A 72,089-nucleotide genomic window follows, 5' to 3' on the forward strand; every position below is an offset into this window, starting at 1 on the left:
GGAGGGGGGGGGGAGTCTAAAATTAATGAATACCAGCCCAAAGAAGGAAAAGTCAATAACAATGAGGGTCTCGGGTCTCTCTCAGCAGCAGATTGCATGCTCAGCGTACAGCGGGTTCAATGCCCAGCATCAAGAGTAAGACCCTAGCAATGAAAACTATGAGGAGAAAAAAGTAAAATGGGAAGCAAGTTTAAAATGCCTCTCAGCTACTAATACTCTCCATCTGATCCAGTGAAGTAGTACATCCCTGTAATCCCAGCACTTGGAAAGTTAAGGCAGGGGGGTCAGAAGTTCAAGGTCATCCTCGTTGACACAGTAGGTTCAAGGCCAGCCTGAGCCACATGAGACCCTGTCTCAAAAACAAACAAAAATGTCTTGCACCTGTACCATCCTCAAACAGCCCTCCTTCCAGGCCCTCATGCCGTCATGACGGGCCTAACACCAGGCAATGTACAACGCACGCTAAAAATCCTCCCATGTTCCTCTTGCTGCTCCTGGGCAGATACCTTGAAATCACTTCCAGTCCATTTGCACTCAACTACATTGCCTGTCTACATCAGTTCAAGCTGCTGTAACAAAATGCTTCAACAATAAGGCAGTTCTCAGGGCTGGGAAATTCAAAGTCAAGATACTGGGATATTGATCTCTTGGTTTATTTTCTTCTTGCTATGATAAAATATCCTAACAAAGCTACTTGAGAAAGAAAGGGCTTGTTTTAGCTCAGAATCCAAGGAATCATACACCATGGAAGGGAAGTCAGGCAGCAGGAGCCTGAAGCAGCTGTTCACAACACATCCACAATCAGAAAGCAGAGAAGAAGAGCCAGCAAGATGACTCAGTGTTAAAAGTACAAGCCACCAAGCCCGATGACCTAATTTCACTCCCCAGGACTCATGTGGTAGAAGGAAAGAACTGGCCACACAAAATTGTTTTTTGACCTCCATGCAAGTATTGTAACACATGAATACCCATACACATACTCAAAATAAATAAATGATTTTTTTATAGAAAAGAGTAGCTTGGCAGTGGTGACGCACACCTTTGATCTCAGCAATTGGGAGGCAGAGGCAGGTGGATGTCTGAGTTCAAGGCCAGTCTGTTCTACAGAGTGAGTTCCAGGACAACCAGGCTACATCAAAAAACCTGTGTTGAAAAGGTGGTGGTGGTAGGTTTTGTCAAAAGAAACACCACCAAAAAGGATGAAGTCATGAGGCTGGAACCCTGGCCATTAAAGAAGAGACTGGAAGGAAAACTGAGATGGCTCTGCTGAAGAGCACCTGCCACAACAGCTGGTGACCTGTGTTCAGTCCCTGACCTCCTGAAAGGTGTCCCCCAACTTCCACATGCTCACCATTGTACACACACACATGCACACACACATGCACACACACACATGCACACACATGCACACATACACATACATACACACATACATACACACACATGCATGCACACACATAAACACACATACACACACACCACAGAAGTACATGCACACAATCAAACACACTCACACAAATAGATGATAGAAGGTAGAGATTAAAGAATGCTTGCTCTCTCTTTTTTTCTCTCCACAAGCAGAAGGACGCCCAAGCTGGACCATCAGGCTGGTACCCTGTTCACAGATTCTAGTCTTCAGACTCTAAGAAATAAATAGATATCACTAAGTCTATAGGATTTTTGCCATAAACCCTCAAAAGACTAAAGCACCTGTCAGTTTGCAACACTTTGATTGCTAGTTACACCTACATACTTAGCCATCCTCTTTCTGAGAGACTCTGAAATGCCGGCTTGCATTTCACTGCTGCATGTTGCATGTTCCTGATTTTTTTTTTTTTTTGGTTTGGTTTTGCTTTTGGGGTTTTTTATTTTTGTTGCCTGTTTGTTTGTTTGTTTGTTTGTTTGTTTTGCATTGCCTTAGTACCCGACTTCAGGTACTATGTATGGCCTCAGGCTGGCCTCAAACTCATCAATCTCCAGCCTTAGCCTCCCACATTTGGGGATAACAAACCCATGACAGCACACTCATGTCCAGCTTGTAAACTCTTTCTCATGGCTACCTCTGAGCTACCATGGTGACCCCACTTAAGGTGCTGAAGAGGGGAACAGTAACATTTTCACTTAATGCTTAGCAACAGAGATAAACGGCCTCACAGGAAACAGCATCCTAACTCGTAGGCAAAGAAATACTGAGTGAAGTTTCCAGAACTTAGCTCTCCCTCGGGGTAACAGATACCTACCATTACCAGTTTATGAAGGCAAGAGGTTTATTTGGGCTAAGAGTTGTTTGCCTGTTTGTTTGTTTGTTTGTTTCTGACACGGGGTTTCTCTGGGTAGCCCTGGCTGTCCTGTAACTCACTCTGTAGACCACTCTGGCCTCGAACTCAGAGAGATCTGCTTGCCTCTGCCTCCCGAGTGCTGGGATTAAAAGCATGTGCCAACCATACCCAGTTGGGCTCCTAGTTTTGAAGAATTCAGTTTATGGTTGCTTGGTCTTCCTGCTTTCCGGTCTGTGGCAATACAGGGCATGGCAGAGGACCAAGGAGGAATACGCATTCTCCTGGGATAGCCACAATGCAGAGAAAAGAAAGGGAAGGCTCTCACTACCCCTAACATGCCACACCCTCCACAACCTAGAGCCCTCCATTAATTAGCCTCTCCTCTAAATATTCCCACCACCCTACAACAGCTCCAAACCAGCCACTGAGCTTTTCACATATGGACCTTCGAGGGACATTTCAGATTCTAACTATGGCACTACCTGTGTTTCTAATGCTATGAATCTAATTAAAAGCTTCTATCATTTAATGATTCATATCACTTAATAATAATGATGGTGCTTAACAACTTGGCCTTTATGATTCCTGCAAATATAACAAGGGACTGCCCCACCTGCAACCATGGCCTTCACGCTCCCCCATGCCTTTGCTCAGCAGTTGTGACTGTTTATTGGTGACATTTGATGTGATCTGGGAAGCAGATCCTAGAATCAAATTTCAGGAAACTTTGCATATCTATAAAAGTACTCCTGTCCCCTCTTAAATTCTAAGTGTTTCTGGGAAAGAACTCTGCCACAGACAGATGGTGGGCTCCAGAAGAGACCCATGTAGTGGTTGCAGTCTCATTACTACATATAAGCATGTGACTCCCAAACAGGACAAGAAGACAAAAGCCTTGAGCTGGGGCTGTAGCTCATTGACTGTGTGCTTGCCTAGTGTGCACAAAGTCCTGAGTCCGACCCCCATTACTGCATAAACTTGGTATGGTGGTGCACACCTGGAATCCCAGCATGCAGGAGGTAGAGACAGAGAGAATCAAGAGTTTAAAGTCACATGGGCTACACAGCAAGTCTGAACGAAACCAGACGGAGTTACATGAGACCTGTCTCAAAAGAGGAAAATCCAAAAGGAAAAAGAAAGAAAACTACAGTCAACTTTTGTTTCAGTTGCACAATGCCATTGCCATAGCTGAGATGTTTTTCTCCTCTGAATTAACAGGTATTATCAAGTCATGCAGACAAGGCCATGTTCCTCAGAACAGCCAGTCACATGCCACCTACCACCTACCTAGCTCTTTCAGAAAAGGGCTCACGCGGCCTTGCCTTGCGATCTGGGAGAAGAAAAGCAGGCTGCTTGCTCCTGCTCGCCCGCCCCCAACGTCCTTGAGGAGAGGTTTAGTTTCTTGACTCTTCTTGCCAAACACACAGTGTTTTTAAAAAGGACAGAAGAGCCTGCAAATCCTCTCATCAAAGAGGCATTGACTTTTAATTTTACAAATGTGCCTCTCTCTCCCATAAGGAATAGAGAGAATTCATTAGGAATCGTACCCTGGAGACTGAGCCCGTCTGCATGTTTCTTTCTTCTGGCTATCATATAATTATACCCCAGATTTCTGATTACAGAAACTTTCCCCCTGAACTGCTACACAGTTTTAGAACCTCTCACTTTCCCATCTCTCCTTTTCCAGGAGGTCTTTTAAAAGAGAAGAAATGGGAAAATGGTAGTTTTGTGTGGGGGTGGCAGGTCCTACCTTCATTCCTGCAGAGGACAATATCTGTAGAGGAGCAGGAGCCATCAGTGTCCCTAGAAAACAAGGAGCCTTTTAAAAAACTGAGACACAGTCTCTAACCCCAAGCTGGGGTAAATCATTACACTAAGTGCTGGGATTACAGATATGTGCCACCAATTTACGGGGTGCTGGGGATTGAACCCAGAACTTTATGCATGCTAAGCAAGCAGTCTACCAACTGGACTATACTCCTGGGCACCCACCAGAGGAAAGTCTAATATGAGTCCTTCTTGCAGTGGGGCAGGAACCAGAAGAACTGCCCTCACGAGTGACTCAAAGAGGCTCTAAGAAGAAGCTTATATGCAACATGCAACTCTAGAGAGACCACTGGACTGCCACATAGACTAGCTGTGTAAATAACTTCTCAACCTGCCCAGGTGTTGTTTGGCCTCTGAAACTGACAAGGAATGAATTACCCAAATCAGCAGCAGTTACTACGAGTCTCACCAAAATTCTTCCTCTGTGCTCATGGAAGCAAGGCCTATGTGGGACGAAAATCAGCCATGGTGGCCATCGAAATGGCTCATCAAGAAAAGACAATTGCCACCAAGTCTAGCCACCTCAGTTCAATCCCCAAGGCCAACTCCCACAGATAGTCCTCTGACGTCTACTCATATGGTGTGCCATGCCCAGCTACACACACACACACACCAAATAAAATGTATTTTTAAATTTTTAAAAGAAATTACCCATGGTATCTATTCTCTGTCAAGAGGTATGTATACAATGATATTCCCAGGGGGCGCAAGACACTGAAAACTCTAATTCATGCAGGTGGCATCTGACAGAGGCTCTGTTAAGCCCTCTTCAAATGCCTCCCTCTGCCCCCTGGAAGAACAGCAGGAAAACAGGGGGGTTGCAATATCTGCTTCCCACACACAATCATCTCCTCTCTTCTTTTCAAGAAGGAAATCTGTCTCTTTAGCTTTCTGGTATTCATCTCCAGTGATGAACAATAGGTTGGAAATTCTGAGACTATAAACTACAGGAATTATTATTCACTCCTTGCCCTAGATGGCTCTGCGAGCTGCTGGCTGCATGTTCTGCATTCGGTGACGAAGGGCCCGTCCCAAGTGTTTTCCCAGTTCAATCAGCTGTGCTAAGAACTGTCACAATAGCCCTTGACAACAAGAAAATGAAATTTGGAGAAGAATGGAAGACTGACTCGCACTGTGACTCCTGCATGCACCTGTCCCCACCCACCCACCCCCACCTCGTCGGCACTGTTGGCAAACCTTTTCATACACCTTAATGACAAAGGAAAGGGAATGGGTTGTTTTTCCAGGCTGGATAATTGCTTCTGAAATGTTGTCACAATCTTCCAAATGACTGTGTTTCTTTCATGTCAGACCACTGTGATTTCAGCCCAGCACAGGTTGGGGCTTTGTTAGAATTCTGGTCTGTGGAGGGCCTTGAGAGTTTTGTTTTCTTTTGTTGTTTCTGTTTTGGTTGTGTGTGTGTGGGGGGGTATTTTTGTTTTGTTTTGTTTTGCTTTGTTTTGTTTTGTTTTTTTGGAAAAGACAAAGCAAGAACCAAATAAGTCACAATGATAACTTATGACAGGGAAATCAACATCTGGACCAAACAGGAATAGCAGGAGCCTCACTGGGGAGAGGAGGCAGTTTGTGCCAGGGAAAGAGAGGCACAGAGAGTTATTTAAAACTGATCAAAACCCACTAGGAGTCACAATCCCATCATGGCTTCCCTTTGGAAAAGCAGTTTTCAGAAGCCCCAATTAACCTTAATTGAATTCTGCCTAAGTAATATCTGGAATTTTAATTGACTGGGAAAGTGATCATAAATCTCTATTCATAATGTGCTTAGCCATTAGGAGATCCCCGGATGGCACACAGCCTTGCCATGCAGGGGGCTGAGCTGTTCTGTAGGTGAGGCTAAGTTTCAGGTCATAAAACAAAGCATTCAGAAGAGAAAGTTGCTCACAGTGGAAGCAGCCTAAGGCTAGCCTCCATGGGGAAGTTCACCTGAAAGTAAAGAACTCTGATGGCCAAAGGTCTCTATTGGCGGCTTCAGCTTTAATGTGGTCCCAAAACACAAAGTACCAGTCCCACCACTACACACACACACACACACACACACACACACACACACTCATAAAGACTGGAAATATGGCTCAGTTAACAGAGTACTTACCTAGAACACACAAGGCCCAGGGTACAGGCCCAGTTCAATCCCCAGCACCACAGAATTCAGAAATGGTAGAACAGGCCAATAGTCCCAGTCCCAGGGAGGTGGAGATCGGTCTATATCATTCTTGACTACCTAGTGAGTTTGAGGCCAGCTAGGCTATGATAGACAGATGGACAGACAGACGGACACATACAGAGAGAGAGAGAGACAGAGAGAGAGAGAGACAGAGAGAGAGACAGAGAGAGACAGAGAAACTCATCCCTCCATTGCTCAGAATAAACACAGTGGTAGGCTTTGTGATTTCTTTGGTGAGAGGGAAAGGAGGGAGGAATGTTTGTTTGACAGGGTCCCACATGCTCAAGCTAGTTCTGAACTTGCTAAGTAACTGAGGCTGATGCCCCTGCCTCACAGCCCCCTGGGAGCTGAGATTATAGGCAACCAGGCCTGACTTACATATTTTCTCTTTTAAAAACAGAGTCATCCTCTCCCCGTTCCCACTTTTAAATCAAATTGCTTAGAACAAGGAACTGTCCTAGGCCTTTTAAATGACCTGGATGTCATTTTAGCTCACTGGGTAAGGGTGAGAGAGCCATCAGAATAACCAGAGTGCTTTTTGGAAGTGCAAGAGCATATGTAAAACTGGAAAAAAAATGCCCAAGCATGTTAAAGAAAGCAACTTTCCAGCTAAATTCTGATTTGGATCTTTCTTCCGTACTCCAAACCAACCACCTTGGGCAGAAAAATCAAGGGTTTGCGTAACTCCAGACTGGTCAGCTTTTGTTTTAAGAAACAGAACGTGTCCGTGGTGACATGGCATACACAGGCCCACATTGCCATCCTTAGTGGCCTGAGTTCCCCTCATCTGTTATTTGTCTAATTAATTTATTAGTTTATGTGTATGGGTGTTTTGCCTACATGTATGTCTGCATCACAGGTGGTCAGTGCCTTCAGAGACCAACAGAGGGCTTCAGATCCCCTGACACTGGAGTTAGAAATGGTTGTGAGCGCCGGGCGGTGGTGGCGCATGCCTTTAATCCCAGCACTTGGGAGGCAGAGGCAGGCAGATTTCTGAGTTCAAGGCCAGCCTGGTCTACAGAGTGAGTTCCAGGATAGCCAGGGCTACACAGAGAAACCCTGTCTCGGGGAAAGAAAAAAAAAAGTGGTTGTGAGCTGCCATGGGGTGTTGGGAATGGAACTTGGGTCCTTTGAAAAAGCAGCCAGTACTCTTAATCACTGAGCCATCTCTTCAGCCTCTCCCTTAATCTTTTAGGGACCTCAACTCAGGTCAAACTGGGATTTGTGGCTTCAGCTCAGGGAAGAGTTTCAGTAGGGCAACATGAAGCAGAGCTGGAGTTCATTAAAGATAGCAAGAGAGAGAGGCATTCAAGGAGACCTGACGGGCAGCCACAGGAACGTGGACATAGGCTTCTCTAAAGAGTCTCGGAAATTAAGGTGTGCCCAAATGTGGGATGGGCTCCCCCAGAGAGCTGTGTTAGCATTAGCCAGACATACTTGGTAGGCCTAAACTTACATCTCATCAATTTTCTATGAAATGTGTGTGTGTGTGTGTGTGTGTGTGTGTGTGTGTTAGTAATGTTATCATCAGACTCACCTAGAATCTGATAAGGCAGACACCACTAGGAACTGCTAGAGTTACACAAGCGTTTAGTACATGTCCTTTCCCTGAAAGTGGAACTTCTAGGTTAGATGCCTAAAACAATTGAAGATTGACAGCAGAGGAAAGAGATTGCACAAGATCCCTGCTCTCCCCGACAAGCAGCATCAGTGGTGTTCCTCAGGGATCTACTCTCCCTCCTTGTCCTGAGATGTTCCCTGTCTTTCTGTTCAGCTGCAAATGACTATTTGGGTGGGCTGAGATTATCAGCTCTTTTGAAATCACCTGGAAATAGTTGGGAGGTGACCTGACCCTACAGAAGCCTCTTATAAAGAGGTACTCTCTTTTTTCTCATAGTATAATTTTCACTATAGTCCCAGAAAAAATTATGCACACATACACATTATACATATACATATATATCATAAATTATATATACATGTATAATACATTATATACATTATATATATTTATAATATGTATGCATACATATTATAAATATATGTATGCATGAAATGTAATATATATGTATTTATTATATAATGTATATTTATTTGTATATTACATATACATCATATACATATATATCAGATTGTTTTCCCACAAGATGGTTATCTCCCTGTTGCTGTAATGAAACAACATAACCAGAAGTACCTTGGGAAGAGTTTATCCTGATCTACAGTACCAGAGGGTACACTCCAGGGCAGAGCAGGCAGGCATGGATAGGAAGCTGACTGCTCACATTTCATCTATGCTGGAAACAGAAGGGGGGAAGCAGAGAAAGGCTGTAAACTCACAAAGCCCTCTCCCAGCAAGGCTGCACCTCCTAAGAAAGCAGAGCCAAGTGGAGACCAGGTGTTCAAATATATGAGCCTGAGAGGGACATTCCTCATACCACCACAAACAGATTCCTTGCTGTTCTTTTTTTCATTCCAGCTCTTATTCATGCCAGCAGTAGACACCATGATAACTCAAAAAAAAAAAAAAAAAAAAAAAAAAAAAAAAAACCACTAATGTATGGAACAGACATTCTCTACCCTCTTTACCAGGTAAAGAGATGAGCAACAAAACAGTGTTCTTAAAATTATCTTTTATTTATCTCTACATGTGCGCATGTACCATGGTACATGAATGGAGATCAGAGGGCGACCAGCAGTTAGTTCCTTCCTTCTACCTGCAATCCCAGGGATGAAGCTCAGGTCTCGAGGCTTGGCAGCAAGGGCTTTATCCACTGAGATGCCACTCACCTAAAAATGAACTTCAAAGGAATCCTGGTTGGAGCATAAGGAAGGTCATCCACTCCTCTTCTAAAGATGCCAAACCCTGCCCTTCTCGAACTTCCCCTATTTCTTCCAAGGACTACTGAGATGTCCATGATGACGTTACTCAGAGATAAGCTATGGGAACTGGTACAGCAAATGCTTACGGTCGTTTCTTCTGGTTTCTAATTCACTTTCAAAGTCATGAACAACCCAGAGATAGTAAATCTACACCCATCTTTCTGAAACCTGCATGGAAAGGAAATAGCAATAAACATTACCCTTGACCTTTTACACAATTAAAGCATGTCCTGTTATTTCTTAACTATCTCAGCTTGTTTGTGTGTGTGTGTGTGTGTGTGTGTGTGTGTGTGTATGTGTGTGTGTGTATCTGTGTGTGTGTGTCTTGTCTTTTATACACATTTTAAAACCTTATCATCCAAACTACACTTAAAAAAAAAGAAGATACTCAGAAAAAGAGAGAAAACACCATTAAGAAAAATCTAGACAGCAATTAATTTTGCCCCCTGCCTGCTGTGTAACTTTTCAAGCCTCCTTGGTAGACAGGAATAAGAACGTCAGTGATTGATGAGAGCAGAGGAGAAGCCTGCAGAACAGGCCTGCATGCTAATTACCCTAATTCCCCCAATATCCCTCATTTAGAACAGAATAGCAGGGCGAACAGAGGGGATTACATTAGTGAGTCTACCATCTACACTGAGCAAGCCCCACAGGTCGACAGTAGCAAGCTGTAGCTGTTCACAGATTCGCCAGTTTCTAGGAATGTTTCCAGTTACCTGCATTGAAGATCAAATCATGGAGCAAGGCCAGAGAGCAGACCTAACCCCACTACTTAAGAATATTTCCAGTTGTATTTCCAAAGTATGGTCAGTGAAGTTCGTTCTCCAAATCCATCCTGAGTCCTTATTATCACTGCGGTTTTTGAGCCCCTCCCAGATCTATGGAGTCACATTATTGAAAATGGCACTAAAAATGTGCATTTGACAATCTTCTCAGATTATACCTGTTCTCAACAAAGCTGAAAATCCAAGAGGTTGGCAACAATTATCACCACTCATGGGAATTCTATCAAGGTCAGTCAGTCAAAACGTTCTAGTTGTTCAAAGATTGAATTCAGAAGAACTGTTCTCACACACACTTATTCCCAAGTTGACAAAATAAGTCAAATCTCTTATTTTACTCTCTTGTAGAAATCATAAGGTGTAGGTAGATCTGAGTTCAAGGCCAGCCTGGTCTACAGAGCAAGTTCCAAGACAGCCAGAAAAAAAACTTGTCTAAGAAAGAAAGAAAGAAAGAAAGAAAGAAAGAAAGAAGGGAGGGAGGGAGGGAGGGAGGGAGGGAGGGAGGGAGGGAGGGAGGGAGGGAGGGAAGAAAGGAAGAAAGAAAGAAAGAAAGAAAGAAAGAAAGAAAGAAAGAAAGAAAGCAAGCAAGCAAGCAAGCAGGAAGGGAGGGAGAGAAGGAAAAAAGGGAAGGGAGGGGAAGGGGAAAAGGAAGGATAGAAAGGAAAAAAGGAAGGAAGGAAAAAAGGAAAGAAGGAAGGAAGGAAGGAAGGAAGGAAGGAAGGAAGGAAGGAAGGAAGGAAGGAAGGAAAACAGTATATATGTCTCCAGGACTGGAAAGTCACCCACTAACAGCAGATGGCATAGGTCAGGTTCCCAACAGTGACAAAACAGACCACCCCAATAAATAGTGACTTCAGATAATAACCACGTATTTGCTTGTGACAAAGGTTAGTTGAGTAAGAGGTTGGTTGCTTTGTTTTGACCCAGCTTATGTGGAATATAAAGACCTAGAATAGCATCTTCACATGCTTAGCTTGCCTCAGCAGCCCAGCCTGGGCTTCCTTATGTAACAGACCCATTACTTAGTCAGCATCCCCTAGAGGAACAAACAGAACTGAGAGAACACACATAAATACATAGACACATACACACACACACACACACACACACACAAACATGTACATGCTTATGCATGCACATAGACACCCAAACAAGTACACACATGCACATACATGCATGCAAGCAGACACACATAAAGACACAAACACACATGCACACAAACATGCACATACATAAACACGCACACAAATCCCTTATGTATGTGTATAAATGTGTGTGTGTGTGTGTGTGTGTGTGTGTATAATATATGATTTATTAAAATGGCTTACAAGCTGTAGTCCAGCTAGTCCATCAATGGTTAGCTATGAATGAAAAGTCCAAGAATCCACTAGCTTTTCAATCCATGAGGTTAGATGTCTCAGCTGCTCTTCAGTATACCCTGGAATCCTGAAGAATTAGAATCTAATGCCAGTGAGGGAATGGACTTGCCAGCTAGAGTAAGGGCAAGCAGGAAAAGAGAGTTTTCTTCTTCCATGCCCTTTATATAGGCCACCAGCAGAAGAAGTGGTCCAGATTAAAAGTAGATATTCCCACCTCAAATGACTTAAGAAAAATCTCTCACAGGTGTACCCAGCCACTTGGGCTTTAGTTAATTCCAGATGTAGTCAAGTTGATGCCAAGAATAACCATCATATCCATTGTATTTACCCAAACATTTATCCACTTTTAAAAAAAAAATCATCAATGAGCAGTGAACAGTAGCATATACCTGTAAACCCATCACTTGGAGGCCGAAGACAGCGAGATCTGGTCTTAAAAATAAAAAGTAAATCAATGAGTCTCCACCAACATCTAAGAGAATAAAAATAAATCTATTAATCTGGTAGGCTGGGTATGTGGCTCAGTTGGTAGGGTACTTGCCTAGCATGCATGAGAATGCTGAGTTGGATCCCCAGCACTGCATAAACCAGAAGTTGGGGCACAGACGGGAGGGGGGCCTCGGGGGAACCACCTACAGTCTCAGCCCTTAGGAAGTAGAAGCAAGAGGAAATTCAAAGCCAACTGGCTTAGATGGCTCAGCCAGGAAAGGCACCTGAAGCCAAGCCTGACAACCTGAGTTTGAAGACCCCCAAACTCGGGAGATCCTTCCTCAAGTCTCAGGAAATCACAACCACCCAAAAATCACAAGAAACCATACCTGGATGCAATCAGCAGAGGTTTATTGGGGAGAGTTGGCTAGCCAAGGTCAAAACTGCTCGTCCACGCAGGAACAGAATTTTGACAAAAGGCCAGCAAGCTGAGGGGGTCTTTTTATAGCATGGGGTGGGGAAAGGAAGGAATTTTCGCATGGTTACACATGATTGGTTGTTTTACAAATTTTGAACATAAGCAGGCTGTAACACTAGGAAAACCTCAAGGTGGTGGTGGGGGGGGGCGGGTAACCAAGAACAGTCAAAAGTTAGCTACTTCTTGAAACCACCCAGATGACTTGCATCTTTCTCTGTGGTCAGGAATGTCTTCTTGCTTTGGGCCTTCCCCACCCTGAGGCTTGAGGAATGTTAATCCAGCAAGTGTCCTCTGATTCAGGGATAATGCCCTCCACCCAGAATGTGTCCCAGTGCAGTGAAGGCCTGAAATCTTACATCCAGTTCTGCTTTCTGGAACTTGCATTCTTTTGCTCAGGTCTAGGGTAAAGAAAAAACCTTTATACATTTCATAAAATGGTCTTTATAATTTTTCACTCTACAAGTTCAGCCCCTAGAACCAACTCCTGCAAGTTGTCCTCTGACCTCTACACATATATCATGTGCACATACATAAATGAATGGAAAGATAGCTGATGGCAGGTAGACAGACAGACAAACAGAAAGGAGGAATTTTTTTTTTTTTGAGTTAAATGTCTCCATGTCATCTTCACAGCAATCTCCAGGCTAACCTAGACTACACAAAGCCATGTATCTGAAAAACTAAACAGGCCAGTGAGAGTTCGTTAGGTAGAGGTATGTGATGGTTTGTAGATGCTTGGCCCAAGGAGTGGAGTGGCACTATTTGGAGGTGTGGCTTGTTGGAGTAGGTGTGACCTGGTTGGAGTAGGTGTGTCACTGTGGGCGTGGACTTTTAATATGTCTGTCCCTTACCCCCCGCCCCCAGACAGAGTTTCTCTGTATAGCCCTGGCTGTCCTGGAACTCACTCTGTAGACCAGCCTGGCCTTGAACTCAGAAATCTTCCTGCCTCTGCTTCCCAAGTGCTGGGATTAAAGGCATGTACCATCACTGCCCGGCTTGTGTCCATCCCTTTTGAAGACCCTTTTCCAGATGTCTAAGTCCCACTAATCCTTCAAGACCCTGGGCCTCCCATACCCTGTCCCTGGGCATGTTTTACTAGTGTTTCAGTTCATTGTGTGCTGTGCTATTTATAATGAACAGAAAAATTTTTTCTCAGAGTCCCGGAGTTTGGAAATTCTAAACCAAAGGCACTGTCATGATTGATGTCTGGTAAGGGCCCAGTGGCTTCTGGCAGGCTGCACTGTTGAGATGTGAAGAGCACTGTCCCTCCCATGTCCTGGGACACAGAGCCCTTTTTATTTTGACAGGAATGTACTCACCTTTAGGTTACACCATCACTGCAACAGTGATAAGCTTCCAACACATGAGTCTTAGAGGGGACATTCAAATTACATCAGCTAGTATCCCCAAATACACAACGGCCCACTGTCCTATTCTGGAAAGGTCTGTTACCTCAGAATCACCTCTGCTGCTACATTATTTTCTCATTCCCCAGGTCCCAATCCCAAGCACTTACCCTGGTCTCTATTTTGTAGTTCTGACTAAGCTTACACACTCGTTTGTAAAATCTTGATGTCATCAGCTTCCTCCGTTGTGTTTAGTCCACCGTTGTATCTATAGCAGACCTTCACAGTTTCAGATAAGCAGGGAAGGAGGCCAGCAGTGTAGCTCAGTTGGTAGAGCACTCACCTAACATGCAGACCTGGAATTGAGCCCAACACTGTATAAATCAGGCTTGATGGCACATGCCTATAACACTAGCATCCAAGAGTTGAAGGCAGGGAGATGAGAAGTTTAAGGTCATCCTTAGCTAAAAAGTGTGTTTGAGGCCAGCCTGGGCTACATGAGACCCTGTCTTGAAAAAGGAGAGATAGAGAAGCAGGACTAACCCGTACGATGTCAGTACACTGAATTCCCTTCAGGCTACAAGGATGTACTTTGACTCGTGATATAGCTGGACTAATAAAATAACGCACCCTGCCATGACTGTGTTCTGTTGTATTATCAATGCAAATGCATGGTTCACTACCTGTTTCTTCCTGTGCAGTTTGAAGGTTGGGGGGGGGGGTGGAGAACATCACATACTTCCCCAACTCTTACTGTTCTTTGTTCTTTGCTTTTCATGGGAGCTGTGGATGTGTTGTTATCTCAGATGGTTGGTATTTTGCATCTCCCCAATGGTATTTAAATTTATCTGATCACATTTTAAACTGGACTAATTTATTCGATTTACTTAATCTAACTTAATTAAATATCATCTCTACCTGATTTTATTTAACTACAATTAATGCTATTTTAAATCTATCACCGTCCAGAAGTTAGTCAGAATCAACAAAATTGGTCTGGAGCAATGCTTCCTAAAGTGTTATCCATGGGTCAACAAAAGAAGAATCATTTAGGAACTTAGCAGCATTAAAAAAAAAAAAAATTCCCAGAAACTCATTGCAACCTACTGAGCAAGAAATGACTTGGAAGCTCAACTAGCTGTTTTCTTTAAAGTAATAATTGTGTATGTGTGTCTGTCTGTGTGTCTGTCTGTCTATCTCTCACTCTCTCTCTCTGTGTTTGCGTATGTCTGTGTGTGTCTGTCTCTGTCTGTCTGTGTATCTGTGTGTCTATGTGTCTGTATGCCTGTCTGTATATATGTATGTATGTCTATTGTTCTGTCTGTGTGTGTCTGTATGTGTCTGTGTATCTGTGTGTATGTATGTATATATGTGTGTGTCTCTCTGTGTATCTGTGTGTGTGCCTGTCTTTGTATGCCTCTGTGTGTGTTTGTGTGTGTATGTATGTATGTATGTATGCATGTATGTATGTATATCTCTCTGTCTTTGTGTGTCTGTGTGTGTCTGTGTATCTGTGTGTATGTATGTATGTATGTATGCGTGCCTGTCTTTGTATGCCTCTGTGTGTGTTTGTGTGTATGTATGTATATATGTATGTATATCTTTCTGTCTTTGTGTGTCTGTGTGTGTGTGTACATGTGTGTGTATGCATGTGTTTCTGCAGGTGCACTCATGCCATGGCACAAGTGTGGAGGACAGAAGACAACTTTCAGGAGTCAGTTCTCTCCTTCTACAATGTAGATTCCAGGGATTGAACTAAGATCATCAGATTTGGTAGCAAGTCCCTTTACCCACTAAGCCATCTTGCTGGCCTGTGGCTGTCTGCATGAGTCTAGTGCAGGCTAACATGTAAGAACCACAGAGAAAAATCAGAGGGAATGGTTTCTAGACAAGTAACTTGCTAACTCACAAACTGTGAGCTTTTTCCATGGACGTGAACTCTTCTTGAGTTATGGTTTACACAGATTTGCAGGAGCCCAGCAGAGATAGCAGATGAGTACACTGGCTGGGACCCAAATTCCATGACTGGCCTCAGTGCAGGATATGCATGTGTTTACTCTGGAACAAAGGGACAGAGATGAGTCATTGAATGACTCGGTCAAAGCCCAGTTATTTTTAGAGTTGAGTTTTTGCTTCCTGAGTGAAAGAAAAGTCCAAAGGGTCTAGAATACACTCAGTAGAATGCAGTATACATAGATGTCTGCAAATCTGAATTTCCTCCTCACTGTGGGAGATGCAGAAGCAATAAGGAGCAAACACTGGGAGGTGCAGCTCAGTGGCAGAGTACGTGAGCAGCGTGCATGCAGTCCTAACTTCAATCCCTGGCACACATACACACACATGCACACGCACACACACATCCTGCAATTATTGAACTCAGAATGCATTGGCAATACTTGGTCAACAAGATGGCTCAGTGGTAAAAGCATCACTGTGCAAGCCCGGTGACCTGAATTCAAACCCTACAACCCATGTAGAAGTTAAAGGAAAGTACTGACTCCACATAGTGACATGCATACTCATGTGCATATACATGCAACACAAATACACACATCATCATCATTATCATAGTTTTGACTTTTTAATTAATATTTTATGCATGGGGGCTTTTTTGCCTGCATGTATGTATGTGCACCACATATATGCCTGATGCCTGAGGAAGCCAGAGACAGTATTGGATCTCCCAGAACTGGAGTTACAGATGGTTATGAGCCACCATGCATGTACTAGGAATGAAACCCAGGTCTTCTGGAAGAGGAGCCAGTGCAACCTGGTTGGTTGGTTGGTTGGTTTTAATGAGCAGAATGATAGACTGTACCATGGCTCACATTATGGGAAGCATCCATCTCCATCTGGATGCATTTAAGCATCCCAACATGGGCTAGGTGGCTCCTAGGCCTCGCCGGATCTGCTTAAGACAGCTGCTGCACCTTTGCAGTACCTGTGCACGACAGTCGCTTTTTGGTGTATCACTACTTTCACTGTTTTTCCAATTCTTTGATATAGTGTTATCACTGTGTAGTCAAGAATGCTGGTATTACAGGTAGGTACCACAACACCTGGCACTGAAAGAAACAAATAAAATGCTTGGACTATCCTTGATAACTCATGGCTAGCATGGGTGAAGTGAAGCTGTGGCTTCTGAACAATGTATATGGTGGGCAGATTGAAGGTGCCATTCATTTTATACACACAGCTGTGGCTAGGCTCTTTTTCATTTCGTTTTACTGTTGTGTCTCAGTATAATGTATATGTGGGATAGTATATCACAATTATGCACATAGAGGTCAGAGGGCAATTTTGTAAAATTTGTTTTCTCCACCCATCCTAACATGGGCTCTGGGGATCTAAACTCAGTTTGTCAAGTTTGCACAGAGTGATCACTTACACTCTCTGAGCTATCTCACAGATCCTGGTTTAAATTACAAGTTCTATAACTGAAAGACTTTCAGTCATTTCTCAGAGACTCAAGTTGGCAATGAGACTGGACTGTTGTGGATACATGGGAAAGGTTTGGAGGAGAAGAGTAAACGACCCAGACTTCCCTATGAGTTGCTGGTCAAGGACTCCCCCAAAACAATGTTGCTCCCCCATCCCACTATGTGCTGTGCCCAATGTGTATGGTCTTTGGCAATAGAGTCTCAACTTCAAGTTCTGGGAGGTAACCTAGGGCAACAGCAACAGCTTCTTTGATGGTACAAGTCACTAAAGTGTGACATTCATTGACAATCATCTTCATATATGCAAGCCACAGTGTCCTGGCAATTTTAGGAATTGATTTTACAATAATCCATGTTCCCAGTTCTACCTCATTCATAATCTAAACCCAGGAACTTGCAAACAAAATTCTAGGAGAGCACGTATCTCTTATTACTGAAGCTCCAGGATAGCCAGTGATTGGTTCAATAGGTAGAAAGCTAGCCCAGCCTGTTCAAGGCCCCAGGGTCAATCCCCAGCACCACAAATAAATATACAAAGTAAAGCCAAAGAGAACCATTAAGAAGGTTAGGAACATACAGACGGGAAAGACTGAGCAGGAAGATCAGGGGATAAGGATACATGAGACCCTCTCTGAAAAAAAAAGTGTGTGTGTGTGTGTCTGTGTGTAGTATGTATCTGTATCTATCTGTATGTGCATGCATGTGTATATATGTGTATTATTTGTGTCTGCATGAGTATATCTGCATGTCTATGTCTCTGTCTGTGTGTGTGTGTGTGGTATGCATCTGTGTCTATCTGTATGTGCATGCACATGTATGTGTTGGTGTATACGTGTGTATGTGTTTATGTCTGCATGAATCTCTCTCTCTCTCTCTCTCTCTGTCTCTTTCTCTCTCTCTCTCTCTCTCTGTGTGTGTGTGTGTGTGTGTGTGTGTGTGTGTGTGTGTGTGTGTGTGAATTCTTCTCCAAATTCTCTGCCCACCCCCCTTCTCATCATTCAGATTCAAAATGGCTTCATTGAGCTGCCAACTTCTACATTACCAACTAAAAACTCAAGGGATGTGTAGTCAGGCTGAGTAGGCAAACGTTCATTCGTGCTGCCTACTATGCTTTTTTAAGTACTCATTCCTAAATGCATGGAGAGCTCCTGAGCCACTCTGGTGTCCTCATCCTCAGCCAGGAGTCCAGTTCCATGACAGGAAAGCTCCATTCATGCATGGCGGCTCCAGGCAAACTCTCACCGCTCTGGCCTCAAACAAGGATGTGCAGAGTTCCACAAAACAAATGAACCACAAAAGAAAGCTTTAGGTCACTTGGCCTTCAGCTAAAGCTCTCAAACTGGAGGGTGGGGGGGAGCATCTGTGGATGCTGCACACACTACTGAAACTTGACCTGTGAGTCTGTATGCTTGTGTGGAGGCCTTGAGGAGGCCAGAGGACAATGTCACCCCTCAAGTGTTCCTTGACTTGTTTTTTGATTTGTTGAGGGATTGAGACTAAAGTTGTGCGCCACCTCTCCCTGGGGGTGAGAGGGTGGGGATTGATAAACAGAAAAGACTTTATATCTTGCTCTGGGTATCTCCATGCTGGATTGCATTACTAAATATTGACATCACATAATCTCCTGACTTTCCTACATGCCGTGGGGAATCAACAGGGTGGGGTGGGGGTGCTGTTTCTTGGCTCCTCTGTCCTCAGCAACCTTGTGGCCCGACCATCTTCTCTTCTCACTCTTAAAATTGGGATGAGAACTTCATTGTAGTGGAGTCAGATCAGCACACATGCTGCCAGAAAAAAATAAGGAGAAATAAAAAAGATGCCTCTCTCACTTATATAATCTTTTTTTAAATAATTTGCTGTTTTCTGGGTTGAGTGACATCCAGTATATTTTTCAGATTTTTTTTTTTTAAAGATGTTTCCTGGTGAGCCGTGAAAAACAAAAGGGTTTAGGGAGTCAGACAAACTTGGCTTAACATCTTGCCTGTTCATTTACTGTGTGATTCTAAAAGATTCTCTTTGTCTCCTCCTACATCTCATCCACTGTAAAACAGGAAACACAAGAGCAGACTACAGTATCGTGACGACCTGCACAGGACTTATAAAGAGGTTGGGACCTGGCCTGGTGCACTGCGAACGTGCTGTTAATGTTAACAGTGAAATGGGAAAGCTGTCTCTCTCCACTGACACATAGCCTTCATCTCCATCCGGCAAAGGAAGAAGAATGACACCGTCTCCATTAGTCACTCCTCTTAGACGGTGTCACTCCTCTTACGACTGGGACCAACTACCTGAGGAAAGCAAGTGAAGAATTTCTTTTGACTCAGAATTTGAAGGGATACGTTCCATCTTGGCAAAGAAGGCATGACGGCAAGAGTGAGAGGCTGGCCATGACAAGAAGTAGGTAGAGAGTGGATGAGGGCACTCACCAGGCCTTCTAGGGGTTTGTTTGTTTTTTTGTTTTGTTTTGTTTTGTTTTTTCTTTTAAGACACTAAAGACATACCCAGAGCTGTGTCTCCTAGGTGCTTCTAGATCCAGCCAAGCTAACGATGAAGACTACAGGGCCATACAGAATTGCAGTGTTAGATGTAAAGTCACAGGGACTCGGTTGGTTAATAAGTTAAAATTCTTGATCTTCAAATAATAAACCCCAGCAATGCAATCAGCCCCTCCTCCGCTTCCTCAATGAAGGTATCTTATTGATTTAGCAGAACACTGACTGTACTTGAGGACCCTGGTTCTGGGTCACACATCACACCTCAAAAGCCTCTTTCTGAGTCTTTAGATAACATTTATATCCTATCCACTTTGTGCTTGCATAAAAACAGCTAACTTAACCTTAGGGCATCAGGATTTCTGTCTGTTGACACTTTATTTTATAGTTTTTTCCCTCTCCCTTTTGCTTATACACTCTATATAGGACCAAAAAGAGGGAGGGTGGTTGTAATTGGAATGCCTGGGAACTCCCCACACCAAGAATTAAAATAATTCACTTGAGTCCAGAGAAGAAATGGGTATAGATTCCATATTAGTTATCAGGGATGTTCCCTTCCCCCACAGCCAGAAAACAGTGGAGGAATCCTCCTGGTTTATGTAAGCAGCTCTCATGCTGCCTTCAAAAGCACTAGCTAAAGCCCTGAAGTGCAATGCTCCCTAGTCATACTTGAAGGAGACTAGGAAGGATTTGGTTATCTCCCTAACCTTCAACCTCTCCATTCAGTTTAATCCATTCGTTGATTCATTCGTTCATCAGCTACGACAGCCCTTTGTGTTACTCTGATAGACAATCCTCAGATATAAGGCCGAAGAAGCCAAAGATTGCCCCAAGTTCCTGAATGCGAATATTTGTTTACTAAAAAGACATGAGACCTAGAGCCAGTGTGTATGGTGCTTGCTGAGCAAGCCTAGAGATCTGAATTCAACACCCAAAGTCTACATAAAGGAAGGAGAGAACTAACTCCACGAAGTTGCCCTCTGACCTGCAAATGTACTTTGTGGAATATGTGCTCACACACATACACACACATGATGCACACTCATACACATACACATGCACCATGAACACATACCATGTGCTCACACACATATACACACACATGCCATGCACACACATACATACCATACACACATGCACCATGTACACACATATATTATGTACAACCATCCATACCATGTATACAAACACCATGCACACAGACATACTATGCACACAGACACACCATGCACACACACACAAACACACTACACACCCAACACGTACACCCTGCATATACACACAATGTACAAACACACTCACTTATATGCATACATACTCACATATACAATAATAGCATATTTTTTAAAAGCAATATAAAATGTAAATTTTTTTTAAAGACATAAGACCTAAAACCAAAAGAAAGAAGAAAGGAGGGAGGTGGGATGGAGAGGAAGGGAGGAAGACAACAGCTCTGCCGTGCTCAGCCAAGTCTCTAACTGAAAAGGAAGAACCCTGCCAGCTCTAGGACCCCTGTAGGACTCCAGCCCAGCAAACATGTACCTATTCTAATAGGACACTTCTCACAGAGGGAAAGGGACTCCCAGTAACTGACACGTTCCCAGGTGGGTGTTTTTGAAGTCTCTCTGCAGAAGACCATTCATAGATCCAGTTAGGTAGCTCTGTGGCCTCCTACCCAGCTCAGTTTGGCATACTCTGGAGCCAGACCCACGACCCTGCTGTGTGGTTGGGCCTTGATGTCCCACAGGGGCTCTTAGGACTCTTAGCATGCAGCTGCATGTCTTGACGGACACTCCTCTGCCCAAGCCACCCCTTCCTGTTCCTGCTATTCTCAGTCACACTACAGCCAATATAAGAGCTTCAAAGCCTGATTCAAACAATGTCAGAGTTGAGAATCCTTTCATGAAACTTTACAAATGTGAGCATTGTACATATATACACATGTATGTATGTATGTATGTATGTATATGCATGTACACATATGTATGTGCTATTTTTGTCTTTCTTCTCCAATCCACAATTAAAATGTAATTTCCAAGACTCTGTCTAAAGAGCCTTGGAAATTCCTGTCTAGACCCCTCCAGAATTCTAGTACATCAAGGCTTTTAATATAACTTATAGAACAAGCTGTGTGTGTGTGTGTGTGTGTGTGTGTGTGTGTGTGTGTGTGTGTGTGTGTGTTTCAACAGGGTCTCACTATGTACTTCAGGCTAGCCTTCATGGATTCTCCTATCTTGGCCTCCCAGATGCTGGGCTTCTATCAAACCTGCCAAGCAGACCTTTTGATTCCAACTGTATCCCCAGAATGACCCCACCCCTGCCAGAGCTCCTTGAATCTCATCAGTGGATCAGTCATGGACAGAGGCTCACAAATGAAGATCCCTGCTCAAGACACTGCTGTGAGCAATGGGCATCATGAAGTCTATATTACCAGCAAGAAAAACATAAGTTTGACTTTAGGACCTCACAGACTTGGATGAGCCCCCTGGCTCTGCCCCGTCCACACTTTTGTGATGTTGGTGACCTAACTCCGTTGTATTGCAGTTCTCTAAAGGACAAGATCTAACAAAATGAGCATTATGAAAGGACACTTACTAGAATGTCTCAATCAACAGGGGTTGGGTCATCCAACAATGTCCTCCTGCATGGAGGAGAGGCCTGAGAACCTGATAGCTGCTCAGTACACACAGATGAATCCTCAGCAGTCCTAATATGGCACCAAAGGCCTGGAAAGTTCCTAGAGCCTCTGGTCTTCAGTCCACATTGGAACCCAAAGACAGTGGCGTGTGAGGGCAATGGAACATGGCACCAGCAAAAATAGGGACAGAGACGAACATGCTCACCACCGAAAATACCAGCAGCAAGAAAGGACACACTAACCATAGGAAATACCAATAGCAGAGACAGCATGCTCACGGCAGAGACACAAAGGCAGGAAGGCGATGCTCCCTTTTACTTGGTCCTCTTTAAATCTGGGTAAGCACTGGAAAGTTATACCCACTCTGGGGGGCAGATCTTCCCAATTAATCCTTCTCAAAAAGCCCCCACAGGCCTGCCCAGAAGTGGGTCTCTCTTTTTTTTTTTTCTAGACCCAATCAAGATGGCAAGATCACACACTCTTAGCTTCTGTTCCCTTTCCTGTAAGATGGGAGAATCCCAGCTATGTCATGGCGTCTTCATGAAGGTTGACAAGGAAGGCTTGTCAGAGTGTCAAGCAGTGCCAGGCTGTATGGACACTCAGCTAACAGTAACGACTAGAATGACTGGCCACTGATAAGAGCTATGCTTTGCTTGTTTCCATGGCAAAGCACAACCCAAGCAAACTGTATCCCCCTCCAAAGGCCCACTCTTTTTGGTGTCAACAAGAGAAAGCTTCCCTGTCCTTGATTCTGACTCCTCTACTCGTGAGTCTTCTCTGTTCTCGGCTAGGTCATCACCCACGCCGCAGATAACCACTGCCCAGAACTCAGATACAGGCTTGTCAAAGAGGAAGTTGCTACTGCAAAATGAGAATAGACTCCAGCTTTCCCTTTTACAAGGTTACTTGTAAATGTGCGTGCATGTGTGTATGCATGCGCACATGTTTGTGAAGGCAAGTGTGAACGTCAGGTATCTTTCTCAACTACTCTCCACTGGTTTTATTGCTGTTGTTTTGTTTTTTGTTGTATTTTTGTTGTTTTGTTTTATTTTGCTTTGCTTTGCTTTACTTTTGATACAGGGTCTCTCACTGAATGCAGAGCTGATTTGGCTAGACTGAAAACAACTGGAAACAAGCCAAGGGATATTCTAGTCCCCCAACTCTGAGATTACAGGCATGCACACTTGACTCTTTCTAGACTTCTGGAGACTCCAAACTCAGATCCTCATAGAGAATCCCTGGGCTCTCTCGGTACTCTGCCTCATGAAACACAAAACTACCCAGATGTTTGCCAAATGTTCCAGTTGTCAAATAAAAGGAAGACCATCAGAGACGTGACATATGAAACAGAGCCATTGACTAATGGCACAGAACTTGACTGACTCAGCTATGCCAAGACCTTCCTGGAGCTTTTCATTTACCATATGTAAGTATCCGTACTCCTGTCTTCATAGCCTGATACCACTATTGCTGGCTCTCCCTCTGGGGCAAGAGACAACCATTAATGACGAAGGTCTCACACTGACTCATGTCTCCCTTCCACATATTCTTGAAAGCAACATCCTACTTAAAAAAAGAAAAAGAAGAAGAAGTAATGAGCAGAAATTAGAGGCATTTTTCTGTGTCTGGGCTACAATTTTTCAGAGAACAAGGCTAGCTAGCTTTCAGAAGGATCAAACAGAATTTGAAAATCACCCTGCTTTATGTGGCAAGAGCTTCAAGAATATCAAACATTTCTTGCCATTTGCAAGCAAATGGGTTAGAAGATTTTTTTTTCCCCACGATTATCTCTTCCAGAAAAGAGCAGTTTCAAACCGCAGAAAATGGACGTCACCAAGAAAAATAACCTGCTTTAAGAGGGCAAGAACAACCCTGAGATATCTGGGAAACAGAAGTGGTGCGATTTTCTTCTCCCACACAGGGAAGCTCCAAACACAGGAGAAGCTCATTTCAAGCAGAAAGCTCTTTCCAAAGCACAAATATTGGAAAAATAGACCAAGACATCAGTGCATTCTAAACACAGCTGTGTTTGCCCACGCCTCCTGCCTACTAGGCCATGTTTGATTTAACCTGGCAGCTCAAGGGAAGGTGAAAGGCCTGTGACTACCCAACCTGTGACTTACCTCCTCTGGTCTTCATTGTTGACGTTGCATATAACAAACTGACCTCTTATTAAATGTTGCAGCCAACAAACAGGTTTTAATAATCTTTCGCATTTTCACACTAAATGTGTTTTCAGATGGCTGTCATTTGTTTTCATTCCAAGGACCAAGGTGCCCAGCCACCTGCTTAGAGTATAACAAAACACTCCGTTAGGGGGTGTTGTTGCCCTTCCCAACCCCAAAATGAAACATATGAGCCGCAACTGTCTCCAGGAGAATGCGTCTGTTAGTTCTGGAAAATAGAATGTAGGCCTGCCAGTTCAGAGAATGGTTTTAAGCCTTCAGAGTTACCTGAGATGAGGGACCAGAGAAGACAGGGACGTGTAAAGCACCAGGTTGTCATCAGGATAATGAGCAGGTACCCTGGCTGCACTGGTTATCTTGGCCTGCATCAGGAGGCTAGGGAACAGACAAGAGAGCATTTATGGTACAGTGTCAGCCCATCCCTAGTTAGGGCCCTGAGGGTAAAAGCAGCAGAGCATCAGCATCCAATAGATAACAACAGAAGCCATTATCTCTCCCTGGCTGGGCTGCCAAGTGCAGGGGCCAGGATTGCCTGGTGTTTGCGGTTTCCATAGCAGCACTGTTTCGTTTCTAGCTGGCAAAGTACACAGAGAGGACAGGATCAACATTGCAGCAAATGACTCGAACAACCTGAGTCCTGAGCCTCGGAGCTCTCAGCAGGCTTTGCCCTTTTGGAGTCAGGGGTGGGGATGAAGATGGATGCTCTCCAAGAGGTGACTGGAAACTAACAGCTTCTTCAATCAAGCTCAGCAGCTGTCACCCACCCAAGGTCACCATGCCAGCCTCTCTGCCTCATTTCCCAGAACTCTAGAAGGTGCTGTTAACATGGGAGACGGACACACACACACACACACACATGTGTCCACTGGCATTTTCTACCTGGAATTTTTTTGAAGCCTCTCTCTTTGCTCAGCTGTCCAAGGAAGCGCTATGTTTTGTTTTTGGTTTTTGACACAGGGTTTCTCCAACGTGACCCTAGCTGATCTGAAACTGGCTCTGTAGAGCAAGCTTACCTCTAACTCAGAGATGTGCTGGCCTTTGCCTCTCAAGTGCTAGGATTAAAGGTGTGTGGCACTACCTCCTGGCTACATCCAACTACAATTTGCTACTAAGATGTGCAAAGGCTGGTTCCAGCCTTATGCATTACCCATACAGTGTGCGTATTCAATCTAATTGCCTATCATTTTCCTTCTGACCTGTTGAGTAGAAATTAAACTAGTTATCTTAGAATACAAAGTGTCTCCGATGTTAAGGATACCTGGAAATTTCTTGTTTCAAAGTACGTTTTATTTAATTTGTGTGTGGGTTGAAGGATCCCCCGAGAGAGGAGTCCCTTACTCAAGTCTCAGGATGTCACAGTCACCCAATAATTCACAAGACACTGATCTAAATGCAATCAGCAAGAGGTATATTTCAGGATCAACTAGCTGATGGTCGATTCATAACCCACGCAGGAGCAGAGGAATTGACAATTCAGCCTGGTGAGAGGAGATCTTATATAGAGGAAAACCACAAACCAAGGGGGGGGTGAGGGAGTAATTAAGGAAACATAACATAAAAATAGTGAAAAGTCCCAAAGAAAGTCTCAACCCGTTATTTAGTCAGAGTCATGCGGAAACATCTTGTACACTCATCTTTCGAAAGAATGTAACCTTGTCCAACCATCTGTGCTCTGGGCCTTCCCCATCTGCAGGTGGGTTCTCTTCCCTGAGGTCTGAGGAATGTTAATCAGCCTCTCCCTTCCTCTCCTGAATGTTAATCCAGCAAGTGTCCTCTGACTCAGGGATAATGTACCCCTCCTGGAATGTAGAATGTATTGGGGCAGTGAAGACCTAAAATCTCACATTTAGTTCTGCCTTCTTGGTGGAACTAGTGAACCTGCTGGTCTGCATTTTTTTTTTTTTTTTTTTTTTTTTTTTTTTTTTTTTTGCTCAGGTCTAGGGGTCATAAAAACTTTCTATTTATTATTTATTATTTATTTTTCATAATTTTTCTATACCTTTCAGGGTGTACATCTGTGCAGTTTATCCGATAGCTAAATTGATCCTCCTGTCTCATCTTCCTCAGCACTGGGATAACAGATGTGCTGCCACACCCAGATTTTTATGTGCGCACTGGGGATCCATACCCAGGTCCTGTGCGTTCCTGCTGAGCCATCTTTCCATTCCTGCTTTAAAGATTCCTGGTGATGGTCATGCTTTCACACTGACAGAATTAGGGGAGCCGTTAAGTGTTGCGTTGGTGAGAGGCTGTAAAGCCAGATTGAGGATGAGAAGTCACGAGCTCCGAACCCCAGCCACAAACTCAAACATGAGAACTACCTTTTTTCCTGATCAGGAGACTTAATGCAAATACGTCCTGGCCGCCTCCCTCCTTCCTGTTCTGCTGTAGTCCTACCTCAGCTACCTCAGCTACCTCAGCTACCTCAGCATATGAATGAAGCCAGATACAACTGCAGAACTCCAAGCCACTCCCTATGTGAATATGTGCATGTCTCTTTAAACTGATAGCCTTAAATGCTTCGGGCCTTAAAAGCTTTTTATTCAGGGGACTATATATATTCTGCTAGGTCTAAATGTCAAAATTAAAAGGGATTGGAAGACAGAGCCAATATGGAAGGAAGGAGTTGGGAAAAAAAAAAAAAAAAAACGCTTATTGAACCCAGCAAGGTAAACACAGGACAGATGTCTGAAGGATTGATTTTAGCTTTGATCAAAAGTCAGACTTCATTGATCTTTGTTTCTCCAAATCACGAGCAGTTGCCAGGCACACTCTAGGTACTCATAATTATGTGCTGAATTAATGATGTGCCCTGAGCTCAGCATCAGAATAGAGCCTGGAATGGAGCTAGAAGGCTGAGGCTCTTGCTGCTTGACCCCTGACCCCTCTTGCAGAGTCCTGGTGGGGAGCCCAGACACTAAGCACCCTGATTTCATGGGTCGTTGTTCTCTTGCTGAGGCAGATGCTGGCCAACAAGGCAGGGCACGCCTTAAGGAGGAAAGAAGCAATAATTTCCACCCTTTGTTCTGAGACTAGGTGAGGGCTTACTCGTCCTAATTATGAGCTGAAAACAGAACTGTTTCTGTCCCTGCAATCCCTCAGGAAACAAACCTGTCACTATCCGCACCGTCTCGTGTTCATGTGCAGCCCTGGGTCTGAGTTGGCACACAGCACACTCAAGATTGATTCCGTAGAAGAAAATAAAGTCTAACAAAAAAAAACTTCCATCCCCTATTTGACAGTTCAGTGTTAACCATCATGGAAGAACTAAGTAACTTCCATGGATGCAGGCACTAAGCATGTTATTTAACATCTAATTTATTCTCCAGACTTATACAATGTACAAAGCTCAGAGAGGCATAGTGGCTTGCCCAGGATCACACAGCTAGCAAGAGCTGCAGCCAAATCTGAAATGAGGTCTGGCTGACTGTGCTCCAGCCACGCTCGCTCTTTCCCGTCACATTAAGCTGTTCGCTCCAGCCTGGGGCGAGAGACAGTGCTCGCTGTATAAATGATAAATGAGTCCACAGAAGTGTCGAAACTGCCACTTCCAGACAGGAGGGAGGGGAAAGCGTATTTGAAATGCTGGCGATCTTTTCAATGTTTTCGGATAGGCAAAACATTTACAGATTTTAAATATAAAAAAGAAAAAAAAAAAAAAAAAAACCTACAGGGCCAGAATGAAACAACTTATTCTACCTTGTCCTCAGTCAGTTCTCTAGAAAGGTAAACTTTAATCAGATCTTCAAGTGTCTTCCAGCCTTCCTTTATGCAAATACAGTGAGTATGAATATGTGCACGAAGTGTGTGTGTGTGTGTGTGTGTGTGTACAGTGTCTCACATAGCCAAGTCTGGCCTTGAATTCATTATATACCTGAAACTTGCCTTGATCCTCCTGCCTCCTCCTTTCAAGTGGCAGGGTTACAGGCGTGTGCCACCACACACATCTGAATGCAGTGCATTCTAGTATTGTTCTATACCTTGTTTTTCTCCATTTTCTCTTTCATTTAAGCAAAGACTGCTCAGTCAGACCTTCCCTGGCAGTTCACAGGGACCGTCATTATCTTCCATTCTACATTGTGCCATGGCTCTGATACACTTATAGCTTAATCAGTTAAACGGTAATGAGCAGTTAATTGTTTCTGATCTCTTGCCATTAAGTACTATGGTGGTAAGAGAAAAGCTTAAGTCCAGGCATGGTGCACATGCCTTTAATCCTAACACTCAGGAGACACAGCCATGCAGATCTCTGAGTTCAAGGTCAATCTACACAACAAGTTCCAGGACAGCCAAGGTTAGGCCATGAAGGATCTGGAAAACAGAAAGCTGGGCCCATGTTCCAGCTTCAGCAAGCTGCAGAACTTGGCAGCTTCAGGCCTGGAATTAGAGTCAAGAACAGAAGGGACTACTGGGACAATTGTGGCTGGTCATCTGGAACTAAGAAATTAGCAGTGATTAAGAAGAAACCAGCATCACTGAGATAAATTCTTCTGGGAAGTGTTTTTTGAGAGCACAAAGAAGCTGTGTTTCAGAGATAGCCAAAGTTGTACCTCGTGCTGCAGCTAGACTTGGTAATGTATAAGAATCACCGAGGTGGTACTGGTTTTGAAGGCATGAAGGGGTCATGGAGAGCAGCTGAGGCTTGGCACTGTGAGAGGCCAGGGAAGGCCACTGGTGAAGGTGCAGCCTCTATTGCAGTTGACAACCCAGGACTGGAGGTCTCATGCAAAGAAGTTGAGGCTTGGCATCATGCAGAGAGCCTATGAAAGGCTATTGGTGAAGCTTAGTTGCAGCAGGAGACTCCAACAAATTGGAGATGCCATTACCATGGGATGATCACCAAGAACAGTGGAGTGGATTCAACCTGAGCTTAGATTGCTACAGAGGGCAGAGCTGAAGAAGTGACACCAGCACTTTGGAGGAACCCAGAAGATCATGTGTAGGTCCCAGACATTGGAAGCTGTAACCCTGAAGTTGCTGTGGAGACCCCAAGATGTTAGAGATGGCAGATCCATGGCATACCTGCCAAGGAAAGCTGCTAACAGGGAGTAGAACCAGCCCAGAAGAAAGAAGTGCATTGCAGTCAACAAAGAAGGAAGGAGTTGGAGATCTGAAGAGTGCTTTGTCATCAGACATAGAGATGCAAAGTTTGGAGTTTGCCCAGCTAGTTTCTTGGGGTTCCCTCACTATGACATTTTGTAATCTTAATGTATATCCTGTGATGTATAAGGTATGTGATCTGCTTTTTGATTTTGACTTTATAGGGGATTACAGTTAAATGACTGAATGAATCTCAGAAAAGACTTTGGACTTTTAACATTGTTGAGACTGCTATAGTCTGTGGGGACTTTTGAAGTTGGACTAAATGCATCTTGCATTATGCTATGTTTAGGTATGGCCTCCATAGACTCGTGTGTTTGAAGAAACCTATGGAGGCCAGGGAATATAACTGGTGTTTTGAATATGTTTATCCTGGAGATTGGCACTATTAGGAGGTGTGGCCTTGTTGGTGTGTGACCTGTGGGGGCTGGGCTTTGAGACCCTTCTCCTAGCTACCTGGAAGACAGTCTGCTTCTGACTTCCTTTCTCAGCTCCTCCAGCTCCATACCTGCCTGGACATTGCTAGCTTTCCACCTTGATTATAATGGACTGAACTTCTGAAGCTGTAAGCCAGCCCCAATTAAATGTTGTCTTTATAAGAGTTGCCTTGGTCATGGTGTTTCTTCACAGCAATAGAAACCCGAACTAAGACAAGTACTATGTTACAGTGAATAATAGACTATTCCACACATACACCAGTAAACCTATATAATAAACTTCATTCACGGATGACTGGATAAAAAGGTAACTGTTTTGCTAAAGATGACCATTGGCAGTTTACACCCCAAAGAGAGATACCAATAGGCATTTTGCTAAAGATTACCAGGGAATATAACTGTTCACACACACACCCCACCCCCATAAGAGAGGTACCAGCTAGCATTTTGCTAGTAGTACAGAATAGGGTCTGTTTCCTAGAGTCCTTAACAGTCAGCATATGTGAAAGCTTTGAGTTCATACGTGAGCTAAACCACTTCTTGATCTATATAGTATTTTTTTTACATTTAAGCGGCTTTTTTATTTCCTTTTGAAGAACTCTATTTTTATGTGCCTTGGCCCCTTCTTTTCTGTTCCTGTAATTTCTTTTATTTAAAAAAAAAAAAAAACTGAAGTTTAGAGTACAAGAAAGCATGTTATGAAACACAGCCTTATGTGTTAAAACCAGGACTGAAATCCAGGTCTGTTTCTTCCAGACCCTGAACATGTATACTCTTGTATTGTTTATTTCTTTATTCTTGTTTTAGCTTTAATTTTAGTTTTAGTTTTAGAGACAAAGTCAAGAGTAGCCCAGGCTGACCTTGAACCCACAACATAGCTGAGACTGGCCTCAAACTCCTGATCCTCCAGTATCCATCTTCCAAGTGCTGAGATTTACAGACATGTGACATCATGCCCATATTGTTTTTCAAAAGAACTGTCAATAGAGTTGTCTATTCAAGGAAGGTACAAAATGAGATCTCAGTTGTCCTTTTATATGCTTTAATAACTTTGACATAAGAGATTGAATTAGTCAGAATTCTCCAGAGAGGCAGAACCAACCAATGAGACAATGATGCAAAGATGGATGAAGATAGACATGATACTGTAAGAGCCGATTTATTAGAGGAATTAACACATAAGTATAGAGGCTAAGAAGTCCCATTATGGGCCACTGGGAAGCCTAGAACCCGGAACGACAGAAGCATGGCTAAGTCCAAGTTTAAAAACCCAAGAACTAAGGATACCAATGGCATAGCTCTCAGTCCAAGCTGAAGGCCTGAGCTTGAAGCCACTGATAGACTCTCCAGCCTAAGAACATGGAGGTCAAGTGGTCATAGTCATTAAAAGAGCATCTCATTCCCAGAGAAGGGAGTAGCCTGGAGAAGAAAGATCACCCTTTATACTGGCTGGTTTTGTGTATTATCAACTTGACACAAGCTGGAATTATCAGAGAGAGAGACGCCTCCCTTGAGGAAATGCCTCCATGAGATCCAGCTGTAAGGCATTTTCTCAATTAGTGATCAAGTGTGGGCGGACCCATTGTGGGTGGGCCCAATGTGGGTGGTGCCATCCCTGGGCTGGTAGTCCTGGGTTCTATAAGAAAGCAAGCTGAGCAAGCCAGGGGAAGCAATCTAGTAAGCAGCACCCCTCCATGGCTTCTCTTCTGCATCAGGTCCTGCCTCCAAGTTCCTACCCTGTGTGAGTTCCTGTCTTGACTTCCTTTAGTGATGAACAGCAATGTGGAAGTGTAAGCTGAATAAACCCTTTCCTCCCCAACTTGCTTCTTGGTCATGATATTGGTGCAGGAATAGAAACCCTGACTAAGACACCCTTCATCTATCTTTCTTGCTCCATCACTGCTAACAGCCAGTTGAATGGTATCCACAAGGCAATGACAAACATCCTTACCAATCCTCACTTGCAAATCTCCTACAACACTTCTCACAGGCTCACCCACAAACCTTACACCTCAGCAGATGACTACGCTGACACCTAAAAATAACCATCTCAAATATCCAATCCTATGTAACTCCATCAAACTCATGTTTACAATAACTATTTTAAAGTAATGTTGGGGATGACTGAAAGACACTTTTAAGGCTAATCTACAGTTCCTAGGTTCAGCTGGCTTGCACCCACTGGTTTTATTGGTTTAGGGACAGTATTCAAGGAATACTATATAGACCTTGCATTTAAAAGGCATGTGCTCTTGGGCCAGAGAGATGGATCAGAGGGTAAAGGTTATTGTAACCAAGCATGATGACCTGGGTTCTTTATCCAGGACCCATATGATGGAAGAAGAGAATCAATCCATTTGGCCTCACATAAGCACCTTAGCATATGTCCCCACACGAATACATACATGCAAAAATAAATAAATACAATGAAAATTAATAAGAAGCAATTTTAATTAGGAAGGACACACACACAAAGTGTAGAAAGGATCAGAATTGAAAATTGAAAACCGAACATCTTCATTCAACTGTCTGAAAATAAGAACAGCACTGACTTGCCAAGATGATGTGCCCATTGTTTATTCTGTAAGTCTACAATATTGTTACATTTTTTTTTAAGTAGAAAACCAAGGGGGAGTAGAAACAGATCACCTTTAGAAAAGGCCCTGGCTGCAGGAGAGCTGACTGTGTTCCAGGATGGAGACTCAGGGGCTTTCTATATTAGTCAGGACTTTCCAAGCCCCAGTTAAAAGGGAGCAGGCCAAAGAAGGATGTTGCAGCGTAAGCAGACCCATCCTGGGACTCTGCTTTAGAACTTTAGGGCAGAAGCATTTTCTCTTCCTCTGGAAGGTGTAAAAGGAAGTCATTTTCATTACTGAGAGAAAAACCAAAGGGAAATAAAAACCTTTGAAAGTAAAGGGAAACTTCACAAAGTCCTGATGACTCTGTACCTTTGAATCAACCTCACATAAAGCCCAGTTTACCTACAGACATTCAGAGATAAGTGCCTTTGCCAGTCTAAGAAAGGCTGAGGACTGGTGGTGCCTGCCTTTAATCCCTGCATTCTGGAAGTGAAAGGGAAGGGGGGGGGGGGTAGGCGAACCTGAAGGACACTGAGAAATTGGGTGGGAGAACAAGTTGGTGAGCATGTTCCAGGAGGAAGCTATCTGTGCAGAGGCAACAATGCCCTGCAGCTCCTCCCACTGGTTTTATGGAACCTGCCTTCTGCTCCTCTGACTCTGATCAACCTCTTCCTAAAGCCTTCACAATAATCAGTGGAAATTCTAATCCCATTGCAATTAATGTTGCCTTTCTAACCGAGTTTAGAATTTATTCCAAATAGAAAGCAAGTTCTGTTGCACGTACTCTGGCAAATTTGTTTTTAAAACTAAGGTCTAAAAGCTGGGGGGCTAGGAATGTGCTCCAGTGCTTGTCTGGAATGAACGAAGGCCCTGGGTTCAATGCCCAGTCCTGAAGGGGAAAAAAGCAAAGCAAAGAAAAAAGACTTGAGGTGACATCAATTGAGAAAGAAATTTCCTGTAGCTAACTGTTGGAGTATCCATTTTGGGAGGAAATGAGAAGAAAAACATAGATGGAAGGGGGAATACAGTTTTTAGTGTTGTCTATCTTTGCACAATATTACCACAAAGTTAGGAGCCTGAAGGAACACACACCGTCACAGTTTCTGTTGACCAAGAACCTGGCCATTGTTTCACCACACTGGTAAAGTCTCCAGGCCACATAGTGTGGGGTGTGGTCTTCACACTTCTCCAACCCTAGCACTTCAGAGGCTGGGGTATGAAGATAGAGAATTCAAGGTCAGCCTGAGCTTGAGACCATTTCTCAAAAAGAAAAAAATCTACTGATCCTCTGTTCATCCCAATCTAACCGTAATGGCTCTACTGTCAGACTCGCTCAGAGTGCTGGCAGAACGAAGCTCCTGGAGCTCACAGGACAACAGGGTAACTCCCCATTTCTCATCCCCTGTATTCTGTCACTTTCACTTTTCTTCTCCCCTACCCCCACCACCTCATGCTTAAATTCAGAGTCTGTGCATGGCAGACAACGGGGCTGGTAGGATGGCTCAGCAAGTGTCATAGTCAGGATTCTCTAGAGGAACAGAACTGATAGACTATTGATGCATATATGATAAATTAATATTCATGTAGTCTATCAGTTTAGATAGTAGATAGATAGATAGATAGATAGATAGATAGATAGATAGATGATAGATGGATGGATGGATATGGGAGATAGATAGATAGATAGATAGATAGATAGATAGATAGATAGATGATACATAGATAGATAGATAAATACATACATACATACAAGAATTGATGGATGGATGGATGGATAGATGGATAGGTAGGCAGATAGGTAGATAGATAGATAGATAGATAGATAGATGATAGATAGATAGATAGATAGATAGATAGATAGATAGATAAGTATAAGATTTAGCAGCATAGTTTATATGCTGTGGCCCAACTAATCCAACAATAGCTATCTCTCAATGGAAAGTCCAAGAATTCGGTAGTTGTTCAGGTCGTAAGGCTAGATGTCTCCACTGCTCTTCAGAATACATTAGAATCCTAAGGAAGTAGGGTCTAGCACCAGGGAAGAGAGCCTGGGTGCGAGCAGGCAAAGGGCAAACCTGCTTTCTTCCATGGCCTTTATATAGGCTCCCAAGGGAAGGTGTGGCCTAGATTTACAGTGAGTTCCCAACAAAATCCTTCACAGGTGTGCCCAGAGACTTGGCTTTTGTCTAATTTCAGTTGTAATCAAGTTGACAACCAAGAATCACCATCAGAGGGAATAAAGGTGTTTTCTAGCAAGCCTAAGGACCCAAGTTCAATTCCTGTAAGCCACACGATGGGAGACAATGACTGACTGCTGGGAGCTATCCTCTGACCCCCATGTGGATGCCATAGGATGCACATGCACATACACAAACACACAAATAAAAAATATGTTTGACAGAGAGAACACCATTTATCTTTCTGGGTTTACAGTAGCATCCATTTTCCTGAACATCCTAACATTATGGTTTCTTTTTTAAAGCTAAACAAAATAAACACACACACACACATTGATAGATTTTCCTTATCCATTCATCTGTGGTTGTGACATCTAAGCTGGTTCCATTTCTGAGCTCTTGTGACCAATGAAGCAATAAACACAGATATAAGGATCTCTAGGGTGAGTTAACTGGTATGACATCATTGATCACATTAGTTCAAGTTTTAGTGTCTAAAGAATCTGCACACTGACTTCCACAGTGACTACACCATTCACATCCCTGACCCTTGTGTAGACGGCGCTAGCTGTGGCGCCTTCTAACTAAAACTATAGAGCAACTATCTGCTTCTTCCTAATGGCTCGGAGAGAAAACTAAGAAGAGGAATGAAGGAAGAATTGAGAAGTGTAAAGGAAATAGAACTTAAAGACTTGAGGGGGGGAAACTCTCAGGCTGTTCTTACTCAAAATAATAATGAAGAACAGAATTGAGAAACCTCTTCAGAAAGATAACCAAGGGTGTGGCTGAGGCCATTCTGTGGAGATGAAAGTGACTTCGAAGCGTGCCCTCCAAAAGAAACACTAAGGATTGCAGACTAGATGAAATGAAGGAAGGCTAATAGACTCCTGAGATCCAGGTCTTAGCCATAGAGTACTGTGCTGGTCTTCAATGCTGCATCTTTGGTGTCTAAAAATCTGTAGGAGGTGGAGGCAAGTAGAGGTGAGGGGCGATATCCTTCGCCTAGGTTTCAACAGGCTACAAGGCCTGCTGTGAGTGGCAGAGGGGGCCCCCCAGAGCATTCACTTGGCTGCCCTCTCTGCTTCTCCACTACTGACTTTGAAGAAACAAGAAGCCAAGTTGAAGAGCCCTGTGAAGGCAGGGTTTGCAGACGGCCCAGGAATGCTATGGGCTGCCTCTGGCCAAGAGCTAGCAAAGAACTCAAGGGCACCCTGACTTCAAAGCCCAGAGCCCATGTGGTAGAAATCAGAGAGTGAACTCTGAAGATGTCCACACAGGTACACGAAATAATAAATAATCTTTAAAAAACAAGAAAGAAAGCAGAAAAGGAATCTGAGAGGAGATGGGGACCCAGTAGTAGTAGTGTGTGTGTGTGTGTGTGTGTGTGTGTGTGTGTGTGTGTGGTGTGTAAATACCTGTGCTCACTTAAAAGTTTTTTTACTTGACTCCTCAGCTAAATAACCGACTCTATTGCTTATGAGTTCTGCCTTCCACCAAACATGAGAACATGAAACAATTCTGCCCAAGGTGCTTCCTTCGCGAAGGCACTCCCCTCCGATGCCGAAGACACACTGCTCCTTTCATCCTTCTGAGATGTCACCAGAATGACCTTTCCTGTTCTTGTTCTCACCAACATCCCATTCATGATCACTTATGCATTTTCTAAGAAACCTGACGCTTCCTCTAGAGAGAACTCCCTGTCTTTCTGAACCGTTCTCAGCTTTTCTGAGAATATTTATACCTTGCTCTCGGTTCAAGGCCTCTTCCACAAGTTTAGATATTTGTTAGAGCCACACTCCACTTCTTATTGCTGATTTTGCTTCTGTCTGCTTCGAGTATCACAACAGAGTCCATTGCCTGGGAGCAACAAGATGGTTTAGCGAGCAAATGTGCTGGGCCTCTGAGCCTGCAGCCTGAGTTCTAGCCCCAGAACCAACATGGGAGACGGGAGAACTGACTCTTACAAGCTGCCCTCTGACCTCCAGATATGCACCATGGCATGTGCACGTGCACTCACGGACACATACACACACAAAGAGAGAGAGAGAGAGAGAGAGAGAGAGAGAGAGAGAGAGAGAGAGAGAGGAGAGAGAGACAGAGACAGAGAGAGAGAGAGAGAGAGAGAGAGGAGAGAGAGACAGAGACAGAGAGAGAGAGAGAGAGAGAGAGAGAGAGAGAGAGAGAGAGAGGAGAGAGACAGAGACAGAGAATATTTTAAAAATTAAATTTCAAAACCCAACAGACTGAGAAGCTAAAAGAACAGAAATACCTGTCACAGCTCTAGTAAATTGAACTCCAAGATCAAAATGCCAGCTCCCAGCTTGCAGACAGCCCCTTCATCCTCATATGTAAAAGAAAGCAAGTTTGAGTCTGTCTTAGTCAGTGCTCTATTGCAGTGAAGAGACACCATGACCAACCGCAACTCTGATAAAGGAAACCAAGGCTGGCTTACGGTTTCAGAGGTTTAGTCCATTCTTGGCATGTCAGGGAACATGGCAGCGTGCAAGTAGACATGATGCTGGAGAAGTAGCTGAGGGGTCTACATCTGGATCTGTGGGCAGCAGAAAGACAGAGACCCACTAGGCCTGTCTTGGTCCTTTGAAATCTCAAAGCTCACCCCTAGTGACACATTTCCTCCGAGGCTACACCTACTCCTGTTGGTGTGTCCCCAACAAGGACACACCCTTCCAACCCTTCTAACTGGTGCCATTCCCTGATAACTAAGCATTCGAATATATGAACCTAAGGGAGCCGTTCTTATTCACCTCCCTGGTCCCCATAGACTTAAAGCCTTTCAATAATGCAAAACTAAGTTCAGCTCAACTTCCAAAGTCCCAATAGTCCATAATAGTTTCAACATTATTTAAAAGTTCAAAGTCTCTTCTGCTCAGATGGCTACCTTCATACTCAGAGAGAAAAAACGTTATCTGAATGTAGCATCTCTTCCTCACTTTAAAATAGTAGGAATAATAGGTGTGTGTTTCCATGTGATGGCAGCTCACGCCTTTAATCCCAGCCCTCTGGAGGCAAAAGCAGGTGGATCTCTGAGTTCGAGGCCAGCCTGGTCTACAGAGCAAGTTCCAGGACAGCCACGTTTGTTTTAGGAAAAAGAAAAATGGATAATGGCCTATTGAGGGTTGGGCATGATGCCTATAATACAGGTCAGGAGGACCATGAGTCTAAGTCTAGTCTAGGCCACATAATGAATTCAAGACTAGTCTGGCCAAGCCAACATGGCTATTGAATAAGTCCCTGATTCAAAGACTCCAAAAGAGGGGAATAAAGGAGGCCAGCTGAATTGGATTGGGGCGCCATTCTTAGGCTCCTGTCTAACCTTAATTACCTCTTTAATGGCCTATTTGGGGGATGAAGGCGTGGCCAGAGACTGAGCCTATAGAGTCTCAATTCTTCTGTCATGGTACACACCCAAGCCTGAGGCGGTGTTTAAATATTGTCACAGTGGCAACCAGGCAGTGTTGGCCCACACCTTAAATCCCAGCACTCAGGAGACAGAGGCAGGCATCTTCGTGAATTCAAGACCAACCTAGTCTATAGAGTGAGTTCCAGGGCAGCCAAGGGTACACAGAAAAACTCCTGTCTCAGGAGAAAAAAAAAAAAAAAAAAAAAAAAAAAAAAAAAAAAAAGCAATAAACTTTATGGGCTAGAGAGATGTCTCAGTGATTAAGAGCACTGGTTGCTCTTCCAGAGGACCCAGGTTCAATTTCCAGCAACCACATGGAAGCTGACAACTGTCTGTAACTCCAGTTCCAGGGATCTGACACCCTCACACCTATTCACATAAATTAGTTTTTTAAAATGCTGTTGCATTGGCAGTTAGAGCCTCAACGTACAGATTTTGAGAGACAGTTCAATGCCTAACAGTGTCATGCCTTCACCAGATACAGTGACATCACCAGGCAGCAAGACACCGTGAGAACAGGGGGCCTTTCTCATTTGCCTGTTTCCTGTCACACCTGCTATCACTGGAGGCTTTTATCCTGAGTACGTTCACAGGGCCTGCATATGCATGTGTATCTGTGTGTGGTACAAGCTCTGAGGCCTTGTAACAGAGATGATATATCCCCACTGAAGAGAAATGACAGTAAGAACAAGAAGAAGGAGCCAATTTGTCACTTAATGCAGAGCCTGATTGTGCTGCAGCAGGAGCCTCACACTGGGATTGATTACAAACAAGACGGCATTTCCCCGCGGGCCGCCTCACGCATTATTATAAATAAATACCACTCGCTTTAGCATCTGCATGGCCATCGATCGATCGAGAACACATTCTTCTCTCCGTGCCTCGGGTTCACAGTAAATATCCCAGGGACCACAACGGCCTTTCTTCAACGTGTAAGAGAAGTATTGCCTCACATGAGACAGTTTCATAAAGTAGGGGTTGTCACACAAGTCCATGAGGAAAGACAACACACACAGTGTTGAACTGACCCTAGGAGTTCATTTCCAAGAACCCTTAGCCTTAAACCGTGGTGGGGCTTTGTTCCAAATTCGTGAAACATGTGAGCCTGAGTGTTGACTTAGGAAAATCCCGGACTTCACAGTGAGACCTTGCCTCTAAGGAGAAGAACACACAACCTATAGCCCCTCAAGAGCTGTTTGGGGGTTCTTTAGGTTTTTTTAGTTTTTTGGGTTTTTTTTTTTTTTTGGTTATTATTATTATTATTATTTGTATTTGTATTTCACACCAGCTCAAGAGAATCAGTTGTTTTCTGGGAGTCTTTCCTGAAAAAAAAAAAATCACGGTGGGATTTTTCAAGATGGAAATAAATCTGTTAAATTTCAAATATCTCTTTGCCCTTGCCCTGACTGCTCCAAATCTGTCATCTTATGAGTTTCAAATAAATAAGTTATTTTAACCAACAAAATAGAGAGTGACTGTTTTCTATTTATTTCTTTACGCTTTGCTTCGGTGCAAGGGTGAATTTGATCTGCCTGCGGAAATTTTTTTTTCATTTCAGTATCTATCCACTCATTTTCTATCTTCCCCTCCACCTCCTCTTGATGCTTTCCTATCTTCTCAATCTTTCCCTCCTACATAAACAGTTTGGCATCTATCTGTTTCAGACGTGACGTGAGTGCCCCCTGCTGTCAAGGATGGTGAACAGCTCCGCAGGCAGGCCGGTTTAGACCAATCCCGCAGATGGAGAAAAAAAACTACATCCCTAGGCAAACATTGGTAGGATTGTTTAAATGAATAATTTATTAAATCGCGATTGTTTATTGACATCCCTTTCATTATTTACCTCTCAGTTATTAAACATACGCGTGGAGTGCCTGGGTGTTAGCCCTTGGCCCACTCCAAGCCTTTTTCCCAGGCAAGGATGGAGCCAGCCTCTTGATTCTCTCTATCCAAGACATTTTCGATCTCTTTTGTCAGGTCGGGGTCAAACTACAGTTGTTCCATGATGACTTTATCAATTCTCAGTTGATAGACTCTAAATGAAAAACTGCCCGCTGCTGCCTCACCGCCACTTAAGAAGGGGGGTTATCTGTGTAATGTTCTGTCAATCGGGCAGGGTCTGCGACAAACACAGGGAGTCAAGTGAAACAGGAGAAAAAGATGCTTTTAATGTTTTTATTAGTCTTTGTCCCCCACATCAAAGGCTAGCTGACAGCCATCCTGGACTGTCCTTCCAAATCAAAGAGATAAAGAAAGGAATGCACGCATGCACGTATGAAGGCACACTCTCTTCTGAAGGAAGTCAGCAATACGAGTCTTATGTAATTATACTAGTCAGCCTTCACGCTGAGGTGGGGCAAGGTCAAAAGCACCAGGCTCCAATGGGAGGAGCACATCCCAAAAAGAAAACCTCCAACCCCAGACTTGAAGATATATGCTAGTCTGCACCCGGGAGCTCTGGCTTTTAAAGGACAAGCTCATGTTTCCCTGTGGTTCGTTTTTATACCACTATTATAATACATTTTAATACCACTTTTCCCCTCCCCCAATTCCTCCTCATTTTTACCATGCAGGAGTTCAGAAAGGTGTGTGTATGTGTAGTGCCCCCCAAAATAAATAAATAGATAATAAATAAATAAGCCTCCAGGCCAAAAAAAAAAAAAGCAGAAGTTAAAACAAAGAGCCAGTAAGATGGTTTAGTGGGTCAAAGTATTTGCCCTGCATGCCTCAAGATTCCACAGGGAAAGGAGCAAACCAGCCTCGCTGGCTCTCACACTCAAATCCACATTCCCTCACACTCTATTAATAACAATAAAGAATTTTTTTTGTTTTTTTTTTTGTTGTTGTTGTTGTTGTTGTTTTGGTTTTCTTTTTGTTTGTTTGTTTTTCGAGACAGGGTTTCTCTGTGTAGCCCTGGCTGTTCTGGAACTCACTCGGCAGACCAGGCTGGCCTGGAACTCAGAAATCCACCTGCCTCTGTCTCCCAAGTGCTGGGATTAAAGGCGTGCGCCACCACCGCCCAGCCAGGAATTTTTTAAAAAGTAAAGAGAAAGCCTAGTTGATCATGCTTGGTACTAAAGCTACACATAATCACAAGAAAGTCTCTCCTCTCTCTCTCTCTCTCTCTCTCTCTCTCTCTCTCTCTCTCTCTCTCTCTCTCTCTCCTCTCTCTCATGAAATTAGTCAATTGATTCGTTTCCAAATAACTCATTAAAAATCTGCATTGGGTGGAAAAGTTATATTATCAGATGTTAAAATGAAAAAATAGCAATAAATAATATTAGAAATATCATCAAATTATATTCCCTCTGTCAAATTAAATATGACTTTCAGGTAAGATTGACACCTTGACATTTTTCTCTCACAGCTCTGAGTGTTTGAAGACTCTGCACTCAGAAAGCACAGGAAGTCACAGAACAGGGCCAGAGCTTTCTGATGAGAGCATATGCTCAGTTTGCAGTCCTGCTACGTGAACCTATGATGGCTAGGAACGGGGTCCAGCATCTTTGTAGGACCGTACACTATGCCACAATGTTAAAAAGGATGGACACCCTTTGTTTACACCAAATTGTCCACAAAGTTTGTAAGAGAGACATCATTTTAGTAGCCAAGAGCCCTAAACTTGAAAGGAATCTGCCATTCTGGCTTAAGTTCCACATGCAGCTTCTCCAGATTTGTGACTTGATCATGAAGCTTCCATTTCCTTGTTGTGTGTTGTTGTATGTTTTTCATAAAATTAAATGTGAGTTCATCCAGCCATGCATACAAATATCTATCACAATCCCAACATCAGCAACATTCAACACATGTACAGACTCTTCACTTCCTACCTCCATTCCCTTCTCTCTGTCCTAGAAGCCATACTGAGTGGGGGGGTGGGGGGGAGTCTTCTGCCCAGGCCTGGTAGTGCACACCTTTAATCCCAGCACTAGGACAGCAGAGACAGATGGATCTTTGTGAGTTCAAGGTCAGCCTGGTGTACATAGTAAGCTCCAGACCAGCCAAATCTACACAATGAGACCCTGTCTCAAAAAAGAGAGAGGGAGAGGGGGGAGGGAAAAAGGGATGAAGGGGGGAGGAGAACAGAGAGTCTAACATTAAAGAAGACAGAAAAAAACCAGCCATTACTTCTTAGACTCATTGATTTATCTTGGATTGATTAACCATTTGGCTTCCAGTGTCTTCTGTCTGAAAGACCGAGGCAGATTCTCAAAATGCCTTCACTGATTATTGATCTTCACCCCCATGGGAGCTGGGGACGGAACCTAGGGCTTCTGTCTCTTATTTTAGTCAACCACCTGACCTCAGAGTCACAGACCCCAACCTGCCTGCATTCCGTGATTTTTTTTTTTTTTTAATCAAAGAGCTTCCGTTAGGGAATTCCTCACCAATATTGGTTCCTAATCTGTCCAAGCTAATAAAAGAAGAAGTGGAATAAAGAAAGCTATTACTGAGGTGGACATCATTAGAAGGAATGGTTCTAATCTTAGCCTTGCACCACACTGGAAACACTGACTTTTAGTCTTCCCATGAAGTCCCAACAGTGACCAGTAATTACCCAATGATGACAAGCAGCAGAGACAGCCAGTGTGTCATCGGCCAATGCAATGAGGAAGATGTGCATTACATCATGAGAGCAGCAAAGAAGAGCCCCTGACCTGGTTCAGAGGTTGAAGGGAAAGGAGAGAAGACAGGCAACCTTCCTGAGAGAAAAACCAGGTGGCCCTTCCTTCAGTTCCTGCCTCCACTCAACTTGTAATAAATCTGGGCATGAATATGTCCAAACCTGAGGAAGGCTTTGTGATGGAGACACACCCCTCCAAAAAACAACACACTTCAAAGACCACATAGTCACACGGTAGAGAGTCGAAGTCGCCTGCAAGCAAAGTGATTGAAATAACCAGCTTTAAAACAATTCGTGCTTAAGGAGGAAAAGCGGGGGGGGGGGGGGGGGGGGGGGGGGGGGGGGGACACGACAAATGAAGACAGAGGAGCAGGCGAGAAGACTAAACTAGTCCCCACATAGAAACTCCAAAGGTACTTTGTACAGAGACTCTCTCTTCCCGTAATGTATGTATCCACCCTGATCAAAATTTACAGAGCGAAAATCACCATTAACCCAAGCACTTCTCATGGTTTTCATCAGAGTGATGGAGGACATTCATGCTGGTAAGTGCTTCTGAATTTCCTGAGAGATGATGCTAAGTGCAAGACGTTGCTACCGTGTCCCCTGCCTCCTTCCTCGAGTCTTTAAGGAGTCTCAGGAGACTCCTGATGTTGGGAAGGGATCCAAACGCTGTGGGGTCGAGGGAAGTGGTGGGTAAATGTTGGCGCAGACATCTATCCATGTCATCCTTTCAAAATGACATTCCACTCACTCCACAGCAGGAGAATTTTTGATGAGCTTGGAGAGAGGGCAGTAATCCGATCGCCCCCGAAGCTGCTTCTCTTCCCCGCCCTCTGTAGGGATCTATTAGGGAAGCAGGAAAGAGGAAAAGAAGAGCTATGTGTCATGGGTGTCACTTAACATTATGTTTTATGAAGTTCTTCTGCAAAGGCCTTTGGTATCGGCAGACTCGGAACAAGGTAAGCACATAAATAAACGATCCCCCTGCATTCCGGGGTTATTTGCCTCGGCCCTCTTTGTGAACTTGCTGGGATGTGGCGAGGTTGCAAGAGAGATTCTAGACGGAGTATATAATATGAACTTGTCACGGTGCCAATGTGTGGAACAAACAAAAAAGATTTGTGGCTTTTGTCTGCAAGGTCTGATGGATTAGGACATTAGATTCCTCACTGTCGGTAGGGGAAGTGAACACTCCAATCCCTCTGCCTCCGTGAGTGTTTCATTGCACTTTTATAGATGCTTTTGTTCTGGTCTGGAAAGTCAGTAAGGCTCAGACTCTCCACAGGCCAGTAATGGAGACACGAGAAGCCACATATGGCCGTGCTTATGATAAACCATGCTGATCCGAGTGTCATCAGGGACGCTGTTTAGTAACAAAACACAAACTTCCACACAAGTGATAACAGTGCCTTGTGCATCACAAGGTCTTTCTGTCGGGAAGCTTCTTCAAGCATTTTACAGACTTGTATAAAGGGTCCCTCACGAGTCATTGGGATTCGGTTGCATCGAGGGCAGAGGAAAAGCAGCTGTTCTGTCAGAAAACAAATATGCTTTCCGGAAAAATTATTTTGCAGGCTAGTGAGATGGCTCTGTGGGTAATGGCACCTGCTGTCAAGCCTGACGACCTGAATTGTGTCCCCAGGAGTCACTTGATTAAAGGAGAGACTCAACCCTCTTTTGTTGTCTTCTGACATATGTCCACACACATATAACACACGCACACATACATATACATGAATAAATTAATATAGTTTTAAGTTAAAGAAAAAGGTTATTTTGCAAGTGCAGCTATAAAATCTTTTTTATGGTCATGGATAGGAGGATTTAGGCTTGCTGGCACAGAGCACAGGACTCCTGTCCTAAAGAACAAAATGGACATTGAACTTCTTTTTTTTGGTGTTTTTGAGACAGGGTTTCTCTGTGTAGTCCTGGCTGTCCTGGAACTCACTCTATAGACCAGGCTGGCCTCAAACTTAGAAATCCGCCTGCCTCTGCTTCCCAAGTGCTGGGATTAAAGGCGTGTGCCACCACTGCCCGGCCAAAATGGACATTGAACTTGCTGCCCACCTATTCTTCACCCTTGTTAAAGACAAGACCCAGAGTGAGTGGAATGAGTAGATCAAACTAAGGATCCCAGCTAGCCAGAAGTGTGTGCCTATGTCACCAACTAGGTAGCAGAGGCTGCATTCTCAAAAAAAAAAAAAAAAGTGAGACTTTGTCCTGCATTAACTATGGAGACTACAGATCTGTTTCCAGCCCAGCTACTAGAATCAAAGTCTCCTCTGAATGGATGCTTAACCCATGACTTGCGCCCTGCCCACCAGAAAAACTAATCCAGAAATTTTCCATAGGACCAGCTTTGTGGCTAAAAAGCTATGGGGAAGTTCAGACTACATATCAAGTTCAAGGCCAACGTGAGCTACCCAAGACTCCAGCTAGAAAAAAACAAACAAAATAAAATACTGATAAATCTCTTTGTGACTCCAGTAGCATCCCTCAAGTCAGAATGAACAAAAATTATAACCTGGAGTCCCAACCTTTTTGTTTGTTTGTTTGTTTGTTTGTTTGTTTCAAGACAGTCTTTCTCTGCAGATTGGCCTCAAACTCAGAATCTTATCTTAGCCTTCCGAGTTCCAAGATTACAGTCCTGAGCCACCAAACCCAGTTACCAAACCTGCTCCATCTCCTGATTTCAATATTTTTGTCCCAATGTTACTCACTCTACTAAAAAAAAAGTCTAAAGTCCCCTCCCTTCCAAAGCAAGACCTAATTTAGCCTTGACTTCCCCACCAAGTGCCTACGCTCTTGTTAAGCGCGGCTGTGACTTCACGTTGGTACCACACTAATATGCGGGCTTATTCTCCTCATTCTGTCCTGATGACAATGATTATTATAGACTGTAGCCAAGACTCATCCACTTATCAGTCTTCCCAATAATTCTCACCTGCAGAAAGCACAGTTTTATCTTTCTTTCCGGCAGAGATTTCGAAGCCAAGAACTCCAGTAATTCTCACCTGGCGATGAGTTTATTGCATTTTCCTGAATATACGGCTAGACATTTATTAGTAGACTATGAAGTATTTATAACGGTAATTAAAACTAAGCTGTCGACGGTGTAGTAAACGTAGAGCCAGAGATAATGCTGTTACTTTTTATTGTGTGTTTGCTCTCCCTGTAATCTAATATAAAACCCTTCATGAAGGAGGTAAGGCGCTGATCTTAAGGCTGGTGTTAAATCTGTTTGTCTCCCACCAGGAAGACTCAATACATACTCAAAGTCACAAGTAATTTCCAAGACAGCAATGTACAGACTCGGGAATATCTGTTTACTGCTGGTAGAAATAAATGTAACTTTTCTTTAAGCAAATAAGAAGGCAGGCTGGGCGGTGGGGCTGCTCAGCTTTGACTCCTCTACTGGAGAGCCAGAGAGCGGTAGATCTCTGAGATAGATCAAGGCCAGCCTCCTCTACACTGTGAGTTCGAAGACAGTCAAAAACGGCTACACAAAGAAACTGTCTCAACAAACCAAAAAGAAAGGGAAAGGAAAAAGGCCATTTTTCCATGACAAAAAAAAAAAAACTTGAAAATAGTCACACCCTTTAGCCTCAAAATTCTACCACAGTATTTGTCCTAAAGAACTAGTCAGACCCAGCTGATCACCCACTCCAGTAGTTTCACTGTAAGACAGACGCAGGGTGATGGTCACAAGTTTGAAGCCAGCCTCGTCTATATAGTGTTCTCAAGCCAGCCAGAGCTGCAAAGGGAGACCCTGTCTCAAAAAGAGACAAAGAAGAAGGAGAAAGAAATAAAGAAAATGATTATTCAGGACCCCAGTACGGTAGCACATACCTTTAATCCTAGTACTCAAAGGCTGAGGCAGAGGGATCACCATGAATTCAAAGCCAGTCCATGATACAGAGTGAATTCTTGGCCATCATTCTGGGCCACAGAACAAGACTATTTATTTAAAAAAAAAAAAAAAAAAAAGTAGGGCTGGAGAGTTGGCTCAGCAGTTAAGAGCATTGACTGTTCTTCCAGAGGTCCTGAGTTCAATTCCCAGCAACCACATGGTGGCTCACAACCATCTGTAATGGGATCTGAGGCCCTCCCTGGTGTGTCTGAAGACAGCAACAGTGTACTCACATACATGGATACACAAATAGATCCTAAAATAAATACTCTATCCGGGCGGTGGTGGTGCACGCCTTTAGTCCCAGCACTTGGGAGGCAGAGGCAGGTGGATTTCTGAGTTCGAGGCCAGCCTGGTCTACAGAGTGAGTTCCAGGACAGCCAGGGCTACACAGAGAAACCCTGTCTCGAAAACAAAAAACAAAAACAAAACTCTATTTTAAAAAATCTAGGTATGGTGGCAGACACCCATAACTTCACTGCTTAGGAAGTAGAGTCCAGAAAAGTAGTCAGTGTCGGCCTTGACTACAGAGCTAATTTGAGGCCAACATAGGCTATAAGATGGATACATACATAACATACATACATACAAATAATACATAAACAATACAAATAAGCACACACATAAATAATAAAATGTAAAAAGGAAGGCATTAAGTTTTAGAACTGGGTGTGATGACACAGGCCTACAATCCAGCACTCGTGAGACAGAGGAAGGGAGTTCAAGGCCATCCTTGACAGGAATGCCATCCTATGACAAGGCTTCATAGATGAGAGAGACAGAGAGAAAGAGAGAGAGAGAGAGAGAGAGAGAGAGAGAGAGAGAGAGAGAGAGAGAGAGAGAGAGATTGGGGACAGTTAAAAAGCAACAACAAAAAAAATCACTAAGATTGAATGTTCTAAATTCAAAGCATCTAAGCCCAGACTTGGTACATGCACACGCACAGGCTGAGGGGACCCGGAGGGCAGGCCCCCTTTCAGCATGGCTCACACCTATCTGCATTCCCAGGCTTTTGGGCAGGGAAAGAAAGGCTGCCACCAATGGGTTTCAGAGGGTTTCTTTTTCCCAAAGAAATAATGGATGCCTCTTTGCAAACTGTCGGGGAAAATGTTCTATTTGGAAGTAATTGAAAATATGTTTTTGCAACAGCCACTTCTGAGCCATTTTCCAAACGGCTTTCCTTCCTAATTAACTCAGGATGCTTAGCTCCATAATTCGCCGGGTAGACAGTGACATCTAGTGTACACTGACAGAGTTGGAAAAGGGCCTCGGACACCAGTTTAGAGGAAGCACTAAACTGACACCTCCGTTCCAATGCAGTTGTCAAGGGGAATGCAAATTTGGTATCATAGAGATTCATAAGCACTTGAAAGTATCAAAGGATTGTTTTCTGTTTAGACTCTCAGAAAAAGCTGGATGTTTTAAGGTGTTTTAGCCCAGTATTCCTTTCACCCAGCACTTGAGAAATAGAGAGGCAGGAAGATCAGGAGTTCAAAGCCAGCCTGGGGTACGAGAGACCAGGCTTCAAAACACAAACAAACAAAAAGAGCCACATTTTATCTAAAGAATCAAGTGACCCAAAAGGTAGTTTGGGGATAGGATGAGGTCATAACACCTGAGAGATGAAATACGGCTTTTTCCCAGTGCTTGGAAAGGAACTTTCGCTTAAAAGTGAAAAATGAAAGGGATTGTGGGTGATCAGCTGCCCCTGAATGTCGTGGGGATTTCCAAGCGTTGCAGGTACACAGAGAAAACCTAAAGTAGAGGACTGGAGGCATAGCTCCGTTGGTAGCGTGTTTGCCTAGCACGCACAAAGCCTGGCGTTAGAACCCCAGTAGTACATAAACCAACCATAATAACACAGGTTCGTAGTTGGAATACTCAGGGAATAGAAAAGGGAAAGTCAGAAGTTCAATGTCATGCCTGGAAACATAGGGAGTTCAAGGTCAGCTTTGGCTATAGGAAAACCACATCTTTTAAAAGAGAGAAAAAAAACCATTCGAACTGACTGGTAATTTCTTCCCCGGCCGTGCTTTCCCAGCCCCAGAGCTTCCATGCAGGCTGCCGAGGAAGAAAAGGTTTCGGTGGTCTTATCCAGCAGTGGACTCCGCGCGCTACGAGAGTGACTGCCGGGCAGGTGTGCCCACTGGTGCAACAGTAGAGTGCACGTTGTGGAGACAGCAAACTGCATTCTGATCTGATTCAAAGCCTATTCTACAAGAGGAAATTCATGCTGAGTTCTGTAACATAGTCTAAAGCCATGGCTGGGAAGGTCGTGGACTCTGGTGGGGAGCCTCTACTGTTGTTTTGCTGCTAATGGTCAAACTGGTTTCTACCTTTAGAGAGCACTGCTCAGAGAAGCTTAGTTTTCAGTAGGCATCAGTTAATGCACAGACAGCACTAGTCAATAATGCACAGACAGAACTAGTCAATAATGCACAGACGGAACTAGTCAATGGGCTTCAACTCAATGACTGCTCAGCCCTGGACAGAACATCGGCATCATCCCACCCATGGCTCTGCGACCGTTGCGCAAGAAGGCGAGGGAAGAAAGTGAGAGCCAGGGATGGGGAGGGGTGCTATGAAAGGCTGTCTTCAGAGATGCATGGCCATTTCGTTCATTAACTCACAGCAATTGTGGTCACCAGGACACACACTGCTACAAGACCGAGTATAGCATCACTTCATCATGTATGGAAGAAGCACACAAGGCCTCGTCCCTAGCTAAAGAACCATTGCAGTTTCTGGGCCCTGAGAGAGGGAGAGTCATTGTTTCCTCGAGGATGTAGCCAGTAATCCAGTCACTAAACCACAGCCTGCACATGCAAGCAACCACAATTAAATCTAATTATCGGTAGAATTAAACTTTAAGGTTCTGTTTCTTCTTATATGTATGTGATTGTGTGTACAATTCCATGTGTACAGGAATGCCTAAGAAGATCAGAAGATGCCAGAGTTACAGGTGATGTGAGCTGTCTGACCCAGATGCCGGGAACCAAACTCTGGTACTCTGGAAGAATATCAAGTGCTTTTAACTATCTCTGGTCATCTCTCCAGCCTCCTAAAATTCAATTAAAAAATAACTAACTAACTAAAACAGGAGGACACTGTCACTGCCAATTTAGCAAACACAAATGACCAGACATGTGTCTCACCAGACTGTGGTGGATCTCGGCAATCCCTTGCCTCCAAATAGAAGCATGGGAGATACACAGAGGAAGTAATCTAAAAAAATAAATAAATAAAATAAAATAAAAATTAGAAACTTTTTGGATGAAACAAATCAAATTACACAGAAAATCCTGACAGGGTGGCACACCTCTAATCCCAGCACTCAGAAGGTTAGGGCTGGGTCCTGGTTTGATGTTTGTTTGTTTGATTGTTTTGTCAGTTTGGAACAGATAGGGTCATCTAGGAAGGGGGAGCTTCAACTGAGAAAATACCTTTATCAGATTGGCCTGTAGGCAAGTCTGTGAGGCCTTTTCTTGACTGGTGACTAATGTGGGAGGGCCCAGCCCACTGTGAGCAATGCCACCCCTAGGCAGGTGGCCCTAGGTGGTATAAGAAAACAAGCACAACACGACCCGTAACCAAGATCCCTCCATAGGCTCTGCCCTGACTTCTCTCAATGGTAGATTGGGATTTTGACGCTTTCCTCCCCAAATTGCTTTTAGTCAGGATGTTTATCACAGCAATAGAAAACAAGGTAGGACAGGCAGGACGCCTGTGCTCCAGGCCAGCCGGGAGAGACCGTGTCTTAGAAATGAGAACAAGCTGGGCATGGAGGCTCAAGCCTGTATCCTAGCATTCACCACGCTGAAGCAGGATGATTTCCAGGTTAGTTTCAGGTTAGCCTGGGGTGCGATTGCAACCTTGTTTCAAAAATAATAATAATTTTGTTTGTTTGTTTGTTTTGTTTTGTTTTTGGAGACAGGGTTTCTCTGTATAGCCCTGGCTGTCCTGGAACTCACTCTGTAGACCAAGCTGGCCTCGAACTCAAAAATCCACCTGCCTCTGCCTCCCAAGTGCTGGGATTAAAGGCATGCGCCACCACCGCCTGGCCGATAATAATTTTTTAAAGCCATGTGTAAATGGAAAGAAAAGGAATATTTGGGATAAGGAAAAATCTCACACACACACTCACACACACTCACACACTCACACATACACACTCACACACAAATACATACTCACATATACACACACTCACGCACGTATACAGATGCACACAAACCTACAGGCACACATATACAAATCAGACGGTGAATAGACAGCTCTGAGGACTGCTTCGCCTTTCCAGAGCACAGATAAATCCACAGCAACGACAAGATTAGGTGACTAAGGGGTGAAGCAGATAATGATGGAGGAGGGGTCTTTCTGTGTGGGGGTTTGGTTTCTTGAGACAAGGTCTCAGTGTATAGCTCAGGATAGACTAGAACTCTCTATACAGCCCTGGATAGTCTGGAACTTCTACCAATCCTCCTGCTTCTGCCTCCCTAGTGCTAGAATTACAGGCATGAGCCACCATGCTCAGCTCAGACAACGAGATCAGTGGTGGCATCTCACGAAGTCCCTCAAATGACCACAGGGGACCCCATGTGGGATCCCTGGGTCCTGTGTCATGGCTGTGTGGTTTCGTGCCATGGCCTAGAGCCACCTAAAGGGGCATGAAGATAAAAGCAGTGGTATACAGTCACCTATGACAACTAAAAGAGGTAGGTAGGCAGCTGTGTCACTGTCACTCCACTGGACTGATGGCCACTGAGGCCATGGCAGAGCAGAGCCATCCATGCCCTGTGTTTGCCCATCACTGTGTGAGCTTTTTGCAGGAATTCTCCCCCCTTCAGATTGAAGGAGAAGTTCTCCAGAACTTAAGCCTTTCCTCAGGGTGAAAATTACTATCTAAGACCTTACCTGTTCTGCTTCTGGGAAAAAAAAAAAAAAAAAAAAAAAAAAAACTTTCTAAGCAGACACAGAGCAGATAACACAGAGGCCACCTCTGCTTGCTGAAGTCAGGACTCGTCACTTAGAACAGCTGCTGTTCTGGATAGTGTAGTGACTTCTGGCTGAAAAGCTAAATTATAAAATCCAGCTGAGAGGCCACTGAGATGGTTCAGCAGGTGAAGCTGCTTGCTGCACAAGCCTGATGATCTAACTGGGAACCCTGGCAGCTCTCTAAAAGTGAAAGGAAAGAACCAGAGTTCCCACCCATATAAAATAGATCTAAAAGGGAAAAATAAAATGTTGAGAACGAATACAGACCCAAGGGGATGGGTATACACTGCCAGTAGTGATGTAAGCTTGTCTAGTAACTGGTAAGGAGACTCCTTTTCTGTATGACCCAGTTACCCACACCACACATCCCAGAGGCGTTTGCACACCAGTGTTTACTGGTTTGTCATTCATCTGCAAAACACATATAAAACCCTTCAGTCACTTTGTTAACAAGCAAACGTAAGTATTAGTGAGCAAGCAGAATGATAGGGCTCTCACCCTTGACAAGGGTACAATCCAACGGGGTTGGATAGGCTAAGAAAAGATGAACTAGATTGTTAAGTGAATTTCACTAAACTGTAATGATAAAAAATATGGTGTTTTATCCAGTGGAGTGTCAGTGGGTATACCAACCACACTCCAGGAGTAGTGTGTTTTGTTTTGTTTTGTTTTGTATGTTATTCTCTTGGGTTGCCGATCATTTGCTTATTTGTTTTTTATTTCTGTTTTGTGAAACTTTTTGTTTGTTTTTGCTTTGAAAAAAAGAAAGAAAGAACATAAAGTTGGGTGGGTAGGGAAGTGGAGAGAACCTGAGACGTGTGAGGGGGAAGAAAAAGATGACTAAAATATATTGTATAAATGTTTTTAAGGCCAGGCAGTGGTGGCACACACCTTTAATCCCAGTACTGGGAGGCAGAGGCAGGTAGATCTCTGAGTCCAAGGCCAGGCTAGTCTACAGAGCAAGGTCTGGGACAGCCAGGGCTACACAGAGAAACCCTGTCTTGAAAAAAGAAAGGGTTTTTTTTTTTTTAATTTATTTTTTTTTATTGGATATTTTATTTACATTTCAGATGCCATCCCCTTTCCCCATTTTCCCCTCTCTAGAAAACCCCTATCCCATGCCCCCTTCTCCTTTTTTGTTTTTATACAATTTTTTTAATGTTAACCAAAGGCTTTATAAGTTTGGTAATGGTCAATATCAATCAGAGGTGTAACCCAATACCCAACCTAGATATAGCAACTATCTTTGACTGGTGGAGACATGTGAACATCCGCCTCCATGTCCCCCCACCCTCTCTTTCTCTCTCTCTCATCACCTAGCTTCTCCTCTCCTTCATCTTCTCTCCTTACTCCATCTCTTCCTCTCAGTACTCCTCCCACCTTAGCTCCTCCTACATATCGCCCTTCCTGTTAAAATAAAATTTTTCTCTCAAAATACAATTAGAGCATAACTATACCAATTTGTGTCAGTAAGGTACAAGATAGACCTAATACCCAGTCCATCCTTTTGTTGACTAAGCAGAACCTCTGTCATCTCTCCTGACTAAAAGACTTAGTTCTGAACCTGGCTTTTTTCTTGGCTTTAGAATGAATGTCAGCTGAAAACCATCCTCTCAAATCAAAAAGAAAGGTTTTAACGTAAAAGAAGATGAAGAAACGTTAGGCTAGAAGAGAGCGGTTCTGTAACGTGAGCTTTTTAATTTTCCTGGTAAATGCACTGTTGCCATGAGAGCCAGCCCAAGGTTTTGCAGATTGTGGTAGACAATGGGTTCTTGCAGATCATGTAAGACAATGCCTTCATTCTTTCAGGGCACATCGCCCAAGCAAAACCCAGACCTAACCCAACTGTAACCATGTTCAAAACGCAGGGAAATCTCTGGTTAGTCAACAAAATGATGGACTGGGTATTAGGACTATCTTGTACCTCACTGGTACAATTAGGAATAACTATGCTCTAACTGCATTTTGAGAGAAAAGTTTTATTTTAACAGGAAGAGTGAAGCTAAGTGATGAGAGAGAGAAAGAGAGAGGGGGGCATGGAGGCAGATGTTCACGTGTCTCCACCAGTCAAAGATAGTTTATATATCTAGGTTGGGTATTGGGTTACACTTCTGATTGAGCAATACCAAACTTATAAAGCCTTTGATTAACATTTTTAAAAATGTATAAAAGCAAAAAGGAAAAGGGGGAATGGGATCGGGGTTTTCCAGGGAAATGGGGAAAGGGGATGGCATCTGAAATGTAAATAAAATATATAAAATATATATATATATATATATATATATATATATATATATATATATATAAACTGCTGGGGAATCTGAAAGGCAGGCAAATGCATGCTAAACATGGACTTAGTCCTGGGAAATGAGAAAGACACTAACCAATCAGAAGCCAGCCAGTGTCACTACCGTAACAAACTGCAAAGGTCAGGATTTAACAAGACAGACAGAACCTGTGCTGAACGAGATTTATTGCAAGGACTTAGCTTACATAACTTTGGATCAGCTAAGCAAGTTCAAAATCCATAGGGCAGATGGCAAGCTGGCAGCTGCAGACCTCACGGAAACCCTGGTTCTGCTTTTAAACCAGATTAAGTCAGTCTCATCCAGAAGAACAGTGACCACCAATCCCCTCTCCCCAAAGTCCAACATGGATTGTACAAGCCCTTGAGATTTACAAGTCACCTCATAACAACACCTGAATTGGTGCTGGATTGAGGAAGTACGTCAAGTTGGCCGTCAAGAAACTATTAACATTTACTAATATTGTTTAGTGTGCTAACCAGCAGATGGCAATGATGAAAATGGACTACCTTTGACCTAGTTTGATTAGCAAGACACAGAAAAAAAAAAAAAAAGGGCGACAGGGGTGAGGTCAGGGTTGGAGAAGCTTTGCACAGCTTGGGTCAGGAGCCCACCTGTGCTGGTCATCTTCTCAGTCACTTCCCATCCTTCAATCATATCAAAAGTAAGATGAGGGAAACCACAGGACCTATGTCAGATGTGAAACTCAAGTGGTAACGTGCACAGAACATGTACGTATGTAACAGTCATTGCTGGCGTTACCTGATATGACCCTTGGAGGATGGGTAAACAATCCTGGAGAGGAATCGTGTACCGGGCATAAGAAACAGAAAGTACAAAGGCACAGAGGCATGAAAATGCCTGTTATGCCTGAAGAGCAGCCAACGTAGCCAGAACACAGCGCTGGTAAGAAAACCAGGTTTGATTGGTTGGTTCCGGTCAGTCTCCAAGAAGTTGCTGAGTGCTGTGGAAAAGAACGACTTTAATCTGCAGCAGGAAGAAGCAGTAAGGCTTCTGGGAAGAGGACATTTGCATCTCCCTACCTGGGTACTTATTTACATTCAGTGTTTTGTGTAGGAAGTTGGGCTGGGCATGATAGTGGTGTGTGTCTGCAGTTTTAGCACTAGGTAAGCAATAAACTTTAAGTTTAAAAAAAAAAAAATCAGACATCTTGGCTGGCCAACGGTAATGAGTTACCTCAACCGCAGTGCTGAGTCAGGAAAAGACAGGGTTCCCTGCTCACCCTTTCTAGCTCCTGACTTCATCCCTTCACAGCACATACATATATGGACATTTACTCTTGCTTTCATCTTGATTTAAAAACTGCAAAAATCAACACCGCCAAGCAGCATCTCAGTGTTTCTAGCACCGGGCTAATGTTAAGGCACTGAGTGTGACTCGGCTTCTAGTCTAACTCACACTTTCAGCTTCTCCCCCCCACCCCAAACCCTTCCATTCCTCACACCCTCCACCCACGCACCTCCCAGGCTCATGCATGACCAGCTAGAGCTCACAGACAAAACCATCAGCCCCCTGGGGGGGGGGTGGAGGATGGGGGGGGGGAGAACTAGGGCCCTGAACACCTGTCTTTTGTCCACAAAAGTCTTTTGAAGGCAAGGCTCACCTTGACCTGTGCCAACCAGAGGAAGAAACGTTCACTTTCTTTATGAACTTGAGTAAAAGGAGACCACTCTACGCTCACATCCCTCTAAGGCTGAATTCGGAGTCACCTGCCACAGTCCAAAATAAGGAATGTTAAAAGCCAAATGCTGCATAAATGTTGAAAATCGTAACAGTAGAATTCGGGGCCAGGTGTTTATCATGAATCTCATGCACACTTATTCTGGTGATGACAATAGGTATTAGACTGCAGGAGAATTATTGGATTTGTATCCGTTTGCTTCATCCTGGACCACACTGTGGTAAAATAATTAAACAGAAAAGATAATACATTGTAGCCTAATAATTGAATGCTATGAAGTGTCTCTTGTGGCTTAAAAAAGCGGGGTAAATGTGGGCAGGATGGCTTTAGATAGAGGTGCTCACCTCCAGTCCTGACAACTTGAGTTTGATCCCTGGAACCCACACTGTAGACGTGAGAAGTGACTCCTGCAAGTTGTCCTCTGACCTCCACATGAACACACTCAGGCACAAATAAACAAACAGATGAAAATTTTTGTTTTGTTTCTCAAGTCAATGTCTCTCTGTGTAGCCCTGGCTGTCCTGGAACTCACTCTGTAGACCAGGCTGGGCTAGAACTCAGAAATCCACCTGCCTCTGCCTCCCAAGTGCTGGGATTAAAGGCGTGCGCCACCACCATCCAGCGATTTTAATTTTTTTTAATAAATTATTTTTTAAACAGAATGAGAGTGGGAATCCACTTACCCGAAGAGAGGGAGCATGAGAAAAGCAAGGGCCACTGTGGAAGTGGACAGCAATAGAGGTTTGTAGAAGACTGTCAGGCATTACAAATGCCTCGTCTTCTCTGGCAGACAGCCCTGATTTACACAATATCCTTTTGAAAACCGGGTAGAATTTTCAAACGTTAAAAATGGCCTAGAGTTCAGCCATGTTGATCCACCCATCTTCAGTTTCTGTTTTGCTTGTACCTGTGATTTCCAACACAGTCAAAATGATTGACTGCATGGCCCCCAGATTCACATGCTACACACCCTTACCTCCTCCAGGAGTGTATTCACATAGATTAGAAACTTTGTAAAACCTTGCTACACACACACATACACACACACACACACACACTCACTACAGTGCTCAGGGGTAGGAGGTGTTAAAGGCATTATAAGGAAAGGCACTAGGATCCTCACCATAAACAGAATCATCTGGAAGCTTGATCTTATATTTTAGACACCAGATTATAAAAATGGTTTTTGCTATTTAAGACACCCAGTCTGTGACGTTTTGTTATGGCAGAACCCAACGAGACTTACAAGGGAGGTGTTATTGTTTGTCACGAAAGCTAAGACAGCATCATTTGCAACACACCCCATTATTTTATAAGTCACAGAGCACTGAAATTAAATATTATGTCGTTAAAGGCTGGGGACATAGTTTATTGGGTGGAGTGCTTGCCTGGCATGCACAGAGCTCAGTTCCATCCCCAGCATGACATAAACTAGGCATGATGGATCATGCCTATAATCTCAGCACTCAAGGAAATAGACAGGGAAGGATCAGAAGTTTGGGGTCACGCTAAGTACATCATAAATTCAAGTCCAGTGTAGGTCACCTGAGATTCTTTTTCAAAAAAAAAAAAATAGTTACTAATTTTAGCAGCTACTCAGAGATTTTTACATGTAGAAAATGGACATTATAGAGTTGACAAAATAGTGGGCTGGAGAGATGGTTTGGCAGTTAAGGACACTTGTCTTTGCAGAGGACCTGTATTTGGGTCCCACCACTCACCTGATGGCTCACAAACATCTGTACCTCATTTCCAGGACATCTTCTGACCTCCACAGGCACCAGACATGCACTCAGTTCACAGACAAACACGCAGGCAAAACACTCATACACATTAAAAAAAAAAAAAATGAATAAAGTGGTAAATGTCCTTGGAAGTACTAAATCTTCAGATCAGAGAAATGGGTTCAGATGGTCCACAGCCAGGAGCAAAGCCTTCGGGACAGCGTCCGGCCATTCCCTAGAAGTAGCCCAGCAGAAGCTTCATTGCTACCATTGCCGGCCACTCAGATCCTCAGGCAGATCAGAAAACTTGTGGCAGCTGCCCCAGCAGAACCAATGCCCTTCACCTTGACAAAACAGCCCTTCATCTCGAGGAACCCCAGGTCTGTACCAGGAGCCAGAGGGGCTGGACATGAACAAAGCCAAGCTATGAAGATACCTAGACGGTTGCAGAGAATCAAGTGGGATATTTGGTTATCCTTGATAACCTGAGGCCCATAGTTATGAGGGGACATGGAAAATATTGTTAGTGGTCGGGCTTCCCTTAGAGTCGAGGCACACTAGAAAAGGGTTGCCCCAGGCCCCAAGGAAAGCAGTGTGCAGGACCTGTTATTATTCATGCTTCCGCATAAAGGACAAGTTCACAGTCTTTTCCAGTGACCCTGGAGGAAGCAGAAGCTCCCCTTTGGAAACTTGTGAACGAAAGAGAAGTTTCTAAATGTCTAGAACACAGCTCAAAACCAATCAGCGGCCTCAGGATGCCCCAGGTTCTCAGAAACAGAAAAGTCTGTAGATAAATACTTTTTCAAAAAGATTTTCGAATACTCTGATAATTTTGTCACAAGCACCAAAAGCCTCTGTGTACGGTGGAAATCTTTCAGAGGTGCGGAGAGAGGACTCTGGGTTCTACCCCAGCAAGCGGCACGCCTGCTGACTCCTATCCACTTCCGCTCACTACAAGCTGGGAAATCTTCATGCTAAATTAAATGAACAGGGGTTCAAGGAAAACCTGAGCTGCACAGTGAGCTCCACCCCAAACCGGAAAGACTCCCCCATTGTAAAACAGAAGCCAGCTCTGCCTGGTTATAGGAACTGGGTGAAGACAGACTCGACAGTATCAGGAGAAGTCCAGCTCAGCTACAGAGGGAGCTCAAGGCCAGCCTGGGCTTCATTGTGAGATGAGGGGGGAGGGGGAGGGGGAGGGGAGGGAGGGGAGAGGAAGAGGGAGGGGGAGAGGGGAGGGGGAGGGGAAGGGAGGGAGAGAGGGAAGGAGGGAGGGGGAGGGGAAAGGGAGAGGGAGGGGAGGGGGAGGGGGAAGGGAGAGGGAGGGGAGGGGGAGGGGGAAGGGAGGGGAGGGGAGGGGGAGGGGGAGAGGGGAGAGGGGAGGGGGAGGGGGAGAGTGGAGAGGGGAGGGGGGGGGGGAGAGGGGAGGGGGAGAGGGGAGGGGGAAGGGAGGGGGAAGGGAGGGGAGGGGAGGGGGAGGGGGAGAGGGGAGGGGGAGAGGGGAGAGGGAGGAGGAGGAAAGGGGAGGGGGAGGGGGGAGGGGAGGGGGAGAGGGGAGGGGGAGAGGGGAGGGGGAGAGAGAATGAGGGAGAGGGAGAGGAGAGGCTATCAGGTACCACAAACTTGCCCATAGAACAACCTAAGAAAGTCATTTTTCAGTTGATACTCCTTCTTCCCATCCCACTGTAGCTTGTATCAAACTGGCAAGAACTAATCTTGCCCTGGTGTCCCTGGAAAATAGTAATTCCTCTAGCAGAGAAGTCTTCAAGCCCTTTTGGTCCCGCCCAAAAGCTCCTCAGAGGACTCCACTCACATCTTGCTGTTAGTGCCTCTCAAAGGAATAGGAAAGGCTGGGCATGTTGTCTCAGGACTTCAATCCCAGCACTCAGGAGGCAGAAACAGGCAGATTTCTATGAGTTCAAGACCAGCCTGGTATACATAGTAAGTTCCAGGGCACCCAGAAACCCTGGATGAAAAAAAGACATACATAGTGAAACCCTGTCTCAAAAAAGATAGACAGACAGACAGAGATATCTTCACGTTTAAATGTCATATGAAACCCATTATTTTGTGTATTAGATTTTTTTAAATTAATAATAAAAAATAATTTTTATTTTTTCATAATAAAACTGCTTCTCAAATATTTTAGGAAAGATACATAATAAATAATATCTCAATGTTATAATACCAGTGTTGAACTCTGACACATAAATTTACCAAACCCTAGTCCTGTACACACAGAAGTGGCGTTGGCTTGGAAGAAACCCCTGTAAGGAGAGGCCTTTATCTTTCATCGGTCTTCACTGCTGGCTTCCCTGAAGGCTTCACTTGCTGGCCTCCTCTCAAGACTGGAGGGACATTTCACCTCATTCCACACTTGGAGACACAGAGGAAAGAACAACTCTTAAGATACTTGCTCCAAGTTAGATCTAGACGGAAGCTGGGTCCCAGGAGAGAGCATGTGGCAAGAAGAGGCATGAAGTCTCAAGGCCAGGAGGCTCCTGGCTCAGTCGTCCAGGATGAGATCATTGTACTTCAGCTTTCCGGGGGTTGAGTCAACAACTCCCCCACACAGGTGAGGAGTGACAGGAAGCATTAGAGTCCAGTCTGCTTTACTGTTCCTACCATGAAAACCAGGCATGGTGTCTCATACCTGTAACTCCAGTACTCTGGATGCTGAAGGAAAAGGATCCCTATAAAGTTAAGAGTAGCCTGAGCTACATAGGAAGACCCTGTATCAAAAGGAAACAGAAAGAAATGAGAGAGAGAGAGAGAGAGAGAGAGAGAGAGAGAGAGAGAGAGAGAGAGAGAGAGAGAGAGAGAAACTCCAACGGCATGAGACCAGAGGTGCCTCAGTGGTTAAGAGCATTTGCCGTTCTTGCAGAAGACTCCCAGCATGCACCTAGCAGCTAGCAACTGTAACTCTGCCTTGAGGGGATCTGAGACCCTCCCCTGGCCTCAGGCACTAGGTGCACATGTGGTACACAAACATGCATGTAGGCAAAATATTCGCACATAGAAAATAAAAGTTCTCTGTAATTTAAAAGTAATCCCTTTTCCCTATGAAACAAATTCTGGGGCAGCAGGAGTGGGGGTAGGGGTAGTGAAATAGCTCAGCAGTACAGCTCTTTCAGAGGACCCAGGGTCAGTTCCCAACGCCCATGTCAGGTGCTCCACAGCTGTCCGGAACACTAATGCACAGTCTCCTTAGCATCTAGCTACAGGGGATCTAAAACCTTTTTTTTTTTTTTTTTTTTTTTTTTTTTGGTTTTTCGAGACAGGGTTTCTCTGTATAGCCTGGCTGTCCTGGAACTCACTTTGTAGACCAGGCTGGCCTCGAACTCAGAAATCCGCCTGCCTCTGCTGGGATTAAAGGCGTGCGCCACCACCTCCCGGCCTAAAATCTTTTTCTAGACTCTCCAGGCACCTGCACTTGCGTACATATACACATATAATTTAAAAATAAATAAATTCAGGAATTGGCACACCAAATTAGAATAGCGTTTCCACAAAGTCGTCAGGGACCAGAACTCTTTCAGCTCAGTCTTTCTAGGTAGTAGTCCTCATCCTCAAGGCCCAAGGCAGGCGATGAGCCTAGCTATTGCCGTTGTATTTACCTCAGAAGAGATAGGAGTAAAAGGACACTTCCAGAGAGCTGTCTATACTTCTATTTATGTCTCACTGGACAAAACTTAATCACATGTTTACCCCTCAGAGAAAGTAAGACTGTCTCCTTTTATTTGGGGTGACATGTCTAACCAATGAGCAGGAAGAGAATGAAATGTGGGCAGCGCCAGACTCTCTCAGACACAAAGCATCCCGTCAAAATGTGGAAATAGCAAAGCAAACCCCTGATGCGGGTGGGTGCCTCCCCGCCACCTGTGTGAGTCACACACACGGTGACTCACTCCCGCCCCCGAAGCTTGTCAGCGCAACTGAGTTTCTAAGCATCCTGAAACTTAAGCGATTGCTAAAATAGTCACAGCTCTGAATGGTGTGTTCCTGAATGCAAAGCATCTACTTAGCAGCTAGCATGTTTCCTAAGTGTTCAAATTACATGTTTCACACAAAAATTACCGTCTCTGTCAGGCCCTAAAGGTAAATGCTCTTAAACATCAACAGTTACTTCAGAGAGATTATTTCCGGCTCCGAGAAGGGCAGAACATTCTTCTGTATTGGGTTAGCCCTAATGCTGCTTGTAGTCTAATGTTAATTTGGTCCCCCAAAACTGCACTAGAAAGTCTGCACTGAGGAACACTGCCCCCACTTAATTCTGATTGGTAAATAAAGATGCCAGCAGCCAATGGCTGGGGAGAAGAGACATGGGCGGGGTTTAGGTTTCCCGGGCTTGGGACCACGAGGAAAAGAGACAGGAGCTGCTGTCCCTTAGAAGAGTGAGCGGGAGAGAGACAAGAGCCGCCATGAGGTAGGGAAGCGAGGAGAGCACCCTGGGCTCTCGGCCAAGAGACCGTGGCCTGGAGGGCTGACTATTAGGAGTTTAGAGCAGCCAAGATGGAACATAGAATTGCACGTAGCAACTCGGAGTTATCTGAAGGAGGTAGATCCTAACAGCATAGAGGGTGGGCAGTTGCCCAGCTATTATGCTGCATATTTAAAAAGATAAGGCTGTGTGTATCTTTCATTCGGGAACATAAGTGGTCAAAGGAGGAAAGGAACCCCATGAGGGATTTATTTAAAATATTTTATTAAAAATAAAATGTATTTTATTAAAAATACATTCACGGTGTTTTCATTCTTTTCTGTGGATAAGATTCCTTCTGTGTGTACACAGTGGTTCTATACTCAGAGAAACGCAATGACTGCAGGACACCACCTTTCTAACTGCACCACTGACCCACTAGTTAAGGGGGAATCACTCAGCCATAACCCACAGTAACTGAGGAGAGGAGTAAGTAGGAGATCTGACTGCTGTCTGTCTGTCTATCTTCTCTTCAGTTACCAGGGACAAGGCTTTATTCTGTGGTCTGGGCTGGCCTTACCTCATAACACCCCCCCCCCCTTCCTTGGACTCACAAGTGCTGGGGTTACAGGTATCTGTGAGAACTCTCATCTTGGGAATAGATTCCCGCCACCCCACCCCCACCCCAGGCGAGGGGCAGGATGAGATTTCATTTTGTTGTTGTTGCAATTGTTATTGTTTGAGAGTTGCAGTTATTGTTTTGAGACAGGATTCCATGTAGTCTATGCTGCCCTGAAACTCCCAGCCACTCTCCTTCCTCAGCTCCCAGGGGGGCTGGAAATCCCAGTGAGTGCCATGACACCCAGCTTTGGAAATAACTTCTCACACCATCTCTATTCCACTTCCCTTCAGGCCACAGTCTTCAGGTTAAATAAATCACAGTGTAAGTTACATCGTGACCTACCTTTCTTTCTTTCTTTCTTTCTTTTTTTTTCTTTTTTGACATTTCCAAACTATGCTTTGTAGTTTGCCCAGAACCCAAAAATAAATGTAACCCACAAACACTTTTAAGACTAGCTGTCAAGTTCCGATCTACTGTTGCAGATATAAGTGAGTCAGAGGTAGGAGGAGATTCAACAACTGGGACTTTTTCAGGAAAATGGAATCTTTTTCTTTCCAGAAATTCCATGGAGGAATTCCCCCCTGCAGTTTTTACTGGTCATCTCCTGGGGAATTCTCTGTAACTGGCAATGAGCTCAGAAGACCGGAACCGGCAGCATCCTCGGTGCTGATGCTGCACGCTGATGGCCACTACAGTCCCTAGCAGCACGCAGCCCTCCACCAGCTCACCAGAGGCTCCCAGCGGGAAGGCTGCTCCGAGACAAACATCCTGGGGCCCTGGCTTCCATTTTCAGAGGGACTGTTTTAATCACCCCACTGCGGCACACTGCTTTTTCTACAGAAAGGATGTTACTGAAAAAGCAATTATTCTTGATCTTTTTTTTTTTCTTTTTGCTGCTTCTAACCAATAGCCAATTTAACAACCAATTTAAACACACTTGCTATGCTGGGTGGGTGCAGATATGCACATAAATGCAGTGCCAGAGGAGGCCTGCAGAGGGCATCAGATCCCCTGGACCTACAGTTACAAGTAGTTGTGAGCTCTTGAACTGCTGGGAATTGAACTGGGGTCCCCTACAAGGGCAGTACATCCTCTTAACCCCTGAGCCATCTCACTAGCCCCTCGTGTGTGTTACTTAGACTCCATATGTCTGCCCTATTCCCTTGTCCACTTTCTAATGACTATTTGTGTGTTCATTTCTGAAGCTAGCTAATTTCTCCCCCTGTAACGTCTGAATTCCATATACCCAATGGAGTTTCCACCCTAAACCTACTCAGCTTCTCTTGTGCTGCTCTGAAAGCAGCTGGTGTGCCAAAGCCTTCCGCTCTGTCCCTGTCCAGGAAAGCAGGCTTGGTCACAGAGAAAGCAGGGAGGGTGCCCTCATGTCCCCCCCCAATGCCACACAGAAGGGACCAAATGTCAGTCCACCCTCCCTCCTGGCCCTCTCTAAGGAAGAGAATTCAACCCAAACTCTGTCCCCAGTGAAGAAAACATAAGTTGGGTTTTTTGTTTTGTTTTTTTTTTTTTTGGGGGGGGGGGGAGACAGTCTCAAGTGCTAATGCAGGGGTGGCCTTGAAGTTCTGATCCTCCTTCTGATTGCCAAGTGCTGGAATTTAAACCCAAGTTTTCATGCATGCTAGGAAAGGACTCTAACCACTGAGCTACATCCTCAGCTCCCAAAGGAGTCAAGGTGTGGTTTTTTTTTTGGGGGGGGGGTGAAGGGAGTGGTTTCTTTTCTTTTCTTTTCTTTCTTTTTTTCTTTTCTTTTTCTTTTTTTTTTTTTTTAAATAGGGAGCTCAGAATCTCAGAACTGGCAACTTGGAGCTTGACAAACATGTCAAAGTAGAACTATCTACAGAGTGGCTTTAGTTTAGAGTTTATGAGCACACACTGAGCTATGACACTCATAAAGAAGGGAAGGAAGGAACACCTTCTGGCCAAAGTCAAGGTGATCCGGTTGGAAACAAAGCAAATAAATCTTAATACAGCCAGTGCTGAGGTAAGAGAGCTGTGAATAACCTGACCCTTGTATCTGCAGGTCCCAGAGCACCGCCTCCTCCAGCCGCCAATGTGGTAAGGCCAAAGTCACATATAGCACTAAAGGCTCCCGGCTGGATGGAACCAACTGACCTCTGGTCGATAGTAAATGCCGTCAGTGTGTAGTCACGCGAGGGGGGAATGATTGACTTGTACATTTGACGACGCAGGGAGTGAGATTTGTATCTCAGTATTGTTCCAGCAACATCTCACCAACTCCGCCGGCCCCGGTGTGATTAGAAATAGATGCTGCTAGGTGTACTAGCTCACTCCCAGAATCCTTAGCTGTCTGAGAAACAGGGTATCAGGGGAACAGAAATGCCTAGAGAGCGGTGTTATGGAGCTTGAGCTCGGGGAGAGATAAATTTTGCAGCATCATAGAACAAAATACTCTGAGGTTCATGAGACAGTGGGCTGCCTGCCTTACAGGAAGCTCGTAACCTAGAGGGAAAGCCTAAGTAGTAATAAGGACCTTGACATTGGAAGCTGAGACTGGCCATCCTGTCTGAAGAAAGCAAGGCTGTACCTATTGTGGTACAAAAGCACAGACTGGCCGGGGACTCGCCAGGATCACGGTCTGCACTATCAGAAGGGCGGGCCCATCCTCAGGTTTTGCCTCTCACTCTGGCTAGCCGACAGTATTCTGGAGAAATCATTGAACGTGCTATTTTAAGACTGAGACATGTCTCGGTAGAATGCTCACCTAGCGTGCACAAAGTTAAGTTCCGCTCCCAGCATCGAATAAACCAGGTGTAGCGGTGAACACATGGAATCCCAGTTCTCAGAAGGCAGAAGGAGGGGATCAGACTCCAAGGTCATCCTCAGCTATGGAGAAGAAGGACAGGAAGGAGAGGAGGAGGGAGGAAGGAGAGAACTGCTATTTTATACAGAAAATGCTCTTTAAAAAGTGTATCTCTGGGGAATGGGCACAGATGCTGGGTTTCATTACAGTGTACGAAACGCATGAAATGTCTTTACCTTGGAGAAGGTTCAAGGTAAACTAACTGTGCTGACTCAGACCTCGGCGCAGGTCAGTTTCAAGAGTGACAGTCTCATCCACAGCACGCTGCCTATGGTGGATTTGGGCTAGCACTTCAGGAGAAACTCAATGTTGCTGTTGCTTTGTTTTCCTGGGGAAGGTGTTGGAAACTGAACCTAGGGCCTTGTACAAGTAAGCATCCGCTGTAACGGGGAGCTTCACTTGAAACCCAGTCGAGTTAGCATTTACTGCCTGATTTCCAGTATGCTCTGCAGAAGTCCTGGGTGCCATGTATCTATAGAACAGAAGTCCTGGGCATCATGTATCTATAGAACAGAAGTCCTGGGCATTGTGTATCTATAGAACAGAAGTCCTGGGCATTGTGTATCTATAGAACAGAAGTCCTGGGTGTTGTGTATCTATAGAACAGAAGTCCTGGGCATTGTGTGTCTATAGAACAGAAGTCCTGGGCATCATGTATCTATAGAACAGAAGTCCTGGGTGTTGTGTATCTATAGAACAGAAGTCCTGGGTGTCATGTATCTATAGAACAGAAGTCCTGGGCGCCATGTATCTATAGAACAGAAGTCCTGGGCATTGTGTATCTATAGAACAGAAGTCCTGGGCATTGTGTATCTATAGAACAGAAGTCCTGGGTGTCGTGTATCTATAGAACAGAAGTCCTGGGCGTTGTGTATCTATAGAACAGAAGTCCTGGGCATTGTGTATCTATAGAACAGAAGTCCTGGGTGTCGTGTATCTATAGAACAGAAGTCCTGGGCATCGTGTATCTATAGAACAGAAGTCCTGGGCATCATGTGTCTATAGAACAGAAGTCCTGGGCGTCATGTATCTATAGAACAGAAGTTCTGGGCATCGTGTGTCTATAGAACAGAAGTCCTGGGCATTGTGTGTCTATAGAACAGAAGTCCTGGGTGTCGTGTATCTATAGAACAGAAGTCCTGGGTGTCATGTATCTATAGAACAGAAGTCCTGGGCATTGTGTATCTATAGATCAGAAGTCCTGGGCATCATGTATCTATAGAACAGAAGTTCTGGGCATCGTGTGTCTATAGAACAGAAGTCCTGGGTGTCATGTATCTATAGGGCAGGGCTCTACCTCCCTTCCCCATATACACTTCAAGACTTCTGTTTAATGCCCAGTCTGCTCAGCTCTGGTCCTCAAACCAACCACTCTCAGGCATCCTCTCTTCCATGCTGCCATAGCTTTTAGCCTTTCAGTAAGATAATGAATTACCTTCCAACTCTGTAGTTTCTTGATATTGGCCATCATATGCTCAAGGATAGGCTTCATGCCACCTCCTCATTCTGAGCCCTATAATTTGACCATCTAGATAACCAAGTAGGCCCTGCCTACAGCCAGGTGCTGCCTGCCCCTTTGCCCTGTCCTAGGTTCCCCTCACCTCTTGCCTAGCTGCCTGGATCTCGGCTGAGGTTATTATAGCGCCACTCCATGTCCTAGCAATCCTAGGTTACATGAGTCCACTGGGCAACTGGCCTCTGACCTTGTGCTCCTGGGTCTCAGTTGCATCACTTGGATTTCTCTGACCTCTGTCTTTCCTTCAGCCCTGGACTGAACATTCTGAAGAGAAGGAAAACCTTAGGGCTCTTCAGAAGAGCCAACCGATAGGAGACACAGGGCGATCTGTGACAAGACTTACCAGGAACGTCAGCTCTCCTGCTGAGGAGACTAAGATGCCCACAACCTACTGCCTCCAAGATGGAGGCCCAGGAAAGTCAGCCCTGTGGCTTAATCCAAACTTAGGGAGGGAGTGGAAAGGAGGCGAGGGGAAGGAAGATGAGGGGAGGGGAGGAGAGAAGAGTGTAAAAGGGGAAAGCAATCTCACCCTATGGGGGTATCTAGAATATAACATAAAACTCCCTTTCATGCCTCCTTGGACTTCATAGAAGTGGGACTGATACATCCTGTATCAGAAGGGGGCATAGTTAACAACTCACAGTGGTTCTGTGCACATGTACATGCAGAAGTGTTTTGAATGCCATAATATACACACATGTATATTACATGTATACATACGTGTGTGTGTGTATGTGTGTGTGTGTGTGTGTGTGTGTGTGTACTTGAATATATTGTGCTTGTGTGTTTGAATACTAGAGGACCATGGCAATCAGAGGACAACTTGTGGAAGTCAGTGCTCTCCTTCCTCTCTGTGGGCTCTGAGAATTGAACTCGGGTCATCAAGTTCCAAGCAAGTGCCCTTCCTTGCTGAGCTGTCTCACCACTCCCTGTTTTGTCGGGTATTTGGATATTTTTACAATATTTTATCGGGTATATTGGATTATATGCAACGTTGTTCTAATGGGTCTTGCTGTTAAACCAGAAGCCCATGTGTCGGGGATCCAGTCACAGCCTCGTCCCCTTCAGCCACACAGTGCTGCAGCCCCATCTGCAACCGGGAGGGCTCCCAGCACTGAATGTGAGAATTTATTTTTATTTTATATGGGGGAAATTTGTGAATGAATTCTATTGTGGAGCAGTCACCAGGGTCTTGCCTTCTTATTCAAAAGCAGGGAGAATCCAGGCTCATGCACTATAGGCATGGTGTCAAATGCTTTCACACCAACCAGAATTTGTATATGGAAATATGGAAATCTCTATGATAGTATATATAATACAATATGATAATATTCCATGCATAGCATCATGTACAGTTACCTGCTGCATAACCACTCTTAGGGCAAGCTCCTGGTGGAGACAGCATTATGTAACGGTGAGAACCTGCCACCCCTAGTCCGTATCTGGCCATGTAAGTCCAGAAGGTCACTCAAGCCACCTTCGCATACTTACTAATGACGTAGGAGCTGTTTTGAAATACCCCCCTAGTGACCTCTCTGACTGAACTTAGTTCTTGTTCTTATACTAAAGTTCCACATCGATTTTTTTTTTGCTAAGTGTCAAATAGTATTAACTAATGCACTTCCATATAAATGAGTGATGAAAATTACTCTTCTCACTAAAAACACTAATTTTTATCTCACATCTAATTTTTTAAGCACAATTACTTTCAATTAGTATAATTCAAAAACAGATAGGGGTTTTTTTTCTGTAAATCAACTGGAATGTAAATGAGTATTAATTTTACATGGGCCTGCCAGTGATGGCTTGTGTCTTTAATTCAAGCATGCTAGAGGCAGGGTCAAGAGGACCTCTGTGAGTTCCAAGCCAGCCTGGTCTATAGAGTGATATTACATGTTTGTGCTAAGATTTTTAATTTTGTTTTTTAATTTTTATTTATTTGTATACCGGTGTTCACCTTCAAGGATGTCTGTGCAGTGCCCAAAGAGTCCAGAAGAGGGCGTCAGTCCCCCTGGAACTGCAGTAACAGATGGCTGTGAGCTGTCCTGTGGGTGCTGGGCAGCCATCCTGGGTCCCCTGTTTTAGCCACCGATCCATCTTTCTAGCCCCCATGAAAATTTTTAAGCTTGGGGGAACCCATGAAATTTTTTAAGCTTGGGGGAATAAGCGCCTGTGTTATCCAATCCCTACTATAGATACAGATTCACTTGTGTGATTCTAGTAAGTAAGAAAGAAAGCACTTTGCAGAGTCGTGGAAACTCAAAAGCTTCCTTAGCTTTAGGACTGGGTTGAAGCTCTGGCCCCGCGCCTAACACCACGACGTTTCCAAGGACACCACATCAGTGTGAGAAGCCTGACTCAGCTGGCCTGGTCTGCTGCCGCCATATGTCAGTTACCACACAACTTCCCGGTTTCCCTAGAGACGGCAGCAACTGCTGATCACCTATGCTGCTTATCACAGCGCGGCTTCACAATTCATCAGTGAGCGGTCAAGCTCTGTATTTTTAACTAAAAATTAACCACCGTGCTGAGCTGCTGGATGATTCGCTGCATCTATTACCGATCGACCTCCACACTGGATAGTGAAGAGTAATGCTTTCTCCTCAAACACAAGCAATATCCTGACACCTAACTTAGCTTTGGTTGTTGGAGTTTTGTTTTGTTTTTTGGTTTGTTTGGGGTTTTTTTTTGAAGCAGGGTCTCATGTAGCCCAAAGTAGCCTCAGGTTCGTTATGTAATTGAAACTTCTGATCCTCCTGCCTCTGCCTCCTGAGTGCTGGGATTACAGATGTGCACTACTGTGCACATCTGGTTTATGTCGTTTGGGGGATGGAATTCGGTACCCACTACACAATAGGGAAGCTCTACCAGCTGAGCTACATCCCCAGCCCAGGGTTTTCACAGGTTGGCTGGATGCTTAGTTTGGTTTGGTTAGTTGGTTGGTTTGGTTTGGTTAGTGGTACTGAGGATTGAACCAGGGCTTCGTACATGCTAGCAACGTGCTCTACCACTGAGCTTACATTGTTTTACACTGAAACAGGGTCTCACTAAGTTGCCCAGGCTAGCTCTGATCTCTCTTTGTAACCCATACAGGCAATGAATTTATAATCCTCCTGCCTCTGCCTCCTGAGTAACTGGAATTACACACCTATGCTAGGTCTAGTTTTTCTTTTAAAAGATATGTTTCAACTTTCATATTCTCCTAAGTCAATGAGTACTAACTGACAAATAATGAAATTCATTTTCAGGATTCAAAAACCTAATCAGTTACTGGTTCAGAAGTCAGTATGGAAAGCTGGGCGTGGTGTCACATGCCTTTAATTCCAGCACTTGGGAGGCAGAGGCAGGTGGATCTCTGTGAGTTCAAGACCAGCCTGCTCTACAGAGCTAGTTCAAGGACAGCCAGGCCTGCTACACAGAGAAACCTTGTCTTGAAAAAACAAAAAGTCAATATGGAAAACTGGGTGTTGTGACCCACCTTTGTATTCCCACCCCTCTAGAGATAGAGGCAGGAGAATCAAGAGTTCAAGTCCAGCCAAGCATACACACCCAGTTTGAGTTCAGCCTGAGACCCTGTCTCAAAGCAAAACATAAAAGCTGAAAATATCAATATGGAACCCTTGCACGGTCACTCAAACCTGTAGTCAGTATACACAGGAAGCTGAGACAGGGGAATCACAAGTTTGAAGTCATATATCTGTGCCATAAAGCAAGCACTTTTCTTAAATAAATGGATGGATCAAATAAAAATTTTAGAAACTTGCTGATTGCTGAGGACATGGCAGGTGGCATCCACCTGAGATCACTGAGCATGGTGGCAGGCAGGTGGCATCTACCTTCGATCCTATCACTCAGGAGGCTGAGGTGGAAAGGTCATTTAAAGCTATCCTGGCCACAGAGTAAGAACATGTCAAATACAGGGAGGTTTGGTGACAATGAGCCATACTACTGATCCCACTCATACCTAGATTGGCCTGTTTGTGGACAGCATGACCTACACAGCCTTGAATGGCAATCTACAGGTGGATCTCTACCTCCTGATGCAACGGAGAGAATTAATATCCTCCGTGTTACACCAATGACCAAACACCATACAAGTAGAAAGGAGATGAGCCGATCCTCGGTCTGTAAACCAGACTCAACACCCTGATATTGAAAAAAAAAAAAAAAAATCAAACACCATCCCGAAAAGGAAAGTTGAAACGGGAGATTGCCTGATGTCCATGGTTTGTCTCAAGTGAGACCACTTGGGCGTAAGAAGACTGCTGAATGGGCAGTTGGGATTTTGGTCAGCAGAGCCTTGTGGGCGCTCATCCAGTTGCATTTAGCAGACAGGAGTTGCAAGCTGAAACCCTAGGGAGGTTTGGGCTGTGTGACCCCAACTTTAGGGAAGACACCTTCTCTGGTGTAACATTGACCACAATGCTTCTAGCAACTCAGGCAGCCAACAGGAATGCTTCCTGTGCAGAAAGGTCGTAGCCCGGAGCTCCGGTTAGAGCCGTGCAGGAACTTACTGCTGCTGTCGGTTATTTCCCCATAATCTCTCCCTAGCGGTCCGGCTGACTATAGCCTAGAACATCTGAGCACAGTAATTTGCAAGATTTATGGAAAACAATTTCTCAGAAATGTGCTCTCAATTTTCATTGGACAAATTCCTCTTTCCGCCGTAAGTGCTGGAGCATATGGGACAGGTAAATGTCTTAATGGGTAGCAGAAAAGTAACATTTTTTTTTCTGCCCAAGTGGATGACTCGAATGTAGAGCTTCCAATTCTGATTTTCACTAGAGCCAATGCATGGAAAAGAGAGGGGGAAAGTCCACCCTTCAACCTGGCTGACCACGGCTCAGTAATGGCTGCATCCTTTTACAGACTCGAGTCACTGCTTCTGGTGCATCTATCCTTGGGGAAACAAACTTTTATTGAATTTCTCTCCTGCAGGTCTTAGTCTCCTACCTGTCTCCTATATTATATACATTAGACGTGTGCCTTTCTAAGACTTAACGCAATAAGATGAAAAGAGCCAGAGGCAGCGTCTCTAGGTTTGGGGAGGAAAGATTAATGGTAAAGAAACAAACAATGATGAAAAGTGACAGGGGATCAGAGTGCAGGTGAACATCTCCCAAACGGACGTGGATAGGACCTGCTTGCTCCTTAGAACTGGAACGACTACATCCATTATATATTTTTCGGCTTTTTTGTGACATGAAAGAACTAAAGAATCATCTCGGAAACAGCCAGCGGCAGGCTTGAAGTCTGAACACGGGCAATACAGAGTATTCATTCAGCCATTTCCACTTACTGAGAAGCTACCATGATTTACCCAAACCACGCATGCCTCGTGTCTTGTTTTTGTTCCTTGAGACAGGATGTTAA

The 72,089-nt window shown here is 44.3% G+C and overlaps 1 long non-coding RNA gene across 5 annotated transcripts; it reads right to left on the reverse strand.

The window, feature by feature from the left end:
* Positions 1-12,165: 12,165 nt before the first annotated feature.
* Positions 12,166-37,391, reverse strand: LOC143441977 (uncharacterized). Of its 5 annotated transcripts, none has more exons than XR_013109802.1 (4): positions 37,087-37,391; positions 24,609-24,716; positions 24,279-24,440; positions 12,166-18,809 (listed from the first exon to the last, which is right to left on the reverse strand). It is a non-coding gene; the product is annotated as an uncharacterized LOC143441977 (long non-coding RNA). The 5 variants fall into 5 exon arrangements; XR_013109801.1 differs by lacking the exon at positions 37,087-37,391 and adding an exon at positions 36,376-36,493; XR_013109803.1 differs by lacking the exon at positions 37,087-37,391 and having other exon boundaries at positions 12,166-12,637; positions 13,756-18,809; positions 24,609-24,864.
* Positions 37,392-72,089: the final 34,698 nt, after the last annotated feature.

Source organism: Arvicanthis niloticus, chromosome 4 (genome assembly GCF_011762505.2).
Source record: "Arvicanthis niloticus isolate mArvNil1 chromosome 4, mArvNil1.pat.X, whole genome shotgun sequence".
NCBI classification, from domain to species: Eukaryota; Metazoa; Chordata; class Mammalia; order Rodentia; family Muridae; genus Arvicanthis; species Arvicanthis niloticus.